The sequence below is a fragment of the Lytechinus pictus genome, chromosome 16 (assembly GCF_037042905.1).
Source record: "Lytechinus pictus isolate F3 Inbred chromosome 16, Lp3.0, whole genome shotgun sequence".
Taxonomy (NCBI): domain Eukaryota; kingdom Metazoa; phylum Echinodermata; class Echinoidea; order Temnopleuroida; family Toxopneustidae; genus Lytechinus; species Lytechinus pictus.
In genome coordinates this window covers 14,617,218-14,689,306 of record NC_087260.1, presented here as the reverse complement: position 1 = coordinate 14,689,306, position 72,089 = coordinate 14,617,218, and the positions used below count along the sequence as shown (strand labels likewise).

The following is a 72,089-nucleotide window of genomic DNA, read 5'->3' as shown; positions in this document are numbered from 1 at the left end:
CTGAAGTATTCTCTTTAAGATTTGAAAATTAACAAAAGTACTAATTTTCATTTTTTCAGAGATAATAATCATTATATTGACATTGTGGATATCTTTTTATGATTGTTATCATAAAATTATTATGTTAATGATGATAGGTCATAATAATACAAATGAATAATAAGTAGAAAAGAAGACAACCAAAAAGGAGGAGGAAAAGAAGAAGATGAAGAAGAAAAAGAAGAGGAGGAGTGGAAGAGGAGAAAAGGAGAAGAAGAATAAATAACATCACTGTGAGTTCCTCTTCATGATATTACATAAATTTTTGTCTCTTTTAAATGGAAATATTTATTAAGCATAAAAATAGGATTTAGTTATTCTTGTTTTTTAAGATGTATTATTATGTATCATGTTTGTAGTTGTACACTTGATTGAGGTACATGTATTGTATTCATTTAGGATATAACTATGTTTTATTTGAATCCATGTACCTCTTTAAATCATATTTATACAGTCATGATTAAAGGACATGGGAAAGGTAACAAGATTGCATTGTTTTACAAATTTTACTGTGTATTTATTTTAAAAGTAATAAATTTACATAAAATGTCATTCTTTTTGTTTCATCTCTTTGTTCGTTTTTTTATTGAATCGGGATGGGGTGGGGTGTGGTTAAAATATGATTTGCCCCTCAGAACACACTTGTTTCCCTACTAGAAATAGTAATTAATATTTGTAGAAAATTGTATGATTTTTTTTTTATGAACTCTGAATATTGTCCCATAAATTGTCAAATTAGGAAAATAATTGATTGAGATGAAGATTTGAAGTAGCAAGGGCGAGAAATTAAAAGGAAATTTCATATAAAAGTGAGAAAGATCCAGAGATGCAAAGATTATACTGTATAAGGAATAATGAGAGAGAAAGGGGGGGGGGCGAGGTGAATTAGAATGGGAAAAGGGAAAGAAAAAGAACTATGAATGTGAAGGAGTCATTAACAGAGATAGATATATTGAGAATTGGAGAGATAAGTTCCGAGAATGATAGTGGGCCAATCTCAGAGGGAGGATGATAATGAAAGGGGAAAAGAGGATAAAGCATTTTTTTTTTTGGGGGGGGGGATTACATTTGATGAGAGAGAGATAGAAAGAAAATGGCCAGGTGCTCAAAGATGAAAAAATATAAATGATGGGTGACAGAGGTATGGATCAAGGGATATAGGTGGCATGAACGTGTCCCAATTTAGGCACAAAGCTGTGATGAGTAGTGGTCCCTCATGTTCACTCCTCTTGGAATTTGGACAATAAGTGGGCATTTTTTTAAAGTCCCCCCCCCCTAACTCGCTCTATCTCCAATTGCCAGTTTTGGGCAAGAAAACCCCCCCTTTTTTTTTTATCTTGGCAAAAAACCCAAACCATCTGATTAGACCTTTGGTCGGAAATGAGGAACATTTTTATTTAGGCCTATTTATTTATTTTTTCTGTCCAATATTTTCTTGACGAAATTGCTCCATTGTGCTTCCAAATTCGTTACCCTCGCCTAAACTGCACTGGCAAGAGGGTTCCATGACACGCTTATAAAATAGACAATTGAAATTATAAAGAAATACAAAATAATGAATAAATTATTACAGGGATATATGCATGGTTGTCAATCGGTGTTCATGGTTTGGAATTGACTGACAAATATTGTTCTCCGTGAAGGAGTTTTCTTTTAGTTTAGGGGATGGCTTTAGAAATTTAAATTTCTATAGGGCAGATATGGCGTAAAGGGCAAAAATTTCTAAAAACTGCGAGCGAGCAAAACTTTTGGGTAAATTAAACTAGAACTATCAATGAAGGTGATTAATACCCCTGCCCTACGCCGTTACCATGGCAAAAGTTTCCAACACATGGGGAAAAATATGTCTTGTCCATCTTTACCCAAGACCTACATGTATGTGTGAGCAAATCATGAGAATTACTGATGAAGTCGTTTGAACCACAAAATTTTTGCCTAATTTTTGACATATTATATAATGTTACCAAGGCAACACGATTTCCGACACATGCAAAAAAATGTCCTGTATATATCTTTACCTCGAGACCAATGCGTGAGCCAAATTTCATGAGAATTGGTTGAAAACTAATCAAGTAGTTGGAACCAATAGATTTTTACCCAATTTGGGGCTTATAATATGTTGTAACCATGGCAACACAACTTCCGACACACACAAAATATGTGTCTCTCACACCTTTACCTCTTAATGTGTGAACCAAATTTCAAGAGAATTGGTTGAAAATTGATGAAGAAATTAAAACTGAAAGTATTTTACAATTTTGTTGTCATATAATATGCCGTTACCATGGCAACATGATTTCTAACACTCAAAATAGGTTTTGGAGCTAGGGGAAGCAATCGCCATTCCAACCAACGCCAACACCGGACTTGAAGTCATCCAATTGATGTGTGTACCAAATTTCTTGTTTAATCACATTTGAATTAAGCACAAAAGGGGCGATTCTAGACTGAAAGTCAAAGTTATTATCATTATTTCGGGAGGGAGGGGTGGTGCTTGAAAAATATGTGACGTTGATATAAATTATGATATTATTCTAAGGAAAATGTCCTATCCTCAACGAAGTAAACAAATTAACTATTATGCTTAGGCCTAGTTTTGCTTATAAAAATAAGGGAAAGATTTATGATTGTTAGTTTTTCAAATATTGAAAGAATACATCATACGCTATCCAATGACACAAAAATTATTTCGAAACTCCAAGTAAAACTCAAAATATCTTCAAATTACAGAGGGCATAATTATAAAAAATAATCGTAAAATTACCCTTAAGTCACTTCTTGTGGAAAGCCGCCGTTTATGTCTTGATTTTAATCACGACATAAATTTATGTCATTCAAAGGGATTTATGTCATGATTTTATGTCGTGATTTATGACATAAAGCTTTATGCAACGGATTTATGTCAAGAGTTGTGTTTATGTCATGATTTATGCTGTATGACATAAATCGTAACATAAATCATGACATAAATCAATACATAAACTTTTTTGCAACAGGGCCCTGATGTGTTATTTTATGAAGCTAATAAACTGGAATTATTCCATGGACCATTTTTTTAAATTCCTCTACAATTTCAAAATAGTTTCTCTGTAGTGCTGCAAAGCATGATGAATATGACCCCCGAGTATGAATAAATGGAAAAGTGGTTCGGAATATTTCCTCACATAAATACTGCTTTGGCGCGTTTTCGGGTGTTTTATGAAGCAAATTTGCTCTATTAAGGACGTTCCACAGTTATGTTTGTGCGCATCATGATCTGCGCATATTTTACACTCTGCGCGCTGAAGTCACAATGGATGAACTTGTGATTTAATCAGCTGTAGGTAATGTGAGCTGAGTTTTCTCCTTATCTACATTAACTGCAGATCTGATGTGTTATTTTATGAAGCTAATAAACTGGAATTATTCCATGGACCATTTATTTTAATTCCTCTACAATTCCAAAATAGTTTCTTTGTAGTGCTGCAAAGTATGATGAATATGACCCCCGAGTATGAATAAATGGAAAAGTGGTTCGGAATATTTCCTCACATAGATACTGCTTTTGGCGCGTTTTCGGGTGTTTTAAGAAGCAAATTTGCTCCAATAAGAGTGCTGATAGTTTGAAAACAAACACATATTTTTTTAATGATTGCACCTCTTAGGTATACCTTCCTGTACAACTTTGCAAAGTTTGGTGAAAATGACATGGGTTTTGAATAAAGTGCAGCATTTCTTATACTTCTCAAGTTATACTTCTCAAATTTTTGAGGTTGAGTATCTTTCCCGCAATTTCTAAGAACTTAGAGTGTTGTTAGACTTAAATGAGCAAACAATTGACAGCAATTGATAGATTATCCATCTTACGGATACAATTATTAATCATATTGCAAAATTTGATGAAATTTTCATGGATTTTGACTGAGCAATAGGGCTTTAATCTCAATGTTGTGATCCCGTGATGTCTAAAAAATGCCGAATTCTTTTGGATGCGCAATTCTTAAGAACATCATCCATTTTGGTTTAACTTTTAAGCTCTATAGCAAAAAATCAAGCACAAGGACCAGTGTTAATTTGTGCATATTTGGAATATTCAGGTGCTGAAGTATGTATGTGCAAAGTATGATGAAAACGACAGGGATTTTCAATGTTTGGGAGCAAGACCACGGAACCACTCGCATTTTAGACGGTATTAACAGACTTTTGCTTGTTTTCGGTGCATTTTGGGCTGTTTCAAGCCAATTCGCAATACTTTGGACACTGATAATTTGAAAACGAGTATATGGACCCCAAATTTGTAATGTCTTAACTTCTTTAGAATATATTTCTCTACAAATCTAGAGAGTATGATGAAAATGACATGGATTTTGAATGTTTGGGAGCAGGACTAAGGAACCATTCGTATTTTAGACATTTTGGACGGTATTAGACTTTTGCCCGTTTCAGGCGCATTATAGACTGTTTAAAGCCAACTCGCAACATTTTGGACACTGATAATTTGAAAACGAGCACATGGACCCCATAGTTTAAACATCTTAACTTCTTTAAAATATATTTCTCTACAAATATAGAGAGTATGATGAAAATCACATGGATTTTGAATGTTTGGGAGCAGGACTAAGGAACCATTCGTATTTTAGACATTTTGGACGGTATAATCAGACTTTTACTTGTTTTCGGTGCATTTTGGGCTGTTTCAAGCCAACTCGCAACAGTTTAGACACTGATAGCTTAAAAACGAGCACATGGACCCCATGTTTTTAATATTTTAACGTCATCAGAATACATTCCTCTGTAAATCTAGAGAATATGATGAAATTGACATGGATTTTGAATGTTTGGGAGCAAAACTACAGAACTATTCGCATTTTAGACGGTATTATTAGACTTTTGCACGTTTTCGGCGCATTTTAGGTGGATATCAAAATTATCAATATTTTCAAGCCAACTCGCAACACTTTGGACACTGATAGTTTAAAAATGACCACATAGACCCCATATTTTTAATATTTCAATGTCTTTAGAATATATTACTCTACAAATCTAGAGAGTATGATGAAAATGACATGGATTTTGAATGTTTTGGAGCGAAATATGGAACCATTTACATTTTAGAGGGTATTATTAGACTTTTGCACGTTTTGGGCGCATTTGGGCGATTTTCATGCCAACTCGCATCACTTTAAACACTCATAGTTAAAAAACGAGCACATGGACCCCATATTTTTGACTTCCCTACACCTTTGATATGCATTCCTCTACAATTTAGCCGAATTTGATGAAAATGACATGGATTTTGAAAAAAGTGCAGCTTACAAAGTGCTTTTTTAATTTTTGAGTAGATTCACGTCTTTGAAAATTTGTTTTTTCCGAGTTTTTGCACCATTCTTGCCAAATGAGGGTGCTGCTGACTCCAAATAGATATAGTTCTACCAATTAAAAGACTTTCTCTTTCTTTTGTATACACTTTGTTATATATCTTGAAAATTTGATGAAGTTTGATGCGGTATCCACTGAGTAAAGATGATTTACACTCATTTGGTGAATTCGTGAGGTCTAAGAGAGGCATAATTTTCTTGATTGCACAAGATTGCATATCATTCAAATACGGCGACTTTGAGGACCCGTAGAAAAAAAATAAGCACATGAACCTATGTTATTTTTTGCATTTTCATAATGCATAGATACCAAAATAACTCTCTGCAAAATTTGGTGAAAATGACATGGACTTCATTTTAACTGTGGAACGTCCTTAAGAGTGCTGATAGTTTGAAAACAAACACATGAACCCATATTTTTAATGTTTGCACCTCTTAGGTATACCTTCCTCTACAACTTTGCAAAGTTTGGTGAAAATGACATGGGTTTTGACTAAAGTGCAGAATTTCTTTTACTTCTCATGCAAGTGTGTTATTGAAATTTGAAATTTTTGAGGTTGAGTATCTTTCCCGCAATTTCTAAGAACAGAGAGTGTTGTTAGACATAAATGAGCAAACAATTGACAACAATTGATAGATTATCCATCTTACGGATACAATTATTAATCATATTGCAAAATTTGATAAAATTTTCATGGATTTTGACTGAGTAATAGGGCTTTAATCTCAATGTTGTGATCTCGTGATGTCTAAAAATGCCGAATTCTTAAGAACATCATCCATTTTGGGTTAACTTTTAAGCTCTATAGCAAAAAATCAAGCACAAGGGCCAATGTTAATTTTTGCATATTCGGAATATTCAGGTGCTGAAGTATCTATGTGCAAAGTATGATGAAAACGACATGGATTTTCAATGTTTGGGAGCAAGTCTACGGAACCACTCGCATTTTAGACAGTATTAACAGACTTTTGCTTGTTTTTGGTGCATTTTGGGCTGTTTCAAGCCAACGCGCAATATTTTGGACACTGATAATTTGAAAAAGAGTACATGGACCCCGAATAGCTGGTAATGTCTTAACTTCTTTAGAATATATTTCTCTACAAATCTAGAGAGTATGATGAAATGACATGGATTCTGAATGTTTGGGAGCAGGACTAAGGAACCATTCGTATTTTAGACATTTTGGACGGTATTATACTTTTGCCCGTTTCAGGCGCATTATCTGATTATAGACTTTTTAAAGCCAACTCGAAACACTTTGGACACTGATAATTTGAAAAAGAGTACATGGACCCCATATATTTAATATTTAACGTCTTCACAATATATTCCATTACAAATCTAGAGAGCATAATGAAAATTACATGGATTTTCAATGTTTGGGAGCAGGACTAAGAAACCATACGTATTTTAGACATTTTGGACGGTATCTAGACTTTTGCCCGTTTTAGGCGCATTATAGACTGTTTTAAGCCAACTCGCAACACTTTGGACACTGATAATTTGAAAACGAGCACATGGACCCCATAGTTAAAACATCTTAACTTCTTCAGAATATATTCTTCTACAAATATAGAAAGTATGACGAAAATGACATGGATTTTGAATGTTTGGGAGCAGGACTAAGAAACCATTGGTATTTCAGACATTTTTGGACGGTATAATCAGACTTTTAATTGTTTTCGGCGCATTTTGGGCTGTTTCAAGCCAACTCGCAACAGTTTAGACACTGATAGCTTAAAAACGAGCACATGGACCCCATGTTTTTAATATTTTAACGTCATCAGAATATACACTGTAAAAAAAAATTAGTAGAAATTACTTAATAAAATTGTGGCAAAAAATTGCCTTAATTTTTTCAAGTATTTATGACTTTGGCAGTTTTAAGTAAAATTTACTTATTTTCTTTGCTTCCATTTTACTCAAGAAAATTAAGTTACAATAACTTAATTCAATTAAGTAAAACAATCACTAAAATATTTGAAAATATCAAATGGGGGAGTGGATGGACTTTCGTGATTCGAAAGTCCGCTCCCCCATCGTCCCACTTTTGGTGGCATCATTTTCATTTTATACATGTTTTATCCAAATATTAGACTTTGTGAATTGTCACTTACCTGTACATGTATAGGTACTGACATTGATATTTATACGCGATCGTTTCATTCTTACAAATGAAACAGTGAGAATAATTTTCTGCTAAATGACTATTTAACGTTGCCTTTTCTTTGATTCAACAAAAGAATACAATAGTTAGCACACCCTTATCCAAAACAATTTCAAACACAAATAGAAATGACAGTTATTTAAAAAAAAACACATTTACTTGCTCTAATGAATATTCATGCATTATCTAAATATGGCGTTAATTGAAAATATAAGTTCATTCAACATGATTTTATAAGTAATAATCATCTTTGCCTAATTGAGTTAGATTTACTCAATCAAAGCAAGCTATCAATACGTGAATTTTCTTAAATGTATATTGAACCCAAATAAATCAAGTAAATCAAGTAAATTAAAAGACAAGTTGAAACTACTTAAAAACAACGAAAAATAATTACAAATTGTAAATTCTACTTAAATACATTAAGTGTTAACTACTGATTCAATGTTGTTTTTTTTTTACAGTGTATTCTTCTACAAATCTGGAGAGTATGATGAAAATGACATGGATTTTGAATGTTTAGGGCCAAAACTACGGAACCATTCGCATTTTAGACGGCATTATTAGACTTTTGCACGTTTTGGGCGCATTTGGGCGATTTTCATGCCAACTCGCATCACTTTAAACACTCATAATTAAAAAACGAGCACATGGACCCCATATTTTTAACTTCCCTACACCTTCGATATGCATTCCTCTACAATTTAGCCGAATTTGATGAAAATGACATGGATTTTGAAAAAAGTGCAGCTTACAAAGTACTTTTTTAATTTTTGAGTAGATTCACGTCTTTGAAGATTTGTTTTTTTCCGAGTTTTTGCACCATTCTTGCCAAATGAGGGCGCTGCTGACTCCAAATAGATATAGTTCTACCAATTAGAAGACTTTCTCTTTCTTTTGTATACACTTTGTTATATATCTTGAAAATTTGATGAAGTTTGATGCGGTATCCACTGAGTAAAGATGATTTACACTCATTTGGTGAATTCGTGAGGTCTAAGAGAGGCATAATTCTCTTGATTGCGCAAGATTGCATATCATTCAAATACGGCGACTTTGAGGACCCGTAGAAAAAAAATAAGCACATGAACCTATGTTTTTTTTTGCATTTTCATAATGCATAGATACCAAAATAACTCTCTGCAAAATTTGGTGAAAATGACATGGACTTCATTTTAACTGTGGAACGTCCTTAAGGGTAAATTTCAACGCAACATTGCGTAAAATTTACAAAATATTTGGTATCTCTTTACCCAACCAACATGCATGTTCCCGAATTTGATTTTTATAATAAAAATTTCGAAATTTTTGCTCGTTCGCTTTGCTTGCACCTTTTTAGAAAAATAGTATTTGCCCAATACGTCATATCAGCCCCCCCCCTAAAAAGTGATGTTCGATGGATTTGTTATTCTCTTTCAAATGTATAGAAATACAAAGTACTTAAAATGTCACTGAATGGGTGCGTTCAAGTCCGGTGTTGGTGTTGGTGTTGGAAGCACAATTTGGATTGCTTCCCCTAGCTCCAAAACCTATTCTGACTTTGTAAAACTGATCCAGATCACATTATTGACACCCCAACAACTATATATAGTGAGTGACTTTTCAGGACCATCTTCATTTTATGTTTGGTGTTATACTCGTGTAAGAAAAATGACATATACCAACACATCATTATCTTCTTGTAAATAATCATCGAAGCCATTTACAAGAGATATCAACACGTGGGTGAGCTTCAACATTAATAAGCTTGCTCTTGTAAACATGAACATTGAATTTCGAAATTGAGAGTTTTATCTTCAAATTTGTTTGATTGATCTAAATTGACGATATTGGCCTTGGGAGATAAAGCAAACTTACCTTATGTATGTTTATGAAGAAGTTCGAGACATTATGTCAAACGTATGTGAGATAAGAGATTTAAAAATATTATCCTGCAAACGGAAATTTATGTCATACTTTTCAAAATGGAGTGAAAAAGCCGCAAATAGACCACAGTCATTATTGAAATGATAGATAAAATGATAATATAATCAATCATAAAATGTGAAAGAATTAAAAGAGTTGGAAAGTGGAACACTTCATGTGTGTATTTTCGTGTCAATCAGCTTTTCCCCAATATGTTATATATATATATAAAACATAATAATAATGGTGTCCTGCGTCATGTGTTGAGTTGGCCTCGCCTCATCTCATTATGTCAAATAATGGTGTCCTGCGTCATCTGTTGAGTTGGCCTCGCCTCATCTCGTTATGTTTAATATTCACAACTCAACAGCGATTGGTAGAAGTAAACTTATCATCACACTATATATATATATATATAAATATAAACAAATATTCCCCAACTGCCCAAGAATCAAGCAAATTAGAGTTGAAAATGTTATGCTTAAGATGACATGGGGGCGTCGTGGTCTAGTGCTTGCGACTCTCGTTTTTCAATAAGAGGGACTTGGGTTCGAATCCCAGCAATAGCGTGTTTTCCTTCAGCAAGAAATCTACCCACATTATGCTGCACTCGACCCAGGTGAGGTGAATGGGTACCCGGAAGGATTTATTCCTTGACGCCTTTAGCGCCGAAATGGCGGCTCAGCTACGGCCGGGGTAATGATATGATACTAAGTATCAAAGCGTAGTTGAGTATTTGCACATATTATAAATGGACATATTATTATTATTATTAATATTTTAATAACTGTCTTAAATCAATGCTAAAATCAAAGCAAAAAACACACACTCACACACCCTGACATCACCGGGCGCGGGGGGCACTTCAAGAGTGGATACCAGGCGTGACCATGGGGTTTCGAAAAGCACCCAAACAAGTATTTTCCATGTTCTGAAAATGCACCCCTTAACAAATATTGGCGTGTGCATGGTACCCTACCCTTAACAAGTATTGGAAACAAAACAGTACCATTGACAAGTATTCCCGCATTGACCCCCTTAAACAAGTACAATCACGGACGTCGACTTGATAGCGAGTTTTCGCAATGAGAATGCACTCTACACCATGGTAAATCTATATTGAATCTGCAAGTCAAACCACATTCAAATAGACAGTTGAGAGCTTTCTGTCGAAAGTTGGTGGACCGGCCGGGACAGCAGATCGTCCTATAATATTAAGATTTGGACCGGATGAAAAATTGCAGATAATGTCGTTTGTCCAGATCGAGTCAGGAACGACACTGCTGTTTTGATTCACTGATGTTCGACAAAGAACATCATGAAGGGCTTTTGATAATAGATTATCTGCATACTGGTTTGCGATGTGCTGAGTTCAGCACGCGAGCGGATTTGCATCGCTACGGAATAAGATTTCTGTCTCTATACCCCTACCGATGGGTAGGCCTACCGTGGACGACTGTATCAAGGATATTTAATAAATATGTTTATTTGAAATGGCCCTACCAGCGGGCCAGTTTCCACCACGTGGAGTGAACGATTGCTGTGCTCATAATCTTTCATGAGAACGATGCCTTGTAGACCGCCTCCCGACCAGTAGAGGGCGTCGTTGAAGTAAGTAATATCAAGGAGTGTTTTCCCCACCTTTTTCTCGTAGTCGGGGTCAAAAATGTGCGCGGACAGGTGACTGGCGGAATATAAGTCGAGAGGCATGGTTAGGTCCTTGTAGAAGCTATCATTTAAATGTGGGTAACAGAAAAATATACGTCTTGGCATTCCTAAAATAAACAAAGAAAATAACATTTTTTTGAATGATCAAAAAAATAAAGTTGTTTCACAGATTTTCTTTTGCGCCAGTAGACATGATATAGGGGCTGTGCATGGTCGATCGAATCGGTCTCTGAATCAGTTTGTACAGAATTCCACACTTTCTAAAATTGGAAAACAACATTACTATTATCTTCATCATCATTCATGACTGCAATGTTCAAAGGCGTAATAATGATAAAAAAAATAATAATATATTGTTTTACTTTAAGCCCCCCCCCCTCTTTGAATGTAGCGTTCTACGTTATGCTCCACATTTATTCTACTTATTTATACCATGGAGCTACTACCATGATTACAGTGATTTATAGATCCATGTTTCTACAATCTCAGAATGAGTTATTTGTTTAGTATTTTGATTGATATGCGGAAAATATATGAAATGGATGAAAATGAAAAAATATTTCCACATAGATTTGTGTCACCATAGTCACAGTGAGAACAAAATGATTTGAAGTAAATTGATAGATTGAGGCTGAGCATATTATGCCTTTATACGGTTCCATGACATTTGCTCCGGCGACATTTGCTCCTCTGTAAATTCCACATACTAATGGAATGACCAACTCCAACTATGGATTCAACACTTATACCCTATCCTAAATATAACATATCACCCTATAATTGCTACCCTAACCATAACCCTATATCTTACGCGAAATAAAGCCCGGGACATTGTCGTCGGAGCGAATGTCGTGTCACCCTTTATACTCACTGCTAAGATCAATGCTCAACCCATCGATGACTGGTTTTAGTACATCATGATATACTGTCTCTGGAATACCAGTTCCGTTAAGTAGTATACGCTCAATTTTTGATTTCGTTGACCAATACAAGAATCTGAAAAATCAAATATGCCATGGAGGTGTTTCATAAATCTCTTTATGAAGTAAAACATACCTTCACGAACGTTTAAAATATGACTTGCCAAAATGTGAGCTGAGAATTTTCATGACTGCACAATACTAGGATTTGTGGCACAACTTCGGGACGAAAATTAATTGGTAAAAAAAATAATCGTTTTTGTTAATGTAGGACTTAGCCGTGTCCCAGGGGCGGATCCAGGATTACCAATAGGAGGGGGGGGGGGGGGGGTGGGAAGATAAAATTAGACAAAACAGGTTTTCACTACCAAATAATGGTCATTTGCGGTACCAAAAAAAATGTCGAGCAAAAAAAAGTAGATAAATAAAAAGACCTTCATTAGCGCATTTACGACGTCCCCCCCAAAAAAAAAAAATTCTGTAGCTCTAAGGGGGGGGGGCAAGGCCCGGATGTGCCCCCGCCTCCTGGGTCCGCCACTGGTCATATCTTACACACATGTATGAAAATATGAAATCATTATGAGTTCATGTAAAAACCAATGAAATCTGTCGGTGGGTACATATTCATGACCTGTTTTCACAAAATACTGCTAAACTTCAAAATTTCAATAACTTCGTTATTTGTTATCAGATTTGATGAAATTTCATCATTGTGCTCAGTGAATTTTACTCTAATTATCTAAATATCATTATTTTAACTCGGAGTACCCCTTTAAAAAATTCTAATCAATTTGCTCCGTGAATTTTGCTCTTATTAATCAGATATAATTATTTTCAGCTCGGAACACGCACCCTTGCTCCTCGTCCACCACCAAAGCCCGAGGAAAGGAGGCAAATCCGCTCACGAAATCGGTCTCATTCTTTGGAAATACGCCACCATTCCTAATATCCAAAGTCGTTATCATTCTACCTGTTTTCGCGATGAAGAGAATTCCTAATGATTCTGCAAGTGCAATTGATCTTGGACCTAAACAAAAATAAAGAAAATAGATAAAATTGAAATTACCAATGAATATTAAGAAAGGAACCCCAAAATCACAGATACAAACAAGGAAAGGGGAGGGGTATCAAATATGCACTGTAAACTTGGGTAACTTTAACCAGCACGAGGGTAATTATGTGTCCAACCAATTTGGGGCACTTTTTTACCCAATGCGGGAAGCATATTGTCCAGTAAGGTTAAAAAAATAAGCAGCAATTTCTTTAGAATGGGCAAAATTGCATCACACTGGATAAATAGAAATACCCAATGTTGGTTGGACACATAATTACCCTCATGGAGCATTTATATCCAATATTTTTTAGAGAGTGCCTGAAGGTGACGAGCCCTATTGTTTTTCAAGTGGAAAACTAATGAAAGGTGAAAAGGGAAGAAAAAAGAAGCGAAAAGGAATAATTAAGAAATAAGAGTATATGAAATATATATGTTTCACAGAGCTATCTAATATATGTCTTTTGTTAATGAGGTCAAAAATTTTGTGTTATTGCCCACATCAAAATGCACTAATGCCTCCCCAGAATTAAATATATATATATATATATATGCTTTTTGGAATACAAATGCATTTTTAGAGGGGGGTGCTTCAGTTAATTTGACTTGGTCTGAAAATATAATATCGGAGAAACAAAGTATCTAATCATTCTCGTTCACTGTTTGCCTAAACATCTCAGCGTATTTCAAGCATGTCAATTGCTATTCGAAGAAAGATGTCCACACTTAAAAAAAATACAATGTGAGAAACAATTTTAGTCGGTTCTGCGAGAGTGCAACACCCAGAGAGAGAGAAGGAGGGGGGGGGGGGGGGGCAAGACCAAACATGAACATTTTATATAACAAAGAAAACATACCCCAAATTGAAAATACCACCAAAATGTGTCATAACACGACCACAAGGTATTGATTTAACACCATTTTTATCTACGCTGGTGGAAATTGCTTAATATTGTGATCATCAGTAAGCACCTGGCAGTGCTAGGTCTTACACATTGTATTTTGTAGTGTATAGACATACTGGAATTTTCTTCAGCATGGGCTTGATGGGTGACAGGTTCCTTGTTTTGCCCATCAGTGTCAGCGCGATACACTTGGTGTACCTCGGTGTCAGTCCAATACACCTTCTTCTCTACGGTGTCATAGGTGACGAAACTAGCCTCTTCTGAGGAGGGGATAGAGGTGAAGTTTAAATCTTCTTGGAGATCAGCAAGAAAAATCTTGTACGGAGTGCTTGGATCCGTCACGATCATTTTTGCGGTTGATGCTACAAAAAGAATAGGAAATTAGATAGTAATTCATATTTTGCATTTCATCAACTAAAAATATCCACACTGTTTTGGTAGAAACCGCATTGCGCAGACATCGAAAGATGCTGACAAATCCCAAATGGTATAAGCTACGGTTACAAAGGGATGAATATTACTGTTCGTAGTAATTCTGGTATACGTAGATCGTAGAGATTCGTAGATGGGACATAGATTCTTGCAGCCTTCTTAAAGGAAAATTAAACTTTTGGAAAAAGATAGCTTGTGCGGAAACAAAAAAAAATCAAAGAAACAGATCAAGGAAAGTTTGAGAAAAATCGAATAAATAATAAGAAAGTTATCAGCATTTGAAATATCCTCCCATTGGCAATGCGACAGAGATGTGTAATGTCACATGTGAAGAACTACATCCCATTACTTTTGTATATATTTCACTTCGTTTACCTCTTTGATCATATATATCAGTAGATCATGTATTCTTTCTGTATGAGGACATGTAATACTGATTTTCAAAGAATAAATTATTACCATAAGAAAGAGCAAATATATACTTTTTTATGGGGGGGGGGTATAGTCCATTAAGGGGAAAGTTGTTCACAAGTGACATCACACATCTTTGTTGCATTGCCAATGGGAGGATCCCCATAGCATTAGTGATCGCAATAATCAAATACTCATAACTTATTCATTGTTTGCCCGATTTTCTCAAACTTTCTTTGATCTTATTTTTCTGTTTCCACACATGCCCACTTGTTCCAAAGGTTTCATTCCCCCTTTAAGAACAACGACTTTCTTCCGATCATAACACGGCCCTAGAATTCGGACGTTGTAGGAAGAATGCCTCGGGTTATTTTTTTTTTCGTTTGGTCTCATCCCATATGACAATCATGAATAATAATATTAACACTATATTTAATCCAGGGTAGCCACTTCATTTCCGAAAACTGTTTTCCAACGAGCCCTGATATCAATTATTACCAATGAGCTAATCTTTCAGTTCATATAAGTACCATGTACGGTCTACCAGCCGTTCGCCTATCTAACCACTTGGCCTATAGATGTCACTTTGCCCCATGTACCACTTCGTATCATTTTCAGTTAGGCTATACCCATTTCGTCTAATACCCACTTGGTCTAATACCACCTATAGTCCGTACACAGCAAAAACTGTGGTGTTAACCGGTGTACATAGAGGACCACACCAGTTATTTTACACCGGTGTTAAATTTGTGGTGTTAGCTTTACACCTATAGGTGTTATTACAACACCTTTGGTTGTTACATTTACACGCTTTGGTGTTATGTTCAATCTCTAGGGTGTTATTTTAACACCTCAGGGTGTGGTCCTCTATTAACACCAATTGGTGTCAGTTTTAACACCACAGTTTTTACAGTGTATATTTTAGATGATTCTTTTTTTTTACTGTGGTGCTATCTTGCATAACACTTAATTATCCAAAATGAACAAATAAAAAATAACGAGATTACAGTGTGACAAGCTCACAAGCATATGCATCATCACGACTGCTAGGCAAGCAATATTCTTGTTTGATTTATACTGCTTGCAATCTAGAGTATTAAGTAAATAAATATTTGCACTATAGATAGGGACAATAGACTTTGAGGCAAGGGAAGTGAGGATTGGTTTCATTTTTCTTTAAATCTTACCAGTCGCTGCTGTTGTCATATTGGACATCGAGGTGCTATCTTGATTAGTAGTTAATTCTGAAGAAAAATATATATGTAAGAAAAAAAGTCACGATAAATTGTCCAGCAATACTGATTGGAATTTGTACATCTTGCCATTTAGAGAAAGAAGTGATATTTACACTAAAAAGATATGAAAATAGATAATTCGAGGGTTCGCAAATAAAATTATCTCGTACCCGCAGTTGTAATCTCCGTGGTAGTCACATCTGAAGAAAAGAAAACAAAATATATAAGAAAACAAAATCAGTGTGAAAAATTTGAAAAAGTGTGAATACAGTGTGAAAAAGTTAAAGGACATCATTTTTTTATGATCACGGTAGATATTGTCCAGCAATACTTATTGGAATGTATACATATTGCAATTTAGAGTAAGACGTGGTTAAATATTTGAACAATAAGATAGGGAAATAGATAATTTCTTGATTTGCTATATATAGCCTCTCGAGGCCTTTCTCAATTTCAAGCTCTAAGCTTAAGATGGAGGTCTCCCACATCTCAAAATGTATTATGTCGATATATTTATATATACATTTTTTTTTGCTATTTGTTTTAATAATAAAAAAAGAGAAATTTATCAGGTATAAACATATTTCATTTAGATTGTTAAAATGTATCTATGCATATGTTATACATTACGTCATTTTCTTATTGTTATGCTATGCTAAGAAAAATGATTACACTTGTATATACTTTTGTTATTGGAATGTGGAAATAATCAAAACAAATCAAATCAAATATATATACATATATATTAAATCTTACCAGCATTTGTAATCGCCGTGCTGTATAGCTTAGGAGTGAATTCTGAAGAAAAGAAAAAAGGGAAAAATCACGATATAACAGTTTTACAAAGTTGAAGTAGACATATATCATAATTTATTGCATCACGCTTGATTGCTTAGCATTTTTTTAAAATGTATACAACTTGCAGATTCGAGTAACAAGTAAATATAGCTTTACCCTTTTTTCGACAAGCCCCTATGTTTGACTTACAATACCAAAATAAACTGAAATAATTTTATATTTTAAATGTGTTCCTTAAATGTCTAATTATGTCAGTTTATGTCTTGCAAATTGTTTTACTTGTTCATGTTATATCTATCATGTACACCTATGAAACGGAAATCAATACATCAAATAAAACCAAATCAAACCAAATCAAATAAATATTTGCACTGAAATATTATAGGGGAGAGAAAATCTAGACATGGGGAAGTGGGAATTGGTTTTACCAGTAGCTGTTAATGTTCCATGGTCAGTTGTACGTGTGGTGGCTGTTTCCATTTCCGTGTTCGTGATGCTCTCTTTCAAAGTAGTTATTTCTCAAGAAAAATAGAATAAAACAAACATTATTAGACTACGTACAATAGAGGTTTTGTCATCACGACTGATTGCCCAGAACACTTTTTTGGAATTTATACAACTTTCAATTTAGAGTAAATACATATGAAGCCTCGTATTCTAGCGATTCTGACTCTCGACTCGTAATCAAATGGTCGTGTGTTCGAATCCCACCGCGGTCTAGCATCCCTTGGGAAGGTGTCGATCCAACTTTGCCACTCTCCACCCAGGTGTTAAATGGTTACCCGGAGAAAGAGAATACATTGTGTGCGGGTATGCCAGGATCCGATGACCGGCGGAATAATATATCTGTAAAACTCTTGCTTAGAGACGGTGGTACGGTGCCGCTATATAAAAGTGGATTATTATTATTCGCATTTTCAACATATTTAGGGAAAAAGAGAATATGGGGAAGGGACAATGGGAAATGTAATTCAGCAAATCTTATCAGTAGCTGCTGTAGTATGAGTGGTTGTAGATGATAGGTTTGATTTGATATTGGGCACCATTGTGTTAAAGTGGGTGGTAGTTTTTATCTTTATTTTTTTGCCTCAAAGTCTATTATTGTCCCTATGGGTGGGGGGGGGGGCTGTTAAAGTGGGTGGTAGATAATTATGTGGAAGAGACAGATCTGGAAATACAACAGGTGTCGTGGATTTTTTTTAATATTTCGATCCAAAGTTGGACATTCTAAGCACATATCTAACGATGAACACGATCGATCGTCACCTTACTTAACAATTGATGCGAACGCAAGGAGCAAGATAAAATTCTTTGATACTCTGACCTAAAATTTGGACTTTCTAAGCATTTTGGTAATCATGACCAGGATGGGCATCTAACTATGTATTTGATACGAGCGCGAGCGCCAAACTCATGTGAAAATGATTTTGGCGCCCCGGTCAGACATCAATGCGGCGCAATGGTCGAATATAAATTTGGCGCCCCTCCCTAGGTTGAACATGAATTTGGCACCCCAGAACAAACATCTAATTGGCGCCCCAAAGGTCAAGTAGGAATTTGCGCCCCCTCCCTAGGTTGATCATGAATTTGGCGCCTCAGGACAAACATAAAATTGGTGCTCCTATGTCGAACATCAATTCAGCGGCCTATAGGTCGAACTTCACTTTGGCGCACCATATGTCGAACATCGATTCGGCGCCCCCTTCCTTCTTCTTTTTTTCCTTCTCTCTTTCTTTCCCCTTTTTTATCTTTCCCTTCTTCTTTCCCTCCCTCCCCCTTTTCTTTTCCTCTGCTTCTTTCTTCTTTTGGCGCCCCCTTTTTGCCTACCGGGGGGGGGGGGGGGGGGGGCACGGCCCCCCATTATACGTGTATGCATATACACAAGAGTATCGCATAAAGATATACGTTGATTGGTTATACGACGTATGGACATGTATGACGTTCGGGTAGAAGATGTAGGCCTAGGTATAATTACAACGTTGTATTGACACACGAAGTTTATAAATACGTTTGCGTCCGTCATTAATTGGAGCACCTGAAAGCGGGGCTATACATGTATTATCACCTGGAAAGCGGCATATATGAGATGGCGATTGATGCTGCCCATACTCGCCGGTAGACGACCTCGTAGTTTGGGAATGAGTTTAGGTATGAGTTGTATCACTGTTCCATCGGGGCTGGTGATCGACTGGCATTCGTTTTGAGCGAGTACTGATACGTTCTTTTGTGGAGGTGCTGACGAATGACCTGGCGATGTTGATGCCGCACGCCGTGATCGGTTCTCAATGTCCAAACCTGTAATCAAAGCTTTGAAATCAATAATAATATGTCAGGCACTAGCGTACCTAAGGGGGGCAGACTGCCCCCCTGACGAGTCACAACTCATGCAGGGGACGTATCCCTGCCCCCTGACGAGTCACAACTGATACAGGGGACGTGCCCCCTTTTTTTGGTTGAAAACTTCAAAAAGTTTGCCCCCTTCTGGAAAATCCTAGGTACGCCAGTGATGTCAGGTAGCATATGAAAATAAGACCTTCAAGAAAAATTGACACAAATGGTAAACATTTGTTCTTTCTCGTTATGCATCGTAAATTTAATGTAAGCATACACGTATTTCGATTAAAAAAATCACTTGCGATTGAGCACAATGATGATGAAAATAATCTGTCATTAGGTCTACATAGGGATAAATTCGATGTTGAAGATTATAATTAAAGCGATTGTGGATGTGTTGGTGATGATGGTGATGATGACGGCGACGATGGCGACGGTGATGATGATGTTCGTGATAATTGAGATGATGATGGTGATGATTTGGCGACTAAGGTGGTGATGGTGATGATCATGATTGTAATGACGATGATTGCGGTGATGACGACGACGACGATGATGATGATTAAGTAGACAACAACTTTATTAGTATAACGATAACAATACTTTTTTTTCGTAATAATTGTACTCTTTGTCACAAATAAGTTCAGTTTTTAAAACTTACCTATCAAGAGCGCCAATAGAGTGATGATGCGTATATGTGTTTCTTTTCCAACGGCCGGAAATTTCTATAAGAAAATGAGATTAAACAATTTGATTTAATAACGGTAAACTACTAAAAACTACTCAAATGCGGCAATTTCTCGAGATTTAAATTAAATTTGGGGAGCACTGCAAAATTAAAAAAATGCTTGATATTGTCAATTCACTTCAGTGACGATGCATTATTACCGCATTTTTTCTTAAATTTTACATATTAACTTATACCTCGATTAGCCTGAAGCGGTTCAGACCTCATAATGACTATTCTGCTCGTGTAGGTCACAATTATTTTTAGTGCATGGAAGACCATAATAGTGCAGGATATTTACCATTCTTGTAACATGAAAACCTTTATGTGGCTAGAAAAGTATTAAAAAAAATACTCGGATACAGACGCAGAGCCACCGAGGGGGGGGGGGTGGAACTGATTCATTGTCATTTTTGCGATATTTCAAAATATTAATAATAGGGGAAACTACGAAAAATGGGAATAAATGGGAAAGAGAGTAAATAAGAGATGGCTTTGTCGCACAATTCTATATTACCTCTATTTTATATTAAAAATTTGTGAAAAATGCCATCAATTTTCGGCCGTCTTGGATCACCCCCGTACCCTTGCCCCGCCCCTGATTATACTTACCATTTTGACCAATTGGAGATACCTTAATTGGAGGAATGGCAACAGGTGGATGTTCTCATTTCTCGAAAAAGGCAAAACCTCAGCTGATCGCAATTATGTTAATCCTTTGGAAACGTGTAAACAAACATCGAAAATTATAAGGATAAATATTCCGGTTTTCAAATAAAGCAGGCCATTCCCTATGATGTTGATGATTAAAATCAAATAACTCACACTCATGCATCAATTACGCCCGGACTTTTTAAAAGAATCTTTTTTTCTTCTAACGAATTATTTTTGACGTATACGGAGTATTCCAAGAGCTGATATAAATTATGATTTAAAAATTTGATTTCTCAATAGTCGGCTAGTTTATTAAAATAAAAAAATCATGGCAGCTTCGTCCAAATTCTTGTTTGACACTCTAAGACAGCGCGTTGAACAGAAAGTCATTCTAACGGTTGCGGGATAGACATTCGAAATGTGCAGATAAGCAGATTAATATAATGATATATTACAATCGAGCGTTCTAGTATCAAACATTTATTATTTAACAACCAATTAAAGCGAGAAACACTGACGACGTCATGGGCGGCACCACAACGGGCAGGGGCCGACTGCCCCTTATGATTTTTTCACTTTGTTTGAAGTCATGACAAGACTTGGAATAAAATGAGTAAGGAGGACATTACCACCATAGCGTAGGGGGTCAAAGTTTAGATATCTTTTCAATACCTCTATTACTTTATTTCAGAAAACGCATTACGTCACTTTTGGATTGTCTGCCCCCCCCCATAGGTATCAAATTACCTTTGCATCGACCCTATTTAATGTAGACCACATATCTGGAAAATAGGTTAATTTCCCATTCTGTGGTCGTGTCCATTACCTGTCCCTCACAATTGTCATAAATTTATTCTTCAATTTAATCATGTTAATATACCAGTTCGATCGAATTCACATTCAAGGTTGCTCCATTATATTCTAAGAGAATAACAATCATTGGGATGAGAATAATTTATTCTCAATTTCGGATTATGGGCAATTATTAAAAGACTAAGCAGCAAGTTTCTAGTTAATGAAATCATAATTTATTGAAGATTTTACACGCCCTCGTGCAGGTAAAGCGGACAACAGACTATTCTGAATTGAAAAAAAACCCAGCGCTTGAATAATTCTTGTTTTTTTATTTCATTATTTTTTTTCTCGAGATTGTAGAACATTAGTCTTATCGAATTAGTACAGAAACGGGAAGATTCAAATCCAAAATGAAAAGGCGGGGATACATGCATAGTGACCATCATGATAGCCTGTGATTTTGTCATTCCACAAAGCATATCACACCTTAACGTTAATGAGCAAAAAAAAAAGAAAGAAAGAAATAAAAATTAATGTTGACGACGTCGCAGCCATCGCCACTGCGCTTTGCATAAAAAACAATCAAAAAACGAAACGTATTCCTTTTAGCAATTATTAAAAAAAGTGCCTAAAATATCACACTAGATAATATAAGCACTGATATTGTTACTTCAACATTTTTAGGTCTGATAACAGACATCAACAATCTTCTTGGAAAAGTACATATTTAACGCAATACTGGTGTTATCAATTAGTTGCCCACAGAACTTTGGAAAACTTACATTTTTTTTATTTATTGAAAATCGAAAACACACGAAATTCACTTAAATAGTGTGCATAAATCCTCAATTTCACTCTAAAAAATGAAAAGTTGCACCCATGACAAGCTCGGTCGCTTCGCTCCATTGCTTTTGAGTTTGCTTAAACATTCGTCTTGCCCCCTGCACTGCCCCCTTTCTTTTGCACCTTTGCCTTCTGTGTCCTCTCTTTTTAATTTTTTGTTTTGATGCCGGGGTTTTGAAGAAGGAAGGGGGGGGGGGGAGGATTTCAAGACCGTTCGGGCCATTTGATCCACCAATGAGCTCTCATCCATTCAGTATTCCAAACCTATTCTATCTTGTATTTACCAAGGCGGTCAATAACCAACAAACATCTAACAGTTACAAGAAACGAAACCAATTAATCTGGAAAAAAATGACCGAAGATGAAGGCGGAAAAAGTGAAAGAAGATATTGATTAAATTTTACATAAAATTCATCAATAAATTCAGTTATGGGATCTTCAAGTATTTTTTGAATTAATACAAGCAGCTCTCGATTGACACAAATCCTGTTAAAGTAAACATTACTTTACAAACAAGCGCAATATTTCATTCAAACCTCGCCGTGGAATATATTTTTTTTACGACAAACTTTTAAAATATAAGATATTCACATTCCATATGAGTTTCTCAATTATTTTGATTGTGGAGAAGTGAAGTAAATGAAAGTGGTACATTTTTAGTCTTACTCTATTAGAAAAATATTAAGCTGGTTTATTTTTTAAGCTTCCCTTGCCACCATTTAACAACAAAAAAACTTTGTTTACAAATGCACGAGAAAATTAATGCCCCAAAATGGTGTAAGTGCATGGTCTTAGGATTATGATGTAAAGTGTACACTATGCAAATATTTTGATATCAACATAAAAATGATGTAGACCCTATTAAGACTGTTCGGGCCATTTGAGCTCTCATCCATTCAGTATTTCAAACCTATTCTATCTTTTATTTACCAAGGCGGTCAACAACCAACAAACATCTAACAATTACAAAAAAAACGAAACCAATTAATCTGAAAAAAATGACCGAAGATGAAGGCAGAAAAAGTGAAAGAAGATATTGATTAAATTTTGCATAAAATTCATCAATAAATTCAGTTATGGGATCTTCAAGTATTTTATAAATTAATACCAGCAGCTCTCGATTGACACAAATCCTGTTAAAGTAAAAATTACTTTACAAACAAGCGCAATATTCCATTCAAACCTCGCCGCGGAATTAATTTTTCTACGACAAACTTTTAAAATATAAGATATTTACATTCCATATGAGTTTCTCAATTATTTTGATTGTGGAGAAGTGAAGTTAATGAAAGTAGAACAAAATTGTGCGTTACTCGCTTTGACTAACCTAAAAATTAAATGCAAATACAGGATCGGCCGTTCAGGATACAGTTCCAGAATGCGAGCGCGAAGCTCTAGTCTATAGCTGATTATTTTTTTATCCAACAGTAAGGCTTATAAGTACAAGCTTTTTGTAATTATGACACATATCTCGCTAAAATAACAATTAGAGGGCGAAATGCGAGCTGATTATATTTTTCAGATTGAGAGCAAAACAGGAAAAATATTTAAAAGCTATTTTTGTAATCATGATCAGAAGATATAGGCCAATTAAAGGGGAATCCAGCCTTGGCCATTAAATGTTGTGTTGGGAAGGAGAAAAATAAATTAAACGGAACGGTGAAAGTTTGAAAGAAATCGGACAAGCAATAAGAAAGTTACAGCTGCTTTGAAATTGAGATCACTAATACTATGTAGATTTCAAATTGGCAACTGGGTAAGTAAATTATGACAAGGGGCAAGGACAACTTTTTCATAGGCCATGTACTTTATTATCAGGGATTTGTGGTTTTCTCCTAAATACCCATTCCCCTGGGGCAGTAATCTCAATATAACCCTGGTAGTATATTGTTTTATGTCCTCATGAAAGAAAAATATAATTTGAAATAAAACTTTTGGGAAAAATGACATTTTAGCCATATTATGTATTGGAGTACATGGAAGAGTAGTCCTTGCCTTACATCACTTTGACATCCCATATGCGGCCAATTTGAAGTCTCCATGGGTATAGTGATTACCAATATTTACAACTTTTAAAAATTCATAACTTTGTTGTTGTTTGTCCAATATTGTTCAAACTTTCACCTATCAACTTGTCTGATTTTTCTTTTCCTTATAAAACAAGTTTTTATTTGGGTTGGATTCCCCTTTAAATAAAAAATTGCGAGCGGCGTGAGCTGGAAATTGTTGATATTCAGATATGGAAAAGAGAGTTTATCTTGTAGGTTATTGCTTGTAGAATTATATACACTCATCAAATAATTCGAACGAGAAGCGCATGCTGAATTAAAATCGGATATTCAGGATTTGAAAATGAACTCTTGTAAGGAATTCCTGAAGAGCATATACGGTATGCCACCATTAAAAAAGCGCGAGATAAAGTTTTTATATTCAGACCTAAAAAGGGGGACATTTTCTAGAACTTTTAGTGATCATGAAAAAAAAATTAGGATATAACTTCCAAGTTATGCTTTTTTGTAAGTTAGACCTATATATTTATCTCTTATTAGGCCTTCTTAGTAGTTTTCTTCTTTTCCTTCCACCTAATACCTAGCTAATCTTGTTCCGATGTTTTTAATCTCTCATATGCCTTCAAACATATTTTCAGTTCGTGGTAATAGGCGGTACCCGGGGGGCAAGGGGGGGGGGGAACCATAACTCTGCCTCTGATTAACTTCATAATTGAAATGAAGGTAGCAAGGGGAGGGGGGTGAAATTTAAAATGATGCTCCCAGATTTAATGAGCTTTTCAAAGTCGCTGAAAAACATGAAATAGTATTTACGAATGAAAAAAAATATAGGCTGCTATGTTCACTTGGGTGACAGACGACAGACGGCTGCTACAAAGAAGAAAAGTAAAAATACATTGGATTTTCAAGATGGTCGAAATACTAGGAGCCCCTGTAATAATATCTTGTTCATATGATCCTTCTTATAAAGGTAAGACGCTAAGAATATGATTTTGTATTATTTTTTACTGAATATGAATCGATCTTTCCAGAAAAGTTTTTTTCATGTATTGTCCCACCTATTGAAATTTGCGTACCGGTACCGTAATAATTTAGGTAGCTCCACGATCCACCGCACCGGCACCGATTTCAGACACGGCCTCGCATTGCACTTGCAGGCCTTGGCCTTTGCCTCGCGCTCGCGCTAAGACGGACCGAAAGCTTCAGAAGTTCAGTCTCTGTTCAATCAGTTGTCCACTACATGGTCATGGGTGTTGATCTAGGGGATGGGTAACCCAGGGAGCCCAGGAGCTTACCGTGTATTTGACCCACTCCTACTCCTAAGAGTAAGAGTCCTAGACCTAGTAATGAGGTCCAAACATTACATGTATGGACCTCATAGGCACTCTAGGCGACACCCCAATACTTACCCGTGCTAATAAACTGGGACTCCACTCACGCGCATTTGGGCCGCCCTAGCTTAGAACTAAGCTTTGTTTTACTAAAAAATAAATCTTGAAGTTGTAATGATTCAATAAATGTTACTTCATAAATTAGTACTGTTAAATCGGTACTCACCGGTTCTTTTCTTGAATTTTCTGGCAATTTCCCACGCTTCTTGCTTCAATTCTGCGGCTGTTCCTGTCGCGGTAGACAGCTACATATGCAACTTTATTTATAAATAGAGCGCCCCTTACGATAGTTGTTAAGAACGCGGCCAAATTGTTAGGTTTTTTGCACTGTGTCCAAGGCGTTTTTATTTTGTTTGATTTTTATTTTTTAATAAATATTTTGTTAAATAGCGATTTTTACGTCAAATATTAAATTCATATCACAAAATATTTTTAATTGTAGAAATATATATAATATCATGCAATTATTTATTCTATATATATTTTATAATAAAATTTATAATTGTTGCGGTCTTTAAAAAAGGATAGTCGATCGATCAGGTGATGACTACTCGTATCACGTGATCTGAAAATCAGCTTCGTACCGCTTTGATCGCACTCGACGGGACCGGACTGACTGCCAAGAAAAGATCGAAAAAGGACTCAAATGTAAGTTTCCCTTTATTTTATAACATTTAAAATATGAGTAGGATTATAGTTAATGGGTAATTTTTTAATAAATGCTAAACAAATGAGGACAAAGCTTGCATTTTTCGAGTAATAATCACTAATATCATAAAAATAATTTTTGTTATGAATTGTAACAAAATGGCCGATCGAGACTGGGGTAGAAGGAGATAACTTTTCGTTTTTTTGAGGTTCCAGTTTGTGCCCAGATGTCAGGAAACTGCCACTCGTTAGACCTTCATTCATATAATCGTGGTAAGTGCATAATTTCTGTTTTCACAATTCATTTGGAGAAATATTTAGACCATAAATCACCCTAGTCCCGTGAGTATGGTAAAATACACGGTAAGCCCCTGGGCGCCCGCACAGCAGCGGGCGGGAGCTCCCTGGGTTAGGGGATGGGGGGATATATCGGCGTTATTCATAGGGAACCACCGGCACCGCGCTGGGCGTTGTGGCGTGTGCCTGTAAGTATCTGTAAGTGTAACTTACACAGGCGCACGCCACAACGCCCAGCAACTTACAGGCGCACGCCACAACGCCCAGCGCGAACCTCTGCATAAATTTGAAACTTCCCCACAGCCTTACAGTTACACTGTGGGGAAGTTTCAAATTGATGCAGAGGTTCGAGGTTTGAGCCCTGGTCACGTCTTTCGGATGGTGACGTTGACCCAGACGTAAATAATCATATCTGATTGACACACGTCTGACAAAACTCAAATACACACACACACCACCGTGCTGTTCGCGTTCACTTTGTCTGTGACTTTATACAGCAGAACCGACCTCCATCAAGTTGTAGTCACAAGTCACAACATTTGACACAAGTGCACACGTACAAATTGACGAGTGGTTCCCGAAATCACGATTTGGCCATTACATTCCCTCAATATTTCAGGTGGGGGGGGGGGGAGTGGGAAGGAATGACCAATAGTGGATCTATTTTGCTCCATTTTTTTGAAATATATGGAATGTAACCTAAGTAATTTTCATGGCGCTAACGCAGTCTCGCACTGGCAGACTTCAAGCAAATTTCCCCACCAGTAATTCCTCCCAAACGTCACAGCAAGTCTCTCAATCACATTTTAAGGACAATATTTCAACCACTTTCCCAAATATTGTGATCAGAAGTGGCTCTATTTCGGCAAAATCTCATTCAGACATTGCTTCACTTGGCCTGCCTGGCTTTTTTCCCCCTAGCCTAGAGGACTCCGTGATGATATTTTTTAATGATTTTGATATTGTCATTTCATCACGGAGCCTAGACAAGCATATGGGACTGTGCCTGGAGAAGATAATACACAAGAAGGGAATTCCCTTCATATTTAACATTAGAAATATCGACTCTATTTTAGACTACAATTTTATTAAATAGTTACCTTTATACACCTAATGCGTATAAAGGTATGACAGTTTCCCCCAAAAAATAAGAAAAATGAGAGGTTTCTTTATACCAGACCGATGTCGTGTATCAATTCGTAAACACTGCAGATACAATATAGGCTTGACCCTTGAACTGCTTCGATATGACGAAGCTTCAATGAACTATGTTACGAGTGCCGTTTTGACGAACAATTCATAGATTAAAATGATTATTTATTAAATAATAGAATTTAAATATTGATTGTAGATAATTATTATAACAATGATAATTATTTTCAATCAATATTTTGATTCTATTATTCAATGAATAATAGAGGTGGAGAAAAGAGTGATTGAAAAATCCTTTTTACTCCACCTTCTTTTCTTGATCTGGTACATACGTATACTTCATCCCTCCTTATTGAAATACATATAGGTCTGGTGTCTGCCTCTGTGTCTCCTGTACGAACAGAGTACGTTTTAGCAGTCATTCGTCGCCATTCTCAATACTTGAATAATTAATTAATTTATTTATTTGCAATTGAACTTATTCTATTATATTTGAAATAATGTGTAGACAAGCATATGGGACTGAGCCTGGAGAAGATAATACACAAGAAGGGAATTCCCTTCATTTTTTATATTAGAAATATCGACTCTATTTTAGACTACAATTTTATTAAATAGCATACCTTTATACACCTAATGTGTATAAAGGTATGACAGTTTCCCCCCCAAAATAAGAAAAATTAGAGGTTTCTTACCAGACCGATGTCGTGTATCAATTCGTAAACACTGCAGATACAATAGGCTTGACCCTTTAACTGCTTCGATATGATGTAACTTCGATGAACTATGTTACGAACTGCCGTTTTGACGAACAATTCATAGATTAAAATTACTATTTATTAAATAATAGAATTTAAATATTGATTGTAGATAATTATTATAACAATGATAATTATTTACAATCAATATTTTGATTCTATTATTCAATGAATAATAGAGGTGGAGAAAAGAGTGATTGAAAAATCCTTTTTACTCCACCTTCTTTCTTGATCTGGTACATACGTATACTTCATCCCTCCTAATTGAAATACATAGGTCTGGTGTCCGCCTCTGTGTCTCCTGTACGAACAGAGTACGTTTTAGCAGTCATCCGTCCCCATTCACAACATGTGATTATTTGTACAGTTATCAGATTGAATGGGGAATTGCACTTGGATTACTATGAAAAGATAGTAACCCCCCCTTTCTAATACTCCTTCACCCTTAATTTACCTTCCTCGCAATACTCGTTCCGCCCCCCTTCCCCGACCGCCTAAGTATTTGGGCTAGAGATGGAATCACAAACCAATTAATACTTGAATAATTAATCAATTAATTTGCAATTAAACTTATTCTATTATATTTGAAATGTGTGTACAACATTTTGTATGTGTATATCCCACGGTATTGTAAGTCTATTTCATTCTGTCTATGTGCATATATGTATTTGTAATTTTGTAAACCCGATGTGAAAGGAATTTCCTACATAGGACAATTTAGATACATTCAATTCAATTCAATTCAACTCTTTCTTGGCATCTTTCATTCTTTTTTTCTCATTAAGTCAATCACTCCTTTTAAGTTTCAGTATTGATTTGATTGTTTTCCCCTTTATTTCAATCCACTTTTTTGCATTGTCTCTCTATTTTATCCTCAAGCCTTCCCTCCCCAATTTCTTTAAAGGACAAGTCCACCCCGACACAAAGTTGATTTGAATAAAAAGAGACAAATCCAACAAACATAACACTGAAAATTTCATCAAAATCGAATGTAAAATGAGAAATTTATGACATTTTAAAGTTTTGCTTAATTTCACTAAACAGTTCCTGGTGGGTATGCAAATGAGGAGACTGATGACGTCACCCACTCACTATTTCTTTTGTATTGTATAGTATGAAATAGAGAATATTCTACTTCTCTCCTCATTGTCAAGTGAAACAACGATTAATTCCTCCCTGAACATGTGGAATGGGCATTGTTTAATACTATATGATTCAGTTAAGTTGGTCCTTATTGTCAAATCTATAAAAAATGAAATATTGTTTAATTCAAATAATAAAATACAAAAGAAATAGTGAGTGAGGGACATCATCGACTGTCTCATTTGAGTTGTGCATATCACTTTTCTTGTGAAAAATAAGCAAAACTTAAAAGTGTCATAACTTTCTTATTTTACATCCGATTTTGATGAAATTTTCAGCGTTTTGCTAGTTTGATTTTTTCTATTTATTCAAATCAACATTTTTCTGGGATGGACTTGACCTTTAAGCATTCCCCTTTTTTTCACTTCGAACCTACAACAGCCTCTTTCCAATTGTAAGTTCTTATCACTCAGTCTTCATCTCTTTCCTGACATGTTCCTTTAGTTCTCCCTTTATCATATCCTCTTTCTTCATGTACTCCTAAGTTTATTTTCCTCTAAGAGTAGGGAAGTTATCCCGGGGAAGTAGTTAACGTATTAATTTATTACTGATAATTACTAATTTATAATCCTGTTCCTTTGTAAAGTTGCATTAGGGTAATTTGTACTGTATTATAGTAACCTTTCCAGATTAACTGTCCGACACTTATATGACACGCATGTGTTGATAGTGTCGTTAATTTTGTATCAATCAATCAATTTTCCTCTCTTTCTATTTCCTTATCTTGAATTCAATTTTCATTCATTCTATATCAATCATATATATTTTTTTTTTATATGATCTTGTGTCATGAGGTCGCCTACTTTTGCGTTACATGGTGATCTTTGCTTCTGCATTGCCTTTTTAACTTCAAAAGTCTTTATCTCACTAAGTATACATGTACATCCTATGATAGTAAAAGTACGTACAGTGTATATATTTTCTGAAAGGAAATTACTCAATGAAACCAAATCTGCACTCAGATATTGATGTAAAGCTTAAATGTGTTAATTAGTATTTTTGTAAATTTCATATTTGTGATCATGATAATTTGTACAATCTTCCTATGACCAAAATAATAATATTTCTGCACAGACAGAGTCAGACCTTTCTAACAATGTATAATTTTATTGGGTTTATGGTCAAGAAACTACATGTAATTCAAAATCAACCAGCATATACATGGTGTATGCATTTTTAATTTCTTTTTTATTTTATTTCATTTAATTTTTTTAAATTTTTATTTATTTATTATTATTATTATTATTATTTTTTTTTTTGGGGGGGGATAAAGAAATTAGTATATTGTGCTATTATACAGTGCGAGTCAGAAAAAATATTACACTTTTAAATGAAGTATTTTAAAAGAAAATGTGGAATTCAGAGAGAATTCATAGCAGGTATGGATAGAGTAAATATTCTTTTGTCACTTGGTAAAATTTGTTTCAGTGTTGTTGTTATGGTTCAGTGCACAACAGCCATTGTTTGAAAAAAGTGTCAAATCCCATTTGCGCTATGTCAGGTAATTACCTGCTGAAACAGAGACAAAAGCATTCACATAAACAATAAGCGTAAAGTTTATGCGTATACAGTATATCAATCAAGAAAAATAAACAAAAAAACCAGTAAATCTAAATTATCTTTACTGAAAATTCCTTTTCATTGTCATTTTGGCCACAACTTTGACAAAGCTTCCCGCCTTCAGTCTTCCATGGTACTCTGATGATCCGCTGCTGCAAGTCATCCAGGTCTTCAGGTGGGGTGCTGTACACTTTTGACTTCAGGTACCCCCAGACGAACACAGGCATACACTTCGCAGGGCCATGGCAGCAATGCTCCATCAAGCTCAGAAGTGCATCGAGAGAAATGGACAACATGTGGAAGATTGAAGGCCTGAAGCTTTGTCCAAGTTGTGGCCAAAATTACAATGAAAAGGAACTTTTCACATGTTTCATTGAAGATAATTTATTGATTTACCGGTTCTCTTGTTTATTTTTCTTGATTAATAAACATACATGTACGCATAAACTTTACGCTCATCATTTGTGTGTTTCAGCAGGTAATCACCTGACTTGGCGCAAATGGGTTTTGACACTTTTTCAAACAATGGCTGTTGTGCACTCAACCGTAACAACAACACTGAAACAATTTTACCAAGTGACAAAGGAATATTTACTCTATCCATTCATGCTAGAAATTTTCTCTGAATCCCACATTTAAAAAATACATAATTTTAAAAACTAACATTTTTTCTGACTCGCACTGTAGTGTGCTATTATTGCCTGCATTACAATTAAATGGTGGGACTGTGTTCATCTGATTTAAGGTATAAAACAATTTAAAAGAAATTATATCATTAGATGATAATACTTCTAAGATTCTTCACATATTGTTGGTCTGAATGTCTCTGACCTGTGTCATTTGACCTTTAAGATCTGTAACAAAGCCAAGTATCACTTTCATCATACCGAATAATAGAAAGCACATTCTGTTTTATACCGGTACACACAAGCTATATTGAAAATGAAAGTAAGAATAACTGTGAAGAAAATATGGGTCAATTGTTGTGAAAAGTTCACAATTTTTTAAATTTCTTTTTAAATGTTTTGACCTTGTTTTTCATTTTATCTTGACAATAACATTGCCAAATGTATTTTTCCATCAATTAACAGAAAAGAAGAATGTTCTAGCTCTAAATTTGATACCAAATTTGTAGTTGGAAGTCAAGTTTTGACAAAAATATTAATGTTTCACCCAAAATAGCCCAAAATATTGAAAATTACCTAAATTGACTTTGTGCAGGTGGCACTGCTTCCGACGGCACTGCTTCAGGTACCACCCCTGGTGTTCTGTCTTTAAAGATGTGTAACTCAAGTTCTGTTAATGAGAGCAATGAAACATTCTAGATTACATGTATTAGCCAATGAATTCAGCTTTAAAATAATACCAAATTCGTTGGCATAACTTCTTTGGTTTTGAAAATATTTAGGAATAACTCTACAAATTAACCAAAATATGTAACAGCACCACCCTTTTTGGTGGGCGACCCCATGACACATGACCACATCTAGTACAATAATTTCATAATCTGTCCTAATCTCATTTATTTTGTTTTGCCCTTTTTCTGTACATTTCTGTAATCCACTTTCAATCCAAATAATGTCTTCCCAGGAGTAATTGATTATTTATTCATCCCTTCATCCATTGTTCTTAAAAAAATATGTATTATTTTCCTTTATTTTATTTTCATTTCCTCCACATTTTTACTATTCTTTCTTTTCTTAATGTAATAAATTATTCTCACATCATTTTATCCCTAAATTTCTTTGTTTTTTGTGTATATATCATCTCTGTTTTTATAACGGAATGTATGTGTCAGTTGGGCCAATTAAAGTGCCTCATATTCAAAAGTTTTTTAAGGAGTAGGGGGGGGGGGAATGATGCAACCCCTCCCACATGTCCTTAATACTTAAGGGGACCCCTTGCCATGATTTCTCTCTAGGTTCTTATGTTAGGTAGTGGCATAGAACAGATTTTTTTCTTTTTAACCGAATGTGGCGCTTCAAAAAAACTATTTGCAAACCTCTGCTGTACCAGTAGATTGTTAAAGTTTGAAGTTTTTTCAGCCCTTCAGCACGAAAATGCAAGTGCTCAGAGGAAAAATATTAGTCATTGTTTTTTTTCTCAAGTTGTATTCCTGAAAAAGTGATTTTAATTTCCCTGCATTAGATTATGATGTCATATTCTAAATTGATTACATTTTTGTCTCGCACCTGCAGAGCAGAGCGAGACTACAGTACATCATGTATGTACATGTATAGGCGCCGCTTTTCTGACGGCGGTGGCGTCGTCAACGTTGAAGTCTTTACCAATTTTAAGTATTTGAAATGTTATCGTAACTTAAAAAGTATATGGACCTAGTTACCGCAACTTGGACATATTTACATGTATTCAATTATTACTAAAATCCTGTCTGAGTTTCAGGTCACATGACCAAGGTCATTGAACTTTATAGACAATGTTGAGGGAATCAACATCAAAATCTTAACCACTGATAAGTTTTTGAAATGTCATCATAACTTTAAAGGTTAATAGGTCTAGCTCATGAAACTTGGACATAAGCATAATGGTGTATCATGGAACATCCTGCCTGAGTTTCAGGTCACGTGACCAAGGTCAAAGGTCAATAGCATCAATTAATTTTTGCCATGTTGGGGGTATTTGCCATCATTACTTTATACGTACATGTATATGGATCTAGTTAATGAAACTTGGACATAAGAGAAATCAAGTACCATTGAAAATACTACGTTGGTTTACTTTCAGGTCACATGACCAAGGTCAAAGGTCATTTAAGGTAAGTGAACTTTGGACATGTTGATGGTATTTGTTGGATCTTGCCATCGTAACTTTAAAGTTTATGGATCTCGTTAATGAAATGTGGACTTAAGGGCAATCAGGTATCACTGATTGTCTTGCACACCTCTTAGGTCACATGATCAAGGTTAAAGGTCATTTGGGGTTAATGAATGTATTTCATTATCATATGAATGTTGTTCTTTAAGATTTAATATAATATATTATATTATAATTATTCAGTAGTTGCTTTCAAAGTCAGCACTGCTGCTGGTGTATATTGAATCGCGTAATGCCAGCGAGACTGTCAGAGGCGTCCACTTGTTGTAGTATCACTTTATCATGTGAGCCATATTTTTAATTCATTATTTTCTCCTTTTTAAAAGTTCACTTGTATAAATATATGGGACTTAATTTATGAAATTGATTAGATTAAATGCATGCATTTTTAATGCAAAGTGCACTATTCATGTATACAACCTTGAAATGCAGACCATGCAAGTTCTACCAACCTACATACATGTAATGTACTGACTATATTCATCCTCTTGCAGCAGTAAGCTACATCTGTATATATGCAGAAAATAAACAAGGACAATTAATCAATCTAAAAGTTAATCGATTGTACTATCCCTGTGTTAAAGGGGGTACTCCAGGCCCGGGGGGGCCACTTACATTGACGAGTGGATACCATGCGCGACCAAAAAAACACGTAAAAAGGATGTCTTTTTCACGATAGGGCACGTTACGTACGTAACGTGATAAGGGTGTCAAAAACACAAAAATAATGAAAAAAGGGTATCTATTTCGCTAGGACAATTACGTGTTTAGGGTCGAATTTGCGGGGATGATAAAACAAAATTAAAATGTTTTATAAAGGATGTCCTTTTTGCCCCAACACTTCGTGTTTAGAGTCCAATTTGCGCGAGGTGTAGAAGGTGGGGTCGTACTAAACCAAACAAGGTAAAGCCGACGACCGAAGGACCCGTAACAATAAAACATTCCTGTACTTGTTTAGGGGTTCATTTCAGGGAATATTTGTTTCCAATACTTGTTAAGGGTAGGGTTTCACACGCCAATACTTGTTAAGGGGTGCATTTTCAGAATATGGAAATTACGTGTTTAGGGTGCTTTTCGAGACCCCATGTTCGTGCATGGTATCCACTCGTGAATGGAAGTGGCCCCCCCGGGACTCCAGGATGAATATGTACATGTGGTTTGAACAGTGACACAATATTTGCTCTTGTGACAATATTTTGTCTATGATGAAGGGTTAGGGTTGCAATAGAGTTTTATGTTAAGTTATAAAGGATAGGGTACATATATGTACTTTTAAATCAAGGATTGAGGTTGGTCATTCAATTAGTGTGCAAAATTTACAGCAGAGCCATTTTTCCACGGAGCAAATGTCATGGAACTAGTTTGAACAGATAGAGTAAAATCAGGGTATCAGACAAATACAATACTGAAAAAATAATCAAAATTGGAAGAGGAATAACAAAGTCATGACACTTCAAAGTTTGAATGACATTTTCAATGAAACAGTTGTTCTCATGAATATACAACGATTGAGTTGATAATGCAAGCTCAGATTATTCTAAACTTCCAGAAAGGTACATTAACCTCACAATGTGATTACTTCAAACTGTGTGATGATAACTTTGTTTGTGTTTCTTTCCAGTTGATGTCTACCTCCATGACCAGTTGTGGGGAGGGTCAGTGACCTCAAATGACCTGGCTATAGAGGTCATGACCTTAATTTCTGAGCTGGAAGTTCTCTGTGATAAAGAATCGCATCAGGTAAGATTATACCCAAGCCCTTCAACTCAAGTGAAAATTATAATTGGCTTGAGAAAGTCCACAGGAGTGGACGAAAGCTCCCCCCAAAACAAAATTAAGGTTTGTAGAATCAAAACTCAACATTATTTTTTTTTATCATCCCCAACTGATGAAAGTTTTCTGAAATGATCATTTTTTTTTATCAAACCCAGATAAGGAAATAATCATATTTTTAGGGACTACATTTGTATTTTATCACATTGGGGGCGATTGCTGATTTTTGTACTATTTCTTTCATTTGAAGAGTGAATTTTATTCTCCAACAAAAAATATCACCATCAAGTGTGTAGGATGTTTGTTTTCTCAATATTCTTGAATAGTGTTTATACATGTACATGTAGTAGAAAAAGCCAGAAATATCACCAGAATCACCAGAAATCGCATGTTGCCCTCATGTATTTGATACAACCTTTTGGTTGGGATAAACTACATTGCCTTTTAATGCTTCTTTATTTAGCTGAACTACTAAACATCACGCAAAGTGAGATTGGACGGTTTTTAAGTGATTGATCGAAAACCCCTCTGAGTTTCAGAATACCACTTTGCGCATCCCTGCCCTCTTTTCCTTGAACGGAATGTATTTGTTTCAAATATTTGTTTGAATGTATAACTTCAGAGGTGGGTTAAGTATCTGTTATGAACTTTTTTTGCTGCTGTGACATTACACACTTGATGTGCAATTGAGACAAGTTGGAGTGTAGGATAAGGACTCTTGGTACAGATAGGTGAACTTTTTTTCTTCTGCTTGTCAATTATGTTGTCATGGATGTCAATACACTGTACCGGACAGTTTACCAGCAAAGGCTGTCCTGCCGGATTCCTACGGGAGTTACATACACAGAAACAGAAAGTGAAACCAAAGTTCATGGAATATTAGTGGTGACTGGTGAGGAAAGAAAACTATTATAAAAGCCAACGTTGTTATTGCTGCTGTTACAACAACGGCAACAATATCAACAACAACAGCAGCAATTGCACCAACAATAAATACTACTACTGCTCTACTACTACTTCTACTACAACAACAACAACAGCAGCAGCACCACCACCACCAACAACAACAACAACTACAACAACAACAACAACAACAAACAACTACTACTACTACTACTACTACTACTACTTCTACTACTACTACTACTACTACTACTACTACTACTACTACTACTACTACTACTACTACTACTACTACTACTACTACTACTACACTACTACTACACTACTACTACTACTACTACTACTACTACTACTACTACTACTACTACTACTACTACTACTACTACTACTACTACTACTTACTACTACTACTACTACTACTACTACTACTACTACTACTACTACTACTACTACTACTACTACTACTACTACTACTACTACTACTACTACTACTACTACTACTACTACTACTACTACTACTAAGTACTACTACTACTACTACTACTACTACTACTACTACTACTACTACTACTACTACTACTACTACTACTACTACTACTACTACTACTACTACTACTACTACTTACTACTACTACTACTACTACTACTACTACTACTACTACCGATACTGCTACTGCTACTTCTCCACCTGCTCTCTCTCTCTCTAACTACTTCCCACTATACTGTCCGTAATTTTGTCTGTTTGACTTTAGTATACACTATCGCTGAATGAGAACGAATATCAATTTAATATGTAGGAATTTAATCAATCACCTCAATTTTAGAATATGATATTTTCAACTTAAAACAAATCCAAGTACTACAAAAAATGTTTGGTTTCAAGTGCTATCTTCCAATTGCCTTGTTTATAATTCTGGTCTAGAGCCCTCTATTGACAGATACATGCATATTGAGTATTTCTTTTTTCTTTCTTTCTCTTTCTTTCTTTCTTCTTTCTCTTTCTTTCTAAGTTCTTCTTTCTTTCTTCCTTTCTTCCTTCCTTGCTTCCTTCCTTGCTTCCTTGCTTCCTTCCTTCCTTCCTTCCTTCCTTCCTTCCTTCCTTCCTTCCTTCCTTCCTTCCTTCCTTCCTTCCTTCCTTCCTTCCTTCCTTCCTTCCTTCCTTCCTTCCTTCCTTCCTTCCTTCCTTCCTTCCTTCCTTCCTTCCTTCCTTCCTTCCTTCCTTCCTTCTTTCGTCCATCTGATTATTTCTCTGTAATTTTTTCCTCTCTCCCTTTCTCCCTCCCTCCCTCCCTCCCTCCCTCCCTCCCTCCCTCCCTCCCTCCAGGGAGGAGTGTTACACACTACATAGTATCTACTGTGTATGCCATGCTTACAAATATCTTTTAGCAAATTTTTATATCTGTGTTTGAATGCCATGTGCACTGTCTAACAAGATTAAGAATGCTGCTACAGAATATTACACTTATTTCTTTACATTAATTTCTTTCTTCATTAAAAAAAAAAATCTTACATGTATTTCTTATCACAGGATGCCAATCAAACGAAATATCAGAGAGGGAGCCAGAAAAAGACCTACACGGCTACATTTGAAACACAAGGTATGTCAGTAAATGTCTACTACCACGATCTGATACCCGATCCATATTAAAAACATGGGAAAATGCTGTAAATTTCATCAGAAATTTGATCAAAACTTATGAAGTTGTTGAATTGGAGGGTTTAGCAATAGTTTGTGAACACTGAACACAGCTAGTATGTATGGCATCATGAATATAGTTATGCTGATGATGTCATGCCCCCATTCTACTTTGGTTTATTTTATTAAATGAAAGTCAATTACATACTAGTATTTGATATTGCCATGAATGTAAATGTATGTACAATTATTGATGTCAGATGTATTTTGTAATTTTATTTATTTATTTTTTTTAAAATTTATTTATCTATTTATTTATTTATTAACTTTACTTATTACAAAAAAACCCGCAATAGATCATTTTCTCTTGAAACACAAGACAATAATTTGCATGTATGTACAGTATTATCAGGTTTGAATTCGATTTTAATAGCCTATGTACCTCCAGTATGATGTTGTAAATAAATAAAGTATGGCTGAATTTCTTACTTCGTTGAGATAAAGTTTTCTTACCAGCTTGGGTATGCTTAATTTGATTTGATTTATAAATTTCTGTTGCACAGTTGTACGTACATGTAGTATGACAAATACAAAGTCAGTAGTATTTACAAGACATCATATATTACAGATTTAAGGAACACAATTGAAAATATAGGATTACCTCAGTTGATTTTTGTATTAGAGTAAAACGGAGGGGCTTAGTGAAAAAAGCAAAGCTTGTATAAAAGGTGAGCCCTGACCTGGTTTCATTACATAATTTACACAAGAGAGACCAAGGTCATACATGTAGTCGAGTGCATAGTAAAATAAAGAGGCTTTCATAGGAGGAAATTATAATTTGTAAACAGATTTTCGGCATTCTCCTATGTGTTTAAGATCGCATGCTCAATCCCTAATGAAAATCATAAGTCAGACAAAAATCGGAACCAGTGGGATTCGAACCTGCCATCTACTGCTTTCCGGGTAGCGCTTAACCACCAGGCTATTCTGGTTCACGGCTAAATAATGATGAACTGGAAATCAAGTACCCTCGATCCTCTTCTTTCTGGCTCATTAATATGCAAATGCAGTCGTAACTTGTAAACAAATTTTCGGCATTACTCCTATGTGTTTAAGATACGGGTGCAGTTTGCAAAGTATTAGCAACTGAAGGAGTATGAGTTGTAAAAACTTACAATATGAGAGGGAGAGAGAGAGAGAGAGAGTGAGTGGGGGGGGGGGGGGGTGTACAGATGGGGGACAGAGGGAGGAGTGCAGTGCAAATTTTAAAAAAAGCCGGGAAGAAGGAGCAGGTGCTTTGGCTCATTGATGTTGAAGAAATAAATGTGCCTAGATAGAGGAACCAGAATATCATCGTTTGACACATTTCTTGTATCATGAGAAAAGTTATTCCTATGTAAATATGTATACATGTAAATATTTTGAAACAATAAATCCTGAAGGAAGAGGCAAAGAGAAAAAAAAATCACGAGATTGTACATAACTTGATCTAGAAAACATGCCTGACATAAAGATTGGTGCTTTTCCATACTACAAGGAGTTCAACACTTTTGAGAAATGCTTGACTAGATCCTTTGAAGCAGTTGCAATAACTCAGTTCGACAATGTACATGCTGCCCTTACGTGGGAGGGTATCACTCGACATGGGTGTTAGTACTGGGCATACCCAAAAGCTTTCCTTTTTTTTTCTGTGAGAAAAAAAAGGCCGTGATATAAGATCGGGTGAAAACACTTGAATGCAATTGGGACATGACAACGGCATGGCTGTCACTAGCAACGGAGATCGCTGTCACCAGACCACTTAAAGTCAAAGGACTTTATAATAGCCAAAGCTTTGTATATGGGCATCTCTTTGACTTTGGCTTGGAATGTATGGTACATGTATACAGTCATGTAAATCTTTAGATTGCTAGATTGTTTGAATATTTAGATTTTGACAGTACAGTGTACTTAGTGTTGAAGTACATGTATGTAAAATTAAAACGAGTCAAAATATGCACAACAGACAACATTATTATTTGGCAAGTACAAAATTTTGAAACAACACTTAGCCCCCCCACCTTCCCATGTAACTGTTGGAGGTGCAGTTCTCACCACCCCCACCCCCCCCCCCAAAAAAAAAGAGGTAAGAGAAATGGGCTTGCTGGATAGAAATGACCAGAAGCAGTGAACACAGTGAGTCCAAGAAAAAAAAATGGAAAAAATAGGCATAGATATCTAAACAATCAAATATATGTCAGTTTCACTAAATAGTATAGTATCTCTTTATTCAAGACAAATGGATATATCATGCATGTCAGATTAGTGATAAAAAAGAAAATAACTTGGGTTTCCTTTTTTGTTGGACACACTGTACAATGCAGAACATTTGATTGTTACAAAGTTAGCAGGGTTTGCAGTCTTGACTATAAAACCCATATTCGTTTCATCAGTGAATATATTAAATGAATATGAATGGGTTTTATAATGCACTTGAACGAGAGCTACCACCGCCATTCCATTAATTGTTTTATTTACAATTTTGAGGTGTGATAGTGGGGTAAAGTTACATCTTGATATTGCTAAGCACTCGATTGGGATGTGACCCATTTTCAATTTCCCTCGTAGTGGATCTATTAACCTCTTTGCGGTTTCTTCCATGTGTTTCATCATCAGCTTTTAATAGCGGACTGTATTCATTTAGTAAAGGTCATTGGTATTGGTTTCAGTTAATAGCTTGTGGATTGGACTTGTAGAACCTCCGTTCCCCTGGTGTATATTGGTGTATCGCAAGAAACAATTGATTGCGAGTCAATTTTAGGTCCCACAATTAGATGAAAGTCATTAATTTAATAGCAATTTGCGATTAATTGATGGAGTGCTTCTTGACTCAACAATTTTAAGTTTATTTGCTTTAATTGAAATTAATCTATCAATTATCTGAATATTGCAATTGATTACATTACAGTTTGGGTTTTTGTACAGTAAGTTCCTACATGCACATGTACCAAGATGTTCTGTGTGAGAACTCATTGCATCACCCTTGTCCCCTTTCCATTCTTATGGGGAAAAAATCTCGAAAAAAATCTCATGGAGATAAAAAAACTTCTATAATGTATAAAGCATTCTTGAAATAGGAGAAAAAGAGAGTTTTTATACATTATCCTTGCAAAATTATTGAAATAAAATATGACTTTATCGAACACCCCCAAAATAAAAATGTTCTCCAATACAGTGTAGCTTAAAAACTGCTAAATCTATGTTTCTTCCTACATCTACAGTAGATAATTTTAAAGCTTATTTCATCCTGAACATTTTTCTTGCAATGTGATTGAATGCATGTACAAGCAACCCTCTGCTTAATCTTGTAGAATGGCCAGTAATGTTACAACAATATGACATCATCCGAACATCATTAGTTTTCCGCCATCTTGTTTTTTCAGCTGCGCTGCTCCGGGACAAACTGGAGAAACTGATGGCGAAGCATCCCGATTCCAAGCCGAACAGTCTACAGGTAAGAGATTGCTAGTCTGCAAGCACAGACTCAAATTTACACTTTAAGCAAATATATTTATGTCTGAAGTGAAGACTATACTCCAAACTCTCTGTTTGTGTCAAATAACTCTGTTATAGACCTTTGGTAGAGGCAGCCACAGTAAATTGTCAATATAGTCTTGCTACTTCAGACTCTGCGTTGTGTACTTTGCAAATTGCGAAAACCAAAAGTCTGCGCCTGCAGACTAAGAAGTTGCAGTGCTGCATGGAGTGGGTTCACAGACCAAGTTTTTTATTGGATGTCTCCCTCTAGGGGCCAACATTGAAGGTCTGCTCGTTGTTTGAGCACTCAAATGTAGCGAAGATTTGAGGAAATCACTTTGGCTCACTCTTGAAGGAAGGTAATACAGTTTTAAATGAATGCAAGCAAAATGTGACTTTGGATCGATGGGGCAATGTTTTTGAGGAAATTACGTCTCTTCTACCCTTCAAAACTAGAATGCCTTTGAACATGACTACATTAAAGTCACAATAGTCAAGTCCACCCAAAAAAAATGTTAATCAGAGAGCCAGATGATGAATGCAATCTCTGGTGGCGAATCCACATAGACTATATACAGATATTGCCTGGTCTATCTTTTTGATAAATAACATTTCAACTCCCCTCAGAAGCTATATTTTTGACTCAGGAGAATATTTTCCCTCAGCGCTGCGTGCTTCGGGCAAAATATAATCACTTGGGAAAAATATAACTCCGTTGGGGAGAGGAAATGTCACATTCAAACTCTAGGTAGGCAATATCTGTATAATACCCAGGGTTGAAGTTGATCATACGATTAGTGAGTGGAATTTAGAGCGGAGCAATTGTCGCCAGAGCAGACCAGACCAGGGCAAAATATAATCACTTGGGAAATATAACTCCGTTGGGGAGAGGAAATGTTACATTCAAACTCTAGGTAGGCAATATCTGTATAATACCCAGGGTTGAAGTTGATCATACGATTAGTGAGTGGAATTTAGAGCGGAGCAATTGTCGCCAGAGCAAATGTCATGGAACCGTTCAAGAGCCCAGAATCCCCATTCCCTGCAATGTTAAAGCTTATTCAATGTTGCAGATTTTGGCAGTAGGTTGTAAAAAGTCGCCCAGAAAAATAAAAAAATGATAATTTTGTGTCCCCTTGGCACTATGCTATGTTTTCTTCTCTCAAGACATAACCCAGTTTAGTCTTCCTTATTTGCCAAAATTGAGGTTACCCTGAACATTAATTTTTCTTTGTAGAAAGTAGCTACTTCCATCAAATGTATTTCTGCAATTTCTAACACTATTCAGGTGATTTCCATTAACAGCAAAACATTAAAAAGTGCCAAATTGAGTTCAATTTCGATCACAGAAGAGACTATTTATTGTTGGCCTTTCAGAATATGTGTTTTTGTGAAAAATTCTTACTGCCCCAGTGAAAATAGTGCAATTCTTCCTGCGTCAGCAAGAAGGCAAGGCCCTAAAATTAAATCATTTTGAACTCTTAAGGTTGGATATTACCTTAAAAAAGTTTCTGGAAAAGTGAATGTTCTTGCAAATATTATTCTTTAAACAGCTCTGAGTGTAAAGGAAAAGACAATTTTCCGATACCTTGGGCAATAATTTATCTTGCTTGAAAGCATTCAAGTCATATGCATTAACCCCTTGAAATAAGAAAGGCTCTGTCTGTAACAATATAAAGAGAAGGCAAATGCCATGGCTTTCTAAAGTTTATTTATATTGCCTGGAATAGCAGTCGCTTCTTTTCCAGACCAAGCGGAAAATGTGCAACGCAAAGGTCATTTATTCATTCACTCATTCATTCAACTTGAGTGAAAAGCCAATGTAGTTCATTCACAAGAACATGGTTGTGGATTTTGCCAGAGGGCTGTTGCTACAGTGTAGTAGTGCGCTTTGTTTTTTGTGAAGTGGATAATTTGGTGGAAGATAAATATTAAGGAAGCGAGAACAGCGGGCGCAGGGTATAAAAGAGACTTGCAGCGAAAGGAAATGCTTGTCTTTCAACAGCATAATATTAGAACATGAACGCAAAAGGATGGGATTTTCAAAAAGTTTTTGATATCAAGGAAAAAGTAGACAAATGAATAGATCAAATCAAAGTTTGACAACGTCCTGAACAATAATAAAAGCAGAAAAGCAAACGATTGTAGGTCTCCAAAAATGTCAGAATTTGAATTCAACTGAAAGAATAATATGTGCATGACAGTTTTAAATAAATATAAAGCAAAACAGTAAAGATAAATTGTTCAAGTTAAAAAAGTGGAATCAAGAAAGGCGGAAGTATAATGAATTTATCACGGAAGGGAAAGTCTACAATAGGGGAATCATTACGGAGTGTAAAGCCCTAAAATAGTCCAAATAAAAAAAATATTGACTATGAAGTAAAAGAAAATAAACAACTTCTCTTTATATTCTGAATTCATCTACATGTAATACATTAATATCTGTACCTGTTCTACATTATATGTAGTCCAAAGTGCACAGAAAAACAGAAGTATGAAAAAGATCTGTTTTGTTCCTTTTGATTTACTCGTTTATGAGAGCTTATTTCATATCTACAGTAGATTAGATTCTTGAGTGTTAAGAAATGGAATTTCTGAAATTAATTACATCTTGTGATATACCTAATCTAGCTTGATTAAATCATTAATAGATTTTGCCTATTCACATTTAAAAAATGGGTTTTTTTGTTTCACCTGCAGTGAGACTATACATGTAGGCGCCGCTTTTTGGCGACGGCGGCGGCGTCAACATTAAATCTTAACCAAAGGTTAAGTTTTTTAAAATGACAGCATAACTTAGGTATATGGACCTAGTTCATGAAACTTTAATAGACATAAGGTTAATCAAGTATTGCTGAACATCCTGTCAGAGTTTCAGGTCACATGAACAAGGTCAAAGGTCATTTAGGGTAAATGAACTTAGTCCATGTTGGGGGAATCAACATCAAAATCTTTGCCTATTCACATTAAAAAAATGTGTTTTTTTGTTTCACCTGCAGTGAGACTATACATGTAGGCGCCGCTTTTTGGCGACGGTGGCAGCGTCAACATTAAATCTTAACCGAAGGTTAAGTTTTTGAAATTTCATCATAACTTCGAAAGTATATAGACCTAGTTCATGAATCTTGGACATAAGGGTAATCAAGTGTAACTTAATATCCTGCCTTAGTTTCAAGTCACATGACCAAGGTCAACGGTCATTTAGGGCCAATGAACTTTGGCCAAGTTGGGGGTATTTGTTGAATTACCATCATACGCGTATGTAACTATGAAAATTAATGGATCTGATTCATAATACTTGGACATAAGAGTAATCAAGTATCACTGAACTTCCTGTTCATGAAACTTAGTCCTAAGGATAATGAAGTATTACTGAATATCCTGACTGAGATTTGGGTCACATGACCAATGTCAAATGTCATTTAGGGTCAATGAACTTTGGCCAAGTTTGGGGTATTTGTTGAATTACCATATAACTATGAAAATTAATGGATCTGATTCATAAAACTTGGACATAAGTGTAATCAAGTATCACTGAACATCTCGTACGAGTTTCAGGTCACATGACCAAAGTCAAAGGTCATTTAAGGTCAATAAAATTTGGCCATGTTGGAGGTAATTATTAAATTGCTGTCATAACTTTCGAAGTTTTATGGAAATAGTTTATGAAATGTGGACATAGGGGTAATCAAGTATCACTGACAAGTCGTAGGTCACATGATCAAGGTCAAATATCATTTAGGGTCAATGAACGTAGTATTGTATCATTATATGAATGGTATTTTTTGTGAATAATTATTTTAGTTTTCAAAGTCAGCACTGCTGTTATATTGAATCGCGTAACGCAAGTGAGACTGCCAGAGGCGCTCCACTTTTTTTGTTTGATCTTATTTGATTGATTGATTTATTATTTGTTTATTCATTTATTAATTATTTGTTTTGTTTATTTTATTTATTCATTACTAAGTAATTAATTTGTCATTCATTCTTTCGTTCGTTCGTTCGTCCGTTTATTTATTTATTTATTCATTTATTTATCTATTCTTTATTTGTGTTATATTCTTTATTATGTTCAAGTCAAAGACTTGAAATTGGGAAAGCTTTATATAGTGAAATTTAACCTGTTTTTAGTACTCTTTACTGTCCAAATTTCAAAGATCTTGTGAAGAAAGAAACTTGTATAAATTGCAAATAATGACAAGCAATTAACAGAAACAAAGCCAGGAATTTTTTGCAAGGTACATTTGTTATTAATGTCTTAGAGGTGCACATACATGTAGAAGATGCAGGCAGGAAAATACAAAATTCCTTTCTATCAAACTTTCTGGTTTTGTCCAGGCACAACCAGCAATTTGACCGCTTCAATATTGAATAAGGCATCCATCCCTGAATTCATCAGTTGGTGTCTTAATAGTGCTGTGCAAGTTATTGAATGTGCTCCCTATGAACCTAGAGGGAATAAAATGGAATCACTCACACCAAGGAGGGCAAATACTGATTATAAGTAAGAGGAAAGCACCAACAAATTTTTGTTATAGGATTTAATACCGATTGTAATTAGGAATGAACATTATAATGATTGAAAAAAGCCTCTATTTGTAAATCCTTAATCCCCCTGGCCCCCGCCCTTGTCATACATGTTGTTAAGTGCCTGTCTTTTAGTCCATGCTGATGCAATGAACCTCATCATGTCTAAGAATGCAATACTATTTGCCGACAACCCAAGAAACAAAATATCCCCCGGTTGCTGCCTGCCGGGGCTCGGGAGATATTATTGTACGAGGCGCGTGCACTGTAAGCTTGAATGTAAGCATTGAGCCGGTGGTTGGTGAGTTTTTAATCATTCCATCCTGGTAGATAGTGTTTCCCCGTCTTCAAGGCCAGGGGTTCATGGCCGTGAAAAATGAGGTAAGCCCGGAGAGCGACAACATTCGCCTGTCAGCGTCAAAGGTTTGATTACCTCGTACGTAGGGCATCTAGTCTTGTGCTCAGACTCCTTTTTTGTGTCATGTGCAGGTCAGAGTTATTGGTTGTCCAGATTGGAGGTTAATAATGAATGAAAGCTCTCTATCCCATAGCTTCTAATCTCTAACCCAATGCTTATCCCCTCATCTATCGGGAAGGGAAATAATAGGTGGAGCGTTGTGGCCCAGTGGATTAGTCTCCGGACTTTAAAACAGAGGGTCGTGGGTTCAAATCCCAGCCATGGCGTAATTTCCTTCAGCAAGTAATTCATCCACATTGTGCTGCACTCAACCCTGGTGAGGTGAATGGGTACCTGGCAGGAATTTATTCCTTGAAATGCGTGTGCGCTGTAATCTTGGTAATTACGGCTGCCATGCTACAGCTGGGGTAATAAAATCCAAGTCCTTTGGAAGCGCATAGAGACATTATTCATAATGTGATATGCGCTATACAAGAACTGTATATTATTAGCATTATTGAAGGTCAAGTCCACCCCAGGAAAATGCTGACTTGAATTAATAGAGAAAAATAAAACTAGCATAGTGCTGAAAATTTCATCAAAATCGGATGTAAAATAAGAAAGTTATGACATTTTAAAGTTTCACTTATTTTTCACAAAACAGTCATATGCACAACAAGGTGAGTCAGTCGATGATGTTCATCACTAACTAATTCTTTTGTTTTTCATTGTTTGAATTATACAATATTTCATTTTTATAGATTTGACAATCAGGACCAACTTGACTGAACCATATGATATATAGTATTAAACAATGCTAATTCCACATGTTCAGGGAGGAATAAATCGTTGTATCACTTGACAATGAGGAGAAAATTAGAATATTTCATATAATAAAATACAAAAGAAATAGTGAGTGGATGGCGTCATAGTCTCCTCATTTGCATACCAGCCAGGATGTGCATGTGAAATTAAGCGAAACTTTAAAATGTCATAACTTTCTTATTTTACCTCCGATTTTGATGAAATTTTCAGTGTTATGCTTGTTGGATTTTTATCTTTTTATTCAAATCAACTTTTTGTTGGGGTGGACTTGTCCTTTAATCGGATTGGCACTGGGTTTGGGATTGGGAGTCAGGAGGCGCTCTGTGACAGCTTCGGCAAAGAGGGCTTCCATACATTAAATAATAATATAGGGTATTTATATTGCGCACATATCCACCTTGTTAGGTGCTCAAGGCGCTCCTATATTACCCGGCTAAGCTAGGCGTTCATAGCGCACACAGCTTTTTAAGGAATTCCTACCGGTACCCATTTACCTCACCTGGGTTGAGTGCAGCACACTGTGAATCAGTTTCTTGCCGAAGGAAATTACGCCATGGCTGGGATTCGAACCCACGACCCTCTGTTTCAAAGTCCGAAGACTAATCCACTGGGCCACAATGCTCCACAGTACTAAAGTATTAAAGTCCCTTCTGGACTAAGTAATTGGAGGCAAAAGCAATTTCATGATTTTTTTTTCAAAGAAGTAAACCTCAGCCCTTGTCGTATGAACCATTCATATTAATAACTTTCAATTTCTTGCTATTCATTGTTGATGAAAGTAAAGGGAGTTTGGTCAAATATTTGATTTCAAAAGCTCTCCACATTCTGGAGATGCCGACTATTGAGGGAGAATGTTGGGTAGGGGTGGGGGAGTTTCTGGAGCATTCTGATGAGAGAATTCTCAAAGGAACATAAATAGAATTTTATACACCACTGTGAAGGTGGAGTCATTAAAAAAAATCAGAGTGATACACCCACAGCCCATTTAAGAGCTGTACATGCAATAAAACTTATGAAATTGGAATTTCCTATCTTTGATTGATTTAATAAATTTCTTCTCTATTATGTGAACGTAGAGTCTTTAAAAACTCACAATGATTCACTTGCAGCCCGTTTAAGACTGTATGTGCAAACAGATTTGAAATTGTTGTTTTAACTCTAATGGGCCTTGCAAGAACTTAATACAGTGCAAGTTCAATTACATCATCAACTTCCATGCAGTTCTCCGTACATGTCATGCCAATCATCATCCCAAATACCTTATGTTTTGTTATTGGTTGAAAAGCAGTCTGTTTCTTTAGACTAAGATATCAGTGTCTCCTTAAGAAAGAAAGTATCTGTACTAAGGGAACCAGAATGATAGGGGAATGCATTTACATGTGCTTAAAAAGTAGGTTTGCCCTCTCAGTCTCAGCTCATGTTGTGTTCACTGTCTTGGGAAGAAAGATTCGGAGTTTTCCACCAAAACAATTATTAAAGAATTTCTACCTTCGTCAAACATGCAATGAGGGTAGAGGTGTAAAATAAAAGAAAAAGAAAACACCCCCCCAAAAAACAACCTTTGTCATCAATTTTGTCATGGCTCTTTACTTTATGACAGCAATTTAAAAACTGTATATAAAGTGAGTGACCATTGCCTTGTGTTTTAATTTATCAATCTCACCATGTGCAATGTATATTGTAAGGTTCTGGGGATGTCATGCTTTAAAAAGATGCAATTGATTTTAAATAGATTGATTACAGAGAGAGAGAGAGATGGAGAGAGTAAAATGAAAAGAGGCAAGAGATATGCAACTCCCACTTCCCTGAGATATGTACATGTAGGTTGGTAGAGAGAGTGGGAGGATTAACATGTAGAATGAGTGTGTGTGTGTTTATGTGTGAGGGTGTGTGTGAGGGAAGGATAAAGTAAGAAAGAGAGAAAGAGAGATATGGGATAGAAAGAAGAAAGAACCCAAAAGAAGGGAATGAAGGAAACTTAGTGTTATAATATACAAGAGGGAAATTTTCAGTTCCTGCAAATCATATTTAGGGCATATTGCATTCTCCCTTTTATAAGGTGTCTTCTTCCCTATTTTGTGTTGATTATTTTATCACTTTGCTAGCCAGCATTCCTTTTTTTTCAGTTTGCTGGCATATAATGTACCTCGAAGCTACTTGCTGTGTGATTTGAAAAAAAATCATTTATTAAGTAATCCCAATAGTTTCAAGGGTGTTTTCCACTTTCTGTGCACACACTTTTGAGAGCAGCATAGTTCTTATCTTGTTTTTAAGAAGTTGATTCCACTTTTGGTCGGATCTTGAAAACAGGTTGTCATTGTTTCTTAGCTTTACATAAACTATGGAACTGGTAACAACAAAAATTAAAATGTTCACAGAATTGAACAAAACTTACATTAAAAAAATGATATCTGCCAAACAATTTTTTTAAAGGAAAATCTAATTTACAGAGTAATGAACAAATGGAGATATACCAAAGAAATATTATTGAAATATGCCTGTCTATTTATCATTTTCCAACAGGCATGTACTGTTTCCTGTGTTAATAGCTACACCAGGAAAGCATGTAGTAATGAGATGAATATAATTTCAAGCAGGCCTAAATTATTAAATTAAACTTTTTTGTTCTGAAGAATCATTCTGGTGTATGATAAACACTTTAGGATTGCTTCAAACCATCCTATACCATGCATATTACTCAAACTTAAATTTACAGACAGTTGGTACTTTTTTATAGTCAAAATCAGAATCACCTTTGTAGTATGTAATCATAATTGCAAACATTTATGTCAGACGTGAATGGCTTGAGCTTTATGTAGACGATAACAGGCATTCATATGCATCAAGATAATTAAAATAGAAAACTTAAATCTCAATATCATACAGTACCAAATTATACAATCAAAAGTCTTTGTGTTGTTGCATGCTGCTATACTTGCTTTCACATTTGCTGGTGCCCTCAGGCAAGGAGTATAGTGTACGGTACTTCAATTATTTTGCTTTCTATTTTTATTCTCATTCATTTTTATGAGTTTTATTTCATATAACCTTTCAAGTATACATTTTACCTCTCATCTCAGCATTTTTTTCTTTTTGCTACAGTGTAATAAACTTCTCATGAATTAAAAAAACATACTGAAAATAGGGTTGGTGCATATGCACTCCCTGAGGTACACCAAGATAGAAAGTGTATTCATACAAACAGTGTATGTATGCATTGTGTTGCATTCTGAACTATATTCCAAAGTATTTTGAAACTTGTTCCTCATTTTAATGCATCGTTAAGAACAATATATTTACAAATATTTTGGTTCATTTTTCTATTCTATTTCTACAAAACCACTTCTTGATTCTCCTATGAAACTGGCAAAAATAAACAAAAATCATCAGAGTCTACAGTATGCATGTACCTGTAGATTCTCTTTGTGCTGCTGATGAGAAAGGCAGCTGCTTGAATTTTTATTTTGGGGGTATCAAGTTAGGACTTTAACTCTAGCACCTCCTTGTCCTACTACATATCTCTTGTATAATTGAAAATATTCATGAGATGTCATTTGGAATTACCTAGGTGCTAATGCATTTCTTACAACAAATACAAGGTATATTTTAATAATCTGTGCATATTGAACTGAAGCATTCTGTGGCTCTCTTTTTGGCTGAAAAACAAGAAATGACTGTTAAGGCTTCAAATCCTAACTATTGCTACATCAATAGTCATCTTAATTTCAGGTAAGTGCCTCCAGCTTCCTATAGATGCGGTGATTTAGAAAAGCTTATGGCCTCTTTCGTACTTTTAAACCGTTCTATATTCTGAGGCTGTGCAGTAAACTGCGGCTGTCAGTCGGAATTATTAGGGACTGCATTTCAGTAGTTGACTCGCCCAGAGCGTTTGTATTAGGCTTTCATGAAACAGGTGGCGACATTCCAGTGATGGCTTAATAGGGGTGATGGTGTGTTCCTACTGCTCAATTAACGATCACCAAAAGGGAACTAACGTTTAATTGATGTGATGGAATTTACATCCTTCTAGCTCTGAAGATATTCATTGAGCACTGAATGTAGGTTTCAAGTGAACAGCCCCCTTTCATAATAACAGTGTCTTAGTTATAGTTGATTTCTTGCGATACATTTGGCCATGTTCAGATAAGTTGTACCCAAATTCACAAACGGTTTATTTTAGTTTTAAATGTGGTGAGGCAAATTTACTCCTCTGGAACTATGCATGTACATTAATTTACCAATATACCTTTGTTAAATTTTTTACAAACTCATAACAATTTTAGTGTGGCAGATGAATTTCATTGTTGCAGCTCTCGTAGATTTATGTGTATTATTTGGTGACAGTGGCGTGCTAAGAATTGATTTTCCATTGGATTTCGAAAGATACAATGACATGAACATGTAGATAGACAGAGGACATGTTTACATATTAAAGTCAGCATCATCATGTGTGCACAAGTATGTAGGCGAAAGTGAGCGTAGCGCTTTTGCTACGATGTCGTTTCAATTATTATTTCAACGATCAGGAAGATATAGTGTGAACATGCTGAATGAGCACAGCTGTACAATTACTTCATCCAATATAACTACAATGTTTGTAGTCACTGTATAAAAAGTGAATATAGCCCTAGTCCCTATAGTTACATGAATGTTTCACATTTTTTTTATCGGCTGCTGTAAAATGCATTCATGTTGCCTCCAGGCCAGATATGAAATGTCAGTCGGATGTGTTATTATTCTATCATTTAATATCTGTCTGCCGTTTTATCGTAATCACGCCTACCGCAATAGACAACTCCCCCAACTTGATGAAGTTGGATGCATTACATGTAGGCTACATGTATATTCGACCTACTTTTATATAGATCAAAGTTCTTTCATTAAGATTGCCTTTCACGAACATGGATGTCCAAAGCTGAAAGAAATATCATAGACTCTTTCTTCTTGCGAATAGTCAGTATCACTCAGTTATATTAGGACATTCTTAGAGAAGTTTTAGTAGTTTCAAAGACTTTTCATTTTCTCAGTATGTACATTGTTAAGACAGCATTTTTTATTGTAACATAAAATATAATGTAGGCTTTCCCTTTTTTATTGCTTCGTTTTGTTTAGCCCCCTCTCAACTATACAGAATAATGCAAAAAATTTAATTTGAATTTTAGATTAAGTATCTTATCATTTTCAGCAACCCTTTTATTTGTAAAAAGATTGCCAATAGAACAAGAATAAAAATCTTAATATTGGTGGCGTGATCCTGATGATCATGTGCGTATATTTGTGCATGATGAAGTTGAGCAAAACAAAATACCTAAACAAGAATAGAACTTGAAGCATTCATATTTTTTTCATAAAATATATTTTACCTGTATGTAACGAAAGATGCTCAGACCTTCAGGTGAATCTTGCATATCTACTGTGTGCCATTTGGAAAATAAAGCATTCTTTGGTAATGCACAATTGGATCTAGACTTTCTGGAGGGTTTTTTTTTCTTCAAAATGCTCTGGTTCTGAGTGCATTGTGTACATGTACCAGTTGTGTTTTGACATTTTGCAACTTCGCGTTTGAAAATCTTTTTTTTTCTCCAAAGGTCAGTACCTACATGTACTGTTTGACATTGATTCTCATGAAGAATATGAAAAGCAATTTGCTTTGCAAGAAACACTTCAGTCTACTCAAAGCATTTTGATAGTTTAAAAGTTTCTTTTCATGATATAGGGGAAACAGACAAATGTACATGCATTTTCTATATCCTAATTTCAAGATAATATGTAAAAAATGTCTTCTATACATTGACTTTTAGAATATTTTGTGATTCTAAGTGTCTCTTTTTCTCCCACTTAAAATATAAGAAAAATATGGTTTTATGTTCAGATAACATGCCTTTGCCATTATGTAAATCCCAGCTTAATATCTTGGATGAAATCATCAAGAGGTTAGTGACACCACTATGAGACATACGTCAGCAGCTTCATGTGAGGAAATAGAAACCACTTAAAATAGTATCTTTATATCAAAATAGTGACATCCCATCTGACAATTCTTTCCTTTTATTGTGAAAAGCTTGTTTACATGAGTTATAAAGAACACCATGCAGTATGTTTGTCTAAAGCTGTGCATTTCCCCAATGAGTGAATTTTGCTACACTTATCCCGGGACTCGTATCAGATTCCAAGATTATATTATGATGGAGCTATTTTTATGTCAGGGAATTCATTGTCTACTTTGCTTTTAGCTTTTCCATAAAATGTGGTTTTCCATGAGCATATTAGTAAAAAATGCCTTTCAGAAAATGTTTCGCTAATTTTCAATCTGTAGGCCTAAAAGGGGTCACTGAACATCGCTGAACCTAGATGAATTGATTTGAAAAGCATAATGACAGATTAATAGTTTAAATTTTCCCATCATGAATGGTCTTTAATAAAAAATGGAGACACATTTTATGTCTAGTTTTTTATTAATTTTTGTCATTTCCAAAGGTTTTAAACACAAGACAACCAGTCTCTTTGTATGTCATATTGGAATTTGGCTGCATATTCATGTACTTTTTGGAAATCAAAGACTATTTAAAAAGAAAGGGGCCACAATGATATACAGTACATTGATGGAAAGTTGAAGACTATAAATGTAGAATATGAATAATTAATAACAGTGCTTTTACCTTTTATAATTGATAGGAAACTGTAACACTTATTTCAACTTGGCAAAGTCAAAGCGAAAAGAGATGCATCTCTACTTTTGATGTTTTTGAAGAGTGGATATCACCCGTGAGAATTTTTTCAGAAACAAATAAATGAATAAATAGATACCGGAATAAATGAACAAATGATTAAATGAATGGATAAATAGAAATAAATAGATAAATAAATGAACTAATTGATTAATCAACTAGAAAATGAATATTAAATAGCGAAAAAAAGAAAAAAATAGAGAGAGAGAAATAAGTGTTTGCCCGTTTTAGTGCTATAATACCCTGGTTGTTTTTCAATTGAGGTCAAAATGACCACACCTTGTCTCGCCTCACCCCCTTCCCCCCTTTATCAGCATACCCATCACCCTTTATATGATTGAACAAGTAACAGTTATTATCTATTATTCAAACCATTTTGCTCCAAGAATATTAAAAAAGAAATTGACTCCTCGTTATAATGTGTTCGATCAACCTTGTAAATATTAAAGGACAAGTCCACCCCAACAAAAAATTGATTTGAATAAAAAGAGAAAAATCCAACAAGCTTAACACTGAAAATTTCATCAAAATCGGATGTAAAATAAGACAGTTAAGACATTTTAAAGTTTTGCTTATTTCCACAAAACAGTTATATGCACATCCTGGTTGGTATACAAATGAGGTGAGTGATGATGTCATCCACTCACTATTTCTTTTGTATTTTATTATATGAAATATTCTAATTTTCTTCTCATTGTCATGGGAAACAGTGATTAATTCTTCCCTGAACATGTGGAGTTAGCATTGTTTAATACTATATGATTCAGTCAAATCGGTCCCTACGGTCAAATCTGTAAAAATGAAATATTGTATAATTCAAGCAATAAAAAACAAAAGAAATAGTGAGTGATGGACATCATCGACTGACTCATTTGCATGTCACTGAGTTGTGCATATCACTGTTTAGTGAAAAATGAGCGAAACTTTAAAATGTCATAATTTTCTTATTTTACATCCGATTTTGATGAAATTTTCAGCATTGTGCTTGTCTGATTTTTCTCTTATGATTCAAATCAACATTTTTCTGAGGTGGACTTGACCTTTAACAAAAAATTGACTCCTTGTTTTATATGCTTGATCAACCTGTAAATATAAACATTACAAGGGCATGTTCATATCTAAAGAAGATAGCTTCAATCTCTATAGTATCAGAGCCATGTATAATGCAATTTTTGCTGATTTAACAATTTTAATTTACTACAGTAGCAATCAATTTTTTTTCACTAGCTTATAACAGTTCTTAACTTGTCATTGGTACTAGCTTTATGGTTCTAATTTCTATATAACGATTAAATAAGTAGTCCATTAAGATTTGTTTGATTTGTTTTTTCAATAAAAATGATATACATATATTTTTTATTCTGTGAACCATATTTTTTTCCTGTTATCATTTTTACCTCAACGTGAGCTCATGTAAGATCATTGATGCTGGCCCAGTGCTTCGATAATTTGGTTCACTCATTATCATAATTTCTTGTATTTTTAGTTAACAATTGAATATACTTGACTCATACTGACTAAGTCATACTATCAATTCCTACAAACTTCTATAGACTATTAAGACATAGCTTATTTTCCTTCTACTTGCAAGGGGACTGGTTTTTCTACTTGTATATCTGTTTTTAAAATTCTGTTTATACATTTTTTTTACTCCCCATGATGGGCCATTAACAAGATACCGCTGTCTCTCTGTGAAGTCTGCCATAACATTGATAAGTTTGCTTCACTGGAACTTCCAAGAAAATCAATAATGCAATGTCCAATATGTTTCAGAGACTCATTCCCTTTCACGTCGTCGGGATGCACATTGAGTTTGTTTCAATAGCCAATTCTCCCCGCTCTGTCTGTCTTGTGTCTCCTGAAACGGTTAGGTTTCTTCCCCAAAATAGTCTCACAGAAGATGCAGTAATTGTTGGAAGGCCCCTGATCTTATAGGAGAATCGATGAGGAGTTTCTTTTTTGTTCATCAGCTTCGCTGATTTTACATTACCCAAGGGCTTGTGGGTAAATTTGTCAATTCATCTACTGCCTACTCGTCCACTCACCTAATGGTCTACTTTCGTTTAGTCTAATGCCATTCTGTCCATCAACATTTCGGCTAATAACCATTTGGACCATTAACCATTTGGTCCAATCATCACTTCGTCTAATCACCATTTTGTCTGTTACAATTTCGTTTCATTACCAGTTGGTCTGATATCCATTTCATTTTCATTCATTTTGCACAATTTTAACACTTGGTCCAATTAGACCAAATGTTATATGGACTAAATGGCTATTAGACCAACTGGTTATTAGATGGAATGGCATTAGACTAAATGAAAGTATATCATGTGGTGAGTGGACGAACTGATGGTAGACCAAAATGATAGCAGACGAGTTGGCAATTGGAAGAATTGGCATTAGACGAATAGGAAATAAGCCACCATGTGTATTGGTGATGGGAGGTGAAGTTTATGGTTCTAAATTTGACTACATGTTTATTAAAAAATATATGTATTTTTGTCTCGCTTGCATAGCAGAGAGAGACTATAGGCGCCACTTTTCCGACGGCGGCGGCGGCGGAGACAGCGGCGTCAACATCAAATCTTAACCTAAGGTTAAGTTTTTGAAATGACATGATAACTTAAAAAGTATATGGACCTAGTTCACGAAACTTGGACATAAGGTCAATCAAGTATTACTAAACATCCTGCCTGAGTTTCAGGTCACATGACCAAGGTCAAAGGTCATTTAGGGTCAATGAACTTAGACCATGTTGTGAGAATTATTTTCAAAATCTTAACGGAAGGTTAAGTTTTTGAAATGACATCATAACTTAAAAAGTATATGGACCTAGTTCATGAAACTTGGACATAAGGTCAATCAAGTATTACTGAACATCCTGCCTGAGTTTCAGGTCACATGACCAAGGTCAAAGGTCATTTAGGGTCAATGAACTTAGACCATGTTGTGAGAATTATTTTCAAAATCTTAACGGAAGGTTAAGTTTTTGAAATGACATCATAACTTAAAAAATTTATGGATCTAGTTCATAAAACTTGGACATAAGAGTAATCAAGTATCACTGAACATCCTGTATGAGTTTCAGGTCACATGACCAAGGTCAATAAAGGTCAATGAACTTTGGCCGTGTTGGGGGTATTTGTTGAATTACCATCCTAACACTAAAAGTTTATGGATAGAGTGAATGAAATGTGGACATGGGTGTACTGTAGTTGACAAGTCTTAAGTCACCGTTCAAATGTCATTTATGGTCAATGAATGTGGTATTATGTCATTATATGAATGGTGTTTTTTTAATGATTATTGTATAGTAGTTTTCAAAGTTAGCACTGCTGCTATATTAAATTACGTAATGCAGGCGAGACTGCCAGAGGCGTTCCACCTGTTTTGTTTTTTAAGTCAAAATTTCCTTTAACCAGTTTGCCTTCTGAATTACCATAGACTATGCACAGTGGTCATCCAGTTTCCGTAGGCCACAGGTTAGGGTTACAGACTTAGACATCGGGAGTAAAAACCTCCATTAAAAATAGATGAGAACTGCACTGTTGTATCTTTACCGTCTAGCTTTGATTGATTAACAGCAGTCCTTTCCATTGCCACATTACCCCAGTTTATTGTTTTAAACAGAAGGAAATGAAATGTATTTAAAACAAAATTTACTTGTTAATTTGCTTAATTATTTTTATATTTTGGGAGGGATATGTTTTTATTTGCAACCATGATCTTTTTTTTTTCAGAAACATATTCTGGAAGAGTTTTGGAAATGCGTCATCAATACAATGTAAAGTTTATACAGAAGTCAGGAGTCATTGGGTTGAATGTTCCCCACCGCTGATCTTCTTGTTTAATACCCTCATCACGAGTACCATTTAACTAGCTTATAAAGTGCTCTCAAAAGTCAGTCACTGCACTACCAAACAGCATCATTCACAATCGACTTATTTGTGTTTTTGTTATCAAAACAGCCCTTCTGTAATTCTGCCACCCCCTAAATTCTGAAAACATATGTATTTATACGATCCTGTACTTTGCCGTTGCTCCGGAGGGACTTGCTCTCAGATTTGCCAGTTTCCTTTTAACCCAATTTGTCTAATCCTTTACCCCACTTTGGCTGTTCTCCTACATGTAGCTTTGCCTCTGCACCTTTTTTCTTTCTTCTCCTTTCACCCCTCTAGAAAGTTGTTTGACCGTGTGCCATTTACAAACATGGTTTTTAAAAACCATGCAAAAGCGTCATTCCACAATGCTGCTGGAAGCACTGTACATGTACCCCAGTAAAGCCAGGGTCATAGGGCATATTGGACACCTTGTTATAGTCAGACAAACAAGCAAGTTGCATTGAGTTTTTCTTTATACATGTATAGACTCTTATTCATGGTTTTGTTTATGATGACAAAAGTATAATATGCTCAAACCTCTAAACAAAACACCATTGTTGCATTCTTGTTATTGAAACACAACTTTGTTTTTGACGGTTAGATTGTCAGTCTCCTGTATGCTAATTGGACCTTTCATATGGTATTAGGTGTCAAAAGATAGAAGGAAAAATTGAACAACTTTTTTATTGTTGCACATCATATTTCATGAATAGTGTGTTTTCACTAGTAAAATACATTCTGTGCCCCAGTTTTCATTTGTTTTCCATAGGACGCACTGTATTATGATGCTTAAGGCATCGCTGTACTCATATTTCTCAGATAGTAGCCAATTTGTCTGAATATGCTGTAAGATGTCAATAAATTACTTCGTATTCCATATATTTACCTAATGCTCTCTCTTATCCTTTCAATTTCCTGTCTACATAATAATAGAGGAACATTAGATCCCTGCATATTGATTAAGGTCAACACCCCATTTCTGCTTTCTTTTTCCATAATTTTGAAGCATGTTTGGATTGTGTTCAATCATGAGGAAGATTACCATCATGTGGTTGTCAACATTTGTGGATTCGCATCAGCTGTGACCAGCCACACTATTATATTAAACTGACAATAAGTCTCCAGGAAAGGGTCTCTGTAAGAAGCCAGATAGTAACTTGGTGTTCAGAAAGTAAAAATTACAAAATCTTTCAATTTCCTGTCTACATAGAGAAACATTAGATCCATCCATATTGATTAAGGTCAACACCCCATTTCTGCTTTCTTTTTCCATAATTTTAAGCGTGTTTGGAGTGTGTTCAATCATGAGGAAGATTGCCATATCATGTGGTTGTCAACATTCGTAGATTTGCATCAGTTGCGACCAGTCATGCTATTAAACTGACAATAAGTCTCCAGGGAAGGGTCTCTGTAAGAAGCCAAAATAATAACTTGGTTTTCAAAAAGTAATAATTACAAAATCTTTCAATTTCCTGTCTACATAGAGAAACATTAGATTCCTGCATATTGATTAAGGTCAACACCCCATTTCTGCTTTCTTTTTTCATAATTTTGAAGCATGTTTGGAGTGTGTTCAATCATGAGGAAGATTGCCATCGTGTGGTTGTCAACATTTGTGGATTCGCATCAGCTGTGACCAGCCTCGTTAAAACTGACAAATAAGTCTCCAGGGAAAGATCTCTGTAAGAAGCCAAAATAGTAACTTGGTGTTCAAAAAATAAAAATTACAAAATCAGCCTATAATTCTGATAAAAGTAATTCTTTTTCGTCACAGTTGTCAAATTTTAAAATTGTAAAGTTGAATAGAAACACAAGATACAAGATTTACTTTGACTCCAGATATTGTGGACTGCTTGGAATTTTCACAGAGATTGCACAGTGTCCTCATCTCATGCTCGAGTGAACCCCGAACTTGTTTTCTCCTTATTTTTTGAAGCTCTCACAGAATTCCTCCTGTATTGAAATTAAGTCCTTGAGAGGGTTTTTTAAAATCAATTTTGATAAGTTATAGATTATTCTAAAGCTTAGGATGCGATTTTTCAAGTTTAATGAAAATCTCAAGGTAAATTTGGGTAACTTACATGTATAGTTGAATTTTGATTTGGGGAGTTGGGATAGTTTGTCACATTTGAAAATGGGAATTTTGAGTGCCTTGTCAAAGTTGTTCAGTTGATCAAAATATATTGGAAAATGTAGTCCTGACCAAGTGATTGCAATCTTTTTAGGATGATTTATATACAGGCAATTTATAGGGGTACGTCAAAAATAATTCAGGGCAGTTCTTTTCGCATATAATCTTTTCAACCATGATGTTTGTTTTTTTTGCAGAGTCATAGAACTTGAAATTGGACCCTGTATTATATAACATGCAATTAATCATAACTGTAAACAAAATTACACAGAAAACTAAAAAAAATTGTCAAATATTGGTTATGTCTGCTTATATTAAGACGACCGCACACCTTACGATTAGTCTGCGACCCGATTTCAGAATAAAATGTAGTAGAATTTGATGCTAATATTGAGACTTGGAATATCTTACTGTGTAATGTTCTAAATCATCGTACGAATACCTGTGTTCAAATCTGTGACTATGCTATCATCCTTCTTAGAATAAAAGCGAATTTAATATCTAGTCGTAATGACGTCATAGCAGTCGTACGATTGGCTACGATTTGAAACTAATTTGGCCTTTACTCCAAAATAAAAGCTTGCAATCTTTCAAAATGATTATATTAGTGTTGTTTCAATTAATTTTAACCTCAAATAAAATGATACGTTCCGTTCACATTTTCAGAAAATGAGCAAAATGCGATTTATTCCAAAATCGGATCGCGAACAGTCGTAAGGTGTGCGGTGGCCTTTACACTTACAGATCCATATTGGAAATGAAAGCAAAATGGTTGATCAACAGAGAAATTGTATGATATGATGATATTTCAGTTTCCCTAATAATCCATGATAACTGACATATCAGTCACAAGGTGGCTCTTAGCCCAGATTATGAATTTTTTACTCATAATTCATTTATAATAATAATACATGAGATTTGTATAGCGCACTTTCCATCTTGATTAGATGCTCAAGGCGCTTCAGAGCAGAACAAAAAAAACTATTTACATGTAATATTATACAAATATTCAATGTTGATGAGTGCGATCGTTCCGAATATTGCATGAGTGTGCAAGTTGAAACAGTCTATTCAACGACGCAAAGCGGAGTTGAATAGACTGTTTCAACTTGCAACGAATGTAATATTCGGAACGTCGCACGAATACAACATTGACAATTTGTTTTATACAACACTGAAAGCTTACAGTTTAGACTAGATCTATAGGTCTAGTCTATGACTAACGCGCGTTAGGTCTTATTTTGTTTACAATGTTGTCTTTTGAGCGTCGAGTAGATTTACTCCAGTAATCCCAGGAGAGTCAAGAACTTTCAACATAGATCCATAAAGTCATAGATCCATGAAGTCCAATTTGTGAACAAATTCCATAAAATCCAGAAGGAAATCTAGAAGGTAAGCAGCCGTACCCTGGGAATAATTAGCTTAGCAACGTACGTACGCGCATTGTGTTCAGCTTAGCAACGTGTATGCGCAGTGCTAATCACATCGGTCAGAGATACGAAAACGTGATTACGTATATGCGCCTATACCGCTAATTCACTTAACGTGTACGGGGCATGTCCATGGGTTCAGTGTGCCCAGGGATCTTGCAGTGCTGGCTCATTTACTTCAGCGTGCTATAGTCGACTATAGCACGAGCGTGCAATAGTCGACTATAGCACGAGCGTGCAATAGTTGACTATAGCACAAGCGTGCAATAGTCGACTATAGCACGGCTAGCATATCTTAGCGTGCTATAGCTGATTCCTCTGAATGTCATGTGACACGCTTTCATCCAATCAGCTGTCAAGGATCTATCCATGTGTTGTATAAAATATAATTTGCATTTTCTTTTGAAAAACAAATCAGTAATACTAGTAGACTTGTTAAGAGGTTGAACGCTGCATTTTTGAGTACTAATGTCCCACTTGGCACAAATGTTCCTTGAGTCAAAAGAAAAAGATTCATCCAAAGAGACATGCTGTATCTATGCAAATAAGCAAGTAATTTTCATAAATTTGCATAATATGTCGATATAGTAAAAACAAGTATTTCAGAATATATATTTAACCAGAACTGCCCTAAAATTGGAAATAAAGACTTAGGGTAAGAAAGGGAAGAAAATTGTCATAAAATAATTGGGATATCCTTGTTTATTATTACCTGATTTACATAAATTATGCAAATTATAATTTAAAACAGAGTATTTTTTCATGAATCCTGAACTGCTTTTAAAAAACAGCAACTAATACACAATGTCAACATTCTACATGGAAGAGAATATATTAGCGAAAACATCGATATGCTTCATGACAGTATTAGTGTCTTAATTTGCTTAGAAAGAGGGCAAATATGTCAAAATGTATGACGTGATATTGCGCTAAAACGAGACCAAAACAATCTCTATGTCACAGTCACACTCACGAATCGGACAATAAAGCGATCAATGGTATGTCATTCGAGATAACACAATCTTAACACAATAGCTTCCATCGGCTTCTCGTATCGCTTTTGTTGGTGTGTCTGCCACACCGTATTCTATGATACATACGGACAAAATGCATTTCGGTATCGGTAAAACACTATTAATTTTGTTTTATTTGTTTCTAATTTGTTTCTCTTGGAAAATTTACAGGAGACATTGCTTTTCAGGTTACTGCTTTAATGAAACTCTGGCACATGACGATAATATAAGTGCCCTTTTCCAGATGAGGGCTTCATTTAGACGATATTCTAAATATATATTGTCAACACAAAATAAAGGGTTGGGCAACTTCGACAGGCCACCGTCATGTACACGAACTTATTTTATGCGATATAAAACAATGCCTTCTATGTGTTTTTTTTTCAAGAGGAGAAAGTAAAGAGGCTTTAATGTGTGTAGTAAAAATGTATCTTTCTTCCGAATGGACTCTGAAAATATTTAAATTTAACATAGAGTGGAATCAATAAAGGGGTATTTTAGAGCTTACGTGTGGCTTTTATTCAATGTACCACAGCTCTTCTACATGTCAATTGTAGAGTATTTTCACCTCAATCTATTCCAAGATATGAGTTCTAAAGACAATAAACTATTTTTGAATACATAAAACTAAAAGGGGAAAGGGTATCCTAGGCATGCTCCTGTTGGGTTATAGCCTTTACTGTGCTAGAGCATTATTACAAACTGCAAAACAATAACAATAGTAATAATAATAACAATAATAATAATAATAATAATAATATTAATGATAATAATAATATTAATATAGATAAATATGAAATATAGATATAAAAGTTGCTTTATTATACCAAAAACGCAATTTGCCTTGCCGGTGGCTTTAAAACACGATATTTTTTGTATTTAGTGTCGAAATACAGAGAGGGGATGGGGTAAATTCGGAGGGCTCCCATGGACGTAGAGTTAAATAAATAAAAAAACTATCTTCTGGAAACATGTTAACCGATGTCTCATACATCTGTCTTTTCCAAGTCGATAATACAAGTCAAACTGGTTTTGTAAAGTAGCGGGAATGCCGCGGGGAATGCAGTTTTGCCACTTCGGGGTCTCCAAAAGATATATATTTTAATAAAGTTAAAATATGGATTGAGGTGGGGTACATTCGTCATGATTCATGTGCCAGAGCTTCATTAAAGCAGTAACCTGCAAAGCAATGTCTCCTGTAAATTTTCCAAGAGAAACAAATTAGAAACAAATAAAACAAAATTAATAGTGTTTTACCGATACCGAAATGCATTTTGCCCGTATATACCATAGATTTCGGTGTGGCAGACACACCAACAAAAGCGAAACGAGAAGCCGATGGAAGCTATTGTGTTAAGATTGTGTTATCTCGAATGACATACCATTGATCGCTTTATTGTCCGATTCGTGAGTGTGACTGTGACATAGAGGTTGTTTTTGTCTCGTATAGCGCAATATCACGTCATACATTTTGACATATTTGCCCTCTTTCTAAGCAAATTAAGACACTAATACTGTCATGAAGCATATCAATGTTTTCGCTAATATATTCTCTTCCATGTAGAATGTTAACATTGTGTATTAATTGCTGTTAATTATAAAACAGTTCAGGATTCATGAAAAAATACTTTGTTTTAAATTATAATTTGCATAATTTATGTAAATTAGGTAATAATAAACAAGGATATCCCCATTATTTTATGACAATTTTCTTCCCTTTCTTACCCTAAGTCTTTATGACAATTTTAGGGCAGTTCTGGTTAAAAATATATTCTGAAATACTTGTTTTTACTATATCGACATAAAATGCAAATTTATGCAAATTACTTGCTTATTTGCATATATACAGTGTGTCTCTTTGGATGAATCCTTTTCTTTTGACTCAAGGAACATTTGTGCCAAGTGGGACATTTGTACTAAAAAATGCAGCGTTCACCCCTTTTTTTGCAGTTAACAAGTCTACTATACAGTCTTATTGAAAAAAAAGCTTCCACCCATTAAGCCTGTGGTCTGATATAGCTTTTAGGCTAGGATTTATAGAAAGTGTATATCAAACTGACATCATATCATGTTAAATCTGGTTGAGAAATATTAATTTCATTTAAAAAAAATTCATCTGCATCACTTTGTCAATTCCTTTGTTTGGGTTAGAGAACAGGTTCTGATCAGATGCTATATTATGATTCATTTGGCATCTACAGGTATGCTCCTTATCAGTTACATGTTTTTGTTATTTTCCTATTTCCTCCAGGAACTATTCTCTTTTTAAAATTAGGATATCTTGTTTACCTCTTCTTTAACCCCATTTTGGTGTGGAAAACAAGTCCTTGGGCCAGTTGCAGAGAGATTCACATTAAAAAACATGCCCACAAATCGATCGCAACTCCAAAATAAACCCTTCTGATTGGTTTAAAATTGAGTTGTGTTCGATTCGTGGAGTTGTATTTAAGTGCAGTTCTTTCTGCGACAGGACCCAAACCAGAAAGATCTTTAGGTTCACCTAACTTGTGTACTTAAACACACTCTACACCTTCTCTTCTACTCCAAAATTATGTCTTGTACGGTTGAGTATCTTCACCTGCTTTCCGTCCTCCTCCTCCTCCCCCACCCATCCATGAAACAATGTGGGCGGTATGGAAACCCAGGGGCAGGCCAATGTACTTGCTTTCTTGTTCTTATTCTTCTTGGTTCGCCCATCAAGGTTTGAGAAAGGTTTGTCCGAAGTGTTTGACCCTTCTTAATCTGTCCTCTTACTTTGGTGGTTGTATAATTTGTGTTTTAAGATTTGTTTGTTCCCACTGTATTGTGCATACTTTTGACTCTATGAACATTGTGTGTTACACAGTCTCTCTGTCTCCCTCTCTGTCTCTATCTTCATCTCTTCCTTTCTCTTTCTGTTTGTCTTTTTTTTAAACCCAAATGCACTCAAAATTCTATTTCTAATGTATACTATTTTCTCTCCCTTCTCTCTCTCTCTTTCTCCCTTTCTCTTTTACCCCTTTTGTATATATCTCCTTTAGTTTTTTATTTTTCTCCCTTCTTTCATTGTCACTCTCTTTCACTTTCTTTGTATTTTCCATCTCCACCCCTCTCCCTCCTTTCTCACCATCTCTCTCTTATGTTAATTACCTTGCATCTTTCCTTGCAGTTCATTTCTTCTAACTTGTATTCCACAGGTATTTCTTTGTACTCACCATCATCACTTGTCATTCACTATAAACCCACCCCTCCCTCACCCTCTCTCCCTTCCCCCTCACCCCTTCCCTCTTTCACTTTATACAAAGACTTTATTTACTGGAACTACACTGTTAACGCTGTGGTGTTGAAACTGAAAGCAGTTTGTGTTCTTGGTGCACCACACCCTAAGGTGTAAACAATAACACCACAGAGTCTGAACATTACACCTATAACTATTAAAATAACAACCAAAGGCATTGCATTTACACCACAGGATGTTGAATTAGGATCACTGGGTGTTGAATTAACACCTAAAACTCAAATTCAAGAGCAGAGTATTATTACTGATGATATCCCCTCTGTACACTAACAGGATAACTTTACGCCACACACTTTGCTGTGTATTATTTCATATCTACTAAAGATACATGTAGAATCCTTTTTCTGATATCAAGTACCAGGTGGGTGTTTCATAAAGCTGTTCGTAAGTTAAGAGCAACTTTAAGAACGACTGGTGATCCTTCTTTGTGGAAAATGGTATATTCATTGGCGATGGTTAAGCGTGTAAGAAAGGTTCACCAGTCGTTCTTAAAGTCGCTCTTAACTTACGAACTGCTTTATGAAACGGCCCCCTGGTGGGCGTTTCATAAAGCTGTTTGTAAGATACAAATGACTTTACACACGACTGGTATTACCCTTTCTCATGCCAAGTGATAGCCCTATGTAATTGATTTAGGACTTAAGATTATGTTCCAGTCAGGCGTAAAGTTGTGTGCAACTTTACGAACAGCTTTATGAAACTCCCACCAGGTATCTTTTGGATCAAATGGATGCACACTAATATTAAGTCTCTTTATTGTGTTCACTAGTGTACATGTAATTCATCTCTGTAGATCCACTCTCATCTTATACTCTATCTATATTTCAGATTCCACCCTTTCTTTATACTTTTATAGTCTTATGGTCATCTGTTTACATTTCTCTGTCTCTGTTGCTCTCTTTCCAGTTTATTTATGCCCAGTAATGATGCTCTTCAAAATTTTATACAATGCTGTTTATATGCACCTGACAGTAGTTGCATAACAGTTTAAGCAACCATGCTTTAATTCATCGAGATGAGAATTGAATATTATAAATTATTTTTTTTAAAAGATTTTAAACACTTGTTTAAACTTTTGAAATGACTACTGTAAGAGTCATATACTAGTAGTAAACATTGCTATGTAAAAAAGTTAAACAGTGTTTTTACTATGTGTCTATGTCTTTCCATTTCAATCTTTCACCTGATTTCTCTCTTGCCCTCTCTCTTTCTCTTACATCTTTTATCTCCCTGTTACCATGCAAAGTAGTTATATTTTAGGCACCTATTTTCCCCCCAAGACCTGAATAAACTCTGTTTCTATCTTTGCTCGCGGGCATTGCCAATTTGAGGAGAGGTTTCGTCTTACACACAATTTTCTTCTCTGTCAAAGAATAAAGCAATGAGGCAGAAATGTACTGAATCTGTGGGGGTGGAGGAATGATGAAAGGACAGGAATTTGCACTCAAAAGCTGCATTCATAAATCTTTTTTTAACCAGATCAAGGGATTTCAGTATACTCTTCAATAAAATAAAAGATAGACAGACGGATGGGTGGACGGACGGACAGACAGACAGACAGACAGGGAAATGAATATATAAATAAGACAGACATATAAATATATGAATAAATAGATATAAACAAACAAATAAGTATATAGATAAAGCAATCAGTAAATGAATGAATGAATAAATAGGTAGATATATAAATAATTTCATAGGCCTACAATTACAGGATTCTTGAATTAATACTCATTTCATATATTCATATGTCTGAATAATGTTTGTACATCTAAAGTAGTTTTTTTTTTAAACAAAGACTTTCTATTAAAAGGGACTGTTCAAACCTTTCTCTAAAAAGGGACACCTTTAACCCTAAAATGGCCGGGGGGGGGGGGGTTGAATCAACCCCCCCCCCTCAACATTTTCTGCGATCATTCTGACACGCAAAATTTTTTGACCCGCGAAATTTTTTGACCACGCCACTCTCAGAGTTTATACTTTTAAGTCTCGCGCATCTGTTGAGACCAAATTTACGACGCCCGGGTACGCGGTTCTGAAATTACGCAACATTTTGTAAGTGCTTTCAGACCAAAAATTGTTCCAAAACGTTATTTTGTGTACAAAGTCAATGCAAATTGAGTTTTCTCATCTTATTCATAAAGATATGATTATTTTTACTTTAAACAGCTGAAAGCAATTGATTTTAGCATAATTATGCTTCAAAAAGGTTGTGCAATAAATCTGGTGAAAAAACAAAGAAAAACAAAAGGTTGAAAAACAGAGAAATACATAAGAAATTCATAAAACAATAAAATACATAAGAAATTGATTTCCAAACAGAAGTTTTTTTCAATTGCCATTGTTAAGAATGCTACAAAGATTTTTTTACCAAAAATTAGCATTCTAGGAGCTTTATTTAGTGAATTAGAGCAAAAAGTATGATTTATGCATAAATTAGCATAATTAATTCATATAAAATAAAATCTCATTATTTTGGAAAATTTTACCATACAGCCTTCTAGATTATATCGCACACTACCAGCGTGCAAATTTTTGCGGCGCTCGCACGAACGGCGGCCGAGATCTCAGGGGGGGGGGGGGTTGAATCAACCCCCCCCCCCTTCCGGCCACAGAACAGCCAAAAAAGCCCGGCCTAGTTAGGGTTAACTATCTTTGCCATTTTCTATCTTTTCCATTTCTATCTTTGCTATAAACTTGAAATACCAATACTCATTTCATATATTCATATGTCTGAATAATGTTTGTACATCTAAAGTATTTTCTTAAAAACAAAGACTTTCTATTAAAAGGGACTGTAATTAAAGTTCAAACCTTTCTCTAAAAAGGGACACCTTTAAGTATCTTTGCCATTTTCTATCTTTTCCATTTCTATCTTTGCTATTTTAAACTTGAAATAAATATATATTGCAGTTTACAGTTTGTAACTTTATTACTTTGCTGAAATGTGTACAACACAACCTTTTCCTCAATTCCAGCTGATGACTTTGTGTTTGCATGTATGCCTATTGGAAGATATGTGATATATTTGTGGTTGTTTATTTTAACTGTACCAAATACATGTTTTTATATTCATAACAAGATAGAAATATCAACACATTTTTGCATTATTTCCAACCATCACCTCCTGACGTGGTTAAGTATTAAATGCTTCGTTAGAATGATAACAGTAATGCTGACAGCAGATTTCTGGGAAATGTAGAAAAAACACCACATTTATGTGTAAATTCAAAACAAAGTGTTATTGTCCTAACAGGAGTGTTACTCACTTTATAGTAAACATAGTGAGAGAGGGAGAAAGGGGGGGGGGAAGAAATACAGAGGCTGGTGAAGATATTTTTCATCCATTCCTTTTGTGAAAATCTTTTTTTTTATATTCCAGGATTATTATATTATTAAACAAAAATAAAGACAAAGAATTTATCCTGAGATTATTGTTCACTTGGCAAGTGGATACCACCTATCAAAGCCCAGTTGAGTATATGCACATAGTGACAGCGCTATACAAATTGACATATTATTATTCATATGATATTTTGATCGGCACTAGGCCAAAATCTGATTTAACGTACGTAGAAATTGCAAAATATATATCCAGTAAAAACGATCTTATATTTGATATCGTCCACATGATTTTTCTTTTTGGGCTTTTTTTTTTTTTGGGGGGGGGGGGCTACATTTCACAACTTACTCCCTTATTCTGCAACATTGGATAGCCTTTAAAATTGCAATAAATGGGGATTTCCATGGCTCCTTTTTTTAGTTTCCAGGGCTCTTTTGGGCATTTCAGGGGCTTTATCGCCTCCAGCCCCCGTGATTTTTTCCCCCTGAGATCTTGTATGAATTGGAATAATGAGTACTTTTTTTTCTTGGGGGGGTCTACAAAAAATTAAAAAACAGGCTTCAAAATACCATGGCTTTGTTGGTTTCCTACATAGACGTTGACATTGATGCTCAAACCTTAGGGTCTGTTTACACTCTTGACATGTTGGCTTCCTGTTATTTGCGTTTGAATGTGGTTAGTTTAACGGTTCCACAAGGTTAATATGCATGTGCGTGTTCCCATGGCTAAATATCTTGATTTTTCTTTTCTGAGTATGAAAATTTCCTCTCAAATTTGTTTGTATTCATTGCTGAATTCAGTAAGATAAAAAATTGCTCTTATTGTACCGTTGTAGTTAGTATTCAAGATAATCATTTGTATAGACCTCAAGCTGAACGTCATTAATGTGCACATGGATTTGGGATCATCTCTTAATAAATACACTTTATTTGACAATAGTTCACATGCAAAATCATATCTGATGTAATCTCAAAACTATAAAAAATTAAATTTTTAAAACATTTTTTTTCAAAAAATAGAAAAACTTACACTCCAATATGATTCAGTATCTATGTTTGTTATATTAGTCATTACAAATACTTTTTTTCAGGTAAATAAGAAAAACCTTTTTACATTCTTTTGGGTGTATAATTTTAGTTTGTACACTAAACTTGTATTAATATTGAAGAGAAATCTGTGTTTATTTTATTTGCAACAGAAAAAAGGGAATACAACAACATTGCCAATTAAACCAAGCAATTGAGATAATAATGATAATAATAATTTGATTTTTATAGCACTCTTTTCAGAGGATACAAATGTGTAACTCAATAAATATATAGTATATAATATATACATCTATATGATCATATAAACAGTATTAAAATAAAAAAAAAGAGAGAGAGAGGGGGGGGGGAGAAACAGAATGAAACAGATCTGGAGCAAAAGTGGAAAGGAGAGACAAGAGAAGAGCGCAGGAAAAGAACAAATCATTTCTCCACGTGCTGCTCACAAAGATGAACAACTGATAAAAGCCGAGGTTTAAGTGAGTTCATTTGTATGCTAACTCCGGGCTGATTTGCAAAACTCCTTGTCCGTGACATCATCGGTGGTGAAAACTAAAGTGTTGCCCGCGGCAACTTATCCTGTCCAGTTTGCGAGTTCATCCCGTGGCCTAATGCTCAATTTGGACAGATAGTGTAAGCTTCTGACCTCGTGATTGGCATTTGTATCAAATGATGCAGCCGCCACAGAGTCCTCTTTAGCACATTTTTTGTGTAAACTGCATGAAATGCACACCCTCTCCCGAGGCATTTCCTAATTGTACTGCGTGTGGACTACATGCGACCTTGTGATGCAAATATAGGTAACGTGTAAATGTTACCTGGAATCGAATATTCTTAACCCTTTGAACCCTGGATTAATTGGGATGATCGTGACCATCACCTTGAATTATTTCCAGATATCCAGATTATCGGCAAAATGAAGGAATAAATGATCTCCTATTCTCATGATTCGAGCCCAGGCATACCAGCGGCACCTTACTCCGCTGGTACCCAGCCTGAGCCGGCTGATGTTGTAAAGCTTCCCGTACTAACGATAATCTCAAATTTGTCTCAAATTCACTGCTTTTGACAGAAGTAATATTCAACAATATTTATGCATAGTCCGTATACGACTCGATGTGTATTATCGCACAAGTCTCCTAGGTAGTGTTGTATATTTGGTTAATTTTTTATGATAAAACCTTTTAAATGAAAGCTAATCGTCGACAAAATTATAAACTGAAGTTATTGACTGAATATCTCTAAAATGACCTAATCTTTACAGGTCATCTGGGAGCGTATCATGAAAGGACTTGTCAGACCTTTTATCCGACAAGTCCTGTTTTATCCGACAGTTACCATAGTAACAGTGTCTCTCAGCCGATCAGAATCAAGGAAAGATGTCAGATCTGACAACTTGTCAGACAAAAATGTTGACGATACACTCCCAGATATCTAAAACCCTTGCTTTTCGAATCACATGACTTGAAGCCGGTATTTCAGCTTTTTGGGTATATATATGTGTTCATGGTGAAGCCGGTATTCCAGCTTTTCGGGTTCAAAGGTTCAATGGATCATGTCGGTTTGAACGTAATGGCATAGTAGGGTAATTTTTTAATGTCTTAGAGAAATTTGTAAAATTATGC

The 72,089-nt window shown here is 35.3% G+C and overlaps 1 protein-coding gene and 1 long non-coding RNA gene across 2 annotated transcripts in view; both read left to right on the top strand.

The window, feature by feature from the left end:
* Window positions 1-591, top strand: part of LOC135157120 (uncharacterized) — a 5,189-nt gene extending 4,598 nt beyond the window's left edge. Inside the window, exon 3 of the long non-coding RNA XR_010296157.1 lies at window positions 1-591. This exon is cut by the window's left edge and continues 80 nt beyond it. This is a non-coding gene — a long non-coding RNA (uncharacterized LOC135157120).
* A 33,658-nt stretch (window positions 592-34,249) lies between these two features.
* LOC129278776 (uncharacterized) lies at window positions 34,250-44,217 on the top strand. Its single transcript, XM_064111440.1, has 4 exons — window positions 34,250-34,319; window positions 35,657-35,775; window positions 38,240-38,309; window positions 41,770-44,217. Exons 1-4 carry the CDS (start codon window positions 34,268-34,270, stop codon window positions 41,853-41,855), a joined length of 327 nt encoding a protein of 108 aa, XP_063967510.1. The 5' UTR covers window positions 34,250-34,267; the 3' UTR covers window positions 41,856-44,217.
* Window positions 44,218-72,089: the final 27,872 nt, after the last annotated feature.

Excerpts from the sequence above, each read along its gene's own strand:
- LOC129278776 (XM_064111440.1), top strand. The coding sequence starts at position 34,268 with ATGCCAGCGAGACTGTCAGAGGCGTCCACTTGTTGTAGTATCACTTTA. Across the intron at positions 35,776-38,239 it reads GTGATAAAGAATCGCATCAG|GATGCCAATCAAACGAAATA; the intron begins GTAAGATTATAC and ends TTCTTATCACAG. Across the intron at positions 38,310-41,769 it reads GGCTACATTTGAAACACAAG|CTGCGCTGCTCCGGGACAAA; the intron begins GTATGTCAGTAA and ends TTGTTTTTTCAG.